The sequence below is a fragment of the Ceratocystis lukuohia genome, assembly GCF_044167205.1.
Source record: "Ceratocystis lukuohia strain C4212 chromosome Unknown Supercontig3_pilon, whole genome shotgun sequence".
NCBI lineage: Eukaryota > Fungi > Ascomycota > Sordariomycetes > Microascales > Ceratocystidaceae > Ceratocystis > Ceratocystis lukuohia.
Window position 1 is genome coordinate 2,342,667 of NW_027263522.1, and position 69,810 is coordinate 2,412,476.

General features: G+C 46.1%; 14 protein-coding genes across 14 annotated transcripts in view; 5 read left to right on the forward strand and 9 right to left on the reverse strand.

The window, feature by feature from the left end:
• Positions 1-2,223: 2,223 nt before the first annotated feature.
• Positions 2,224-4,214, reverse strand: HOO65_030598 (putative amidase; the record flags this gene model as incomplete). Its single annotated transcript, XM_071002016.1, has 4 exons — positions 2,224-3,193; positions 3,275-3,344; positions 3,428-3,855; positions 3,931-4,214. The coding sequence occupies 4 exons, from the start codon at positions 4,212-4,214 to the stop codon at positions 2,224-2,226; spliced, it is 1,752 nt and encodes a 583-aa protein (XP_070860277.1).
• Positions 4,215-7,668: 3,454 nt separating this feature from the next.
• On the reverse strand, positions 7,669-8,490 carry HOO65_030599 (uncharacterized protein; the record flags this gene model as incomplete). Its single annotated transcript, XM_071000452.1, has 1 exon — positions 7,669-8,490. The coding sequence occupies one exon, from the start codon at positions 8,488-8,490 to the stop codon at positions 7,669-7,671; it is 822 nt and encodes a 273-aa protein (XP_070860278.1).
• Positions 8,491-9,123: 633 nt separating this feature from the next.
• Positions 9,124-10,991, reverse strand: HOO65_030600 (putative amidase; the record flags this gene model as incomplete). The annotated part of the gene is made up of 4 exons (XM_071002048.1): positions 9,124-10,147; positions 10,199-10,268; positions 10,349-10,776; positions 10,852-10,991. The coding sequence occupies 4 exons, from the start codon at positions 10,989-10,991 to the stop codon at positions 9,124-9,126; spliced, it is 1,662 nt and encodes a 553-aa protein (XP_070860279.1).
• Positions 10,992-16,233: 5,242 nt separating this feature from the next.
• Positions 16,234-17,872, reverse strand: HOO65_030601 (HMG box protein; the record flags this gene model as incomplete). The annotated part of the gene is made up of 4 exons (XM_071002115.1): positions 16,234-17,137; positions 17,192-17,598; positions 17,668-17,739; positions 17,798-17,872. 4 exons carry the CDS (start codon positions 17,870-17,872, stop codon positions 16,234-16,236), a joined length of 1,458 nt encoding a protein of 485 aa, XP_070860280.1.
• A 5,341-nt stretch (positions 17,873-23,213) lies between these two features.
• On the forward strand, positions 23,214-24,326 carry HOO65_030602 (DUF1917-domain-containing protein; the record flags this gene model as incomplete). The annotated part of the gene is made up of 4 exons (XM_071002279.1): positions 23,214-23,241; positions 23,300-23,853; positions 23,927-24,179; positions 24,235-24,326. The coding sequence occupies 4 exons, from the start codon at positions 23,214-23,216 to the stop codon at positions 24,324-24,326; spliced, it is 927 nt and encodes a 308-aa protein (XP_070860281.1).
• Positions 24,327-24,443: 117 nt separating this feature from the next.
• Positions 24,444-25,203, reverse strand: HOO65_030603 (N-alpha-acetyltransferase 30; the record flags this gene model as incomplete). Its single annotated transcript, XM_071002377.1, has 2 exons — positions 24,444-24,848; positions 24,976-25,203. The coding sequence occupies 2 exons, from the start codon at positions 25,201-25,203 to the stop codon at positions 24,444-24,446; spliced, it is 633 nt and encodes a 210-aa protein (XP_070860282.1).
• Positions 25,204-27,032: 1,829 nt separating this feature from the next.
• On the reverse strand, positions 27,033-27,716 carry HOO65_030604 (Transcription factor ste11; the record flags this gene model as incomplete). The annotated part of the gene is made up of 2 exons (XM_071002394.1): positions 27,033-27,473; positions 27,549-27,716. The coding sequence occupies 2 exons, from the start codon at positions 27,714-27,716 to the stop codon at positions 27,033-27,035; spliced, it is 609 nt and encodes a 202-aa protein (XP_070860283.1).
• A 3,111-nt stretch (positions 27,717-30,827) lies between these two features.
• HOO65_030605 (uncharacterized protein) lies at positions 30,828-31,736 on the forward strand (the record flags this gene model as incomplete). Its single annotated transcript, XM_071000453.1, has 1 exon — positions 30,828-31,736. One exon carries the CDS (start codon positions 30,828-30,830, stop codon positions 31,734-31,736), a length of 909 nt encoding a protein of 302 aa, XP_070860284.1.
• A 334-nt stretch (positions 31,737-32,070) lies between these two features.
• HOO65_030606 (Cyclin CCL1) lies at positions 32,071-33,260 on the forward strand (the record flags this gene model as incomplete). The annotated part of the gene is made up of 3 exons (XM_071002258.1): positions 32,071-32,456; positions 32,524-32,677; positions 32,772-33,260. 3 exons carry the CDS (start codon positions 32,071-32,073, stop codon positions 33,258-33,260), a joined length of 1,029 nt encoding a protein of 342 aa, XP_070860285.1.
• A 2,907-nt stretch (positions 33,261-36,167) lies between these two features.
• HOO65_030607 (Acetyl-CoA hydrolase) lies at positions 36,168-37,813 on the forward strand (the record flags this gene model as incomplete). Its single annotated transcript, XM_071002113.1, has 2 exons — positions 36,168-36,319; positions 36,391-37,813. 2 exons carry the CDS (start codon positions 36,168-36,170, stop codon positions 37,811-37,813), a joined length of 1,575 nt encoding a protein of 524 aa, XP_070860286.1.
• Positions 37,814-43,837: 6,024 nt separating this feature from the next.
• On the reverse strand, positions 43,838-44,103 carry HOO65_030608 (uncharacterized protein; the record flags this gene model as incomplete). Its single annotated transcript, XM_071002441.1, has 2 exons — positions 43,838-43,885; positions 43,939-44,103. The coding sequence occupies 2 exons, from the start codon at positions 44,101-44,103 to the stop codon at positions 43,838-43,840; spliced, it is 213 nt and encodes a 70-aa protein (XP_070860287.1).
• Positions 44,104-51,470: 7,367 nt separating this feature from the next.
• On the reverse strand, positions 51,471-52,721 carry HOO65_030609 (protein kinase-like domain; the record flags this gene model as incomplete). The annotated part of the gene is made up of 1 exon (XM_071000454.1): positions 51,471-52,721. One exon carries the CDS (start codon positions 52,719-52,721, stop codon positions 51,471-51,473), a length of 1,251 nt encoding a protein of 416 aa, XP_070860288.1.
• A 273-nt stretch (positions 52,722-52,994) lies between these two features.
• On the reverse strand, positions 52,995-53,762 carry HOO65_030610 (uncharacterized protein; the record flags this gene model as incomplete). Its single annotated transcript, XM_071000455.1, has 1 exon — positions 52,995-53,762. The coding sequence occupies one exon, from the start codon at positions 53,760-53,762 to the stop codon at positions 52,995-52,997; it is 768 nt and encodes a 255-aa protein (XP_070860289.1).
• A 14,266-nt stretch (positions 53,763-68,028) lies between these two features.
• Positions 68,029-69,810, forward strand: part of HOO65_030611 (Alkaline phosphatase) — a gene marked incomplete at both ends in the record, with an annotated part of 2,106 nt that continues 324 nt past the window's right edge. The window contains 2 exons of the mRNA XM_071001988.1: positions 68,029-68,568; positions 68,638-69,810. The exon at positions 68,638-69,810 is cut by the window's right edge and continues 324 nt beyond it. Of these exons, the coding sequence (XP_070860290.1) occupies positions 68,029-68,568; positions 68,638-69,810 (1,713 nt within the window). The remainder of the gene's footprint in view (positions 68,569-68,637) is intronic.

Sequence of the window (69,810 nt, forward strand, 5' to 3'; positions counted from 1 at the left end):
GAACTTCAGGCGACAGCCGGATCTCAGACATGATTCTTTTTTGGGAAATATGACTGCTAGAAAGCCAAGTGTGAAGATCATTGTCCGTAACCAGTTTATGCTTGCGGAGAACACAATCGCGGAGTACGGCTCACGGCTAGATGATTTCTACAACCTTGATGAGACTGGCTTTATGATGGCCGTTATGTTGCTAGGGCGGCCTTACTTACTTGCGGTCCCTTTTGCCAATAGGCAGGTAGGCACTTGAGGACAGGAGCAGCGAAAGGTTATTGCTCTTTGCAGGCGCATCGTTACATTGGCATGTTAAGCTGGGACAGCTTATACGTAGTATGACAACCTACAGAAGGTCCAGAAGCTTTGCCGCGGCATAACATGGCACAACAAGCATCTGCTTTGCAGCTTCCCGTGCGCTCGAGTATCATTGTTTAGCATATTCAAGCTGTTTGCTTTAATCTTGGATTTGAGTTATGGGTAGGGTGAGTTGCCATAATGGCAGCATTGATGACTAGTTCCTTACTTGTTTGTTGTACCTTTGCTAGACTGCCGAGAAACTACTTGATCGGTGTTATTCTAACTTGCTATTGTATGTGATTATACCCGGATGCAACAGCTAACCCCAAAATAAAGCTGCCTGGTGACTATATCGGGGCCTTAAAGCGCGTCGTGCGTTTCTCATGAGTAACAAGTGGCTTATCCATCATTGTGAAGCTCCATTTCTCCACTTGATACTTCTTTCCTGGCTGTTCTCACACTTGATGACATGAAGGTCATCCATTATGCCCTCAGTCTCGAACGCTAGGAACATGCAAAGAAAGAGGTTATTCATGATGTAGAAATTCTCATAGCACAGGCTGCTCGGGCACCTCTGAAGCCCCAGCAAGTAGGAGCCTGGCAAACACAGCAGGTATAGCATGAGCCAAGTACTTCCTGTAAGCAAGGCGGCTGTTGTCAAAGGTTTCGGAACTACCAGTTCTTGAAAGCGAAGTTTGCTTACAAGAGGACAAAGTATTGCCTAGTTCGCCGAAAAGGGGCTCTATGGCAACACACACACCAAAAGGAGGCTGCTCTTCAAAAATAATAGGTCTTTTTCCTTCCTTGCCTTCTTACTTTTTAATGATAACTCCATTACAAGGAAGACGACCATGCTTGTCTTTCCATAAATCCGATCAGCACCATCTTATAAACGCCCCCCTAGCATGCTTACATCCTATTAGCCAATCGGCTGGCAGAGAACCCCGTAGGATTATGGACATGGTAATTATGGGGGGCGGCCTGATGGCATTAGCCTTTCATTCTAGAACATGACAAGAATATAAAGACCGCTTTGTTCCGTTCTGATGTACAATAGTAAGCAGTTGCGAGTTGCTCTGCTTGCTTAATATCCCTCTCAGACAATCATGTCCTATCTAGCGACATGCGCGCAATGTTTGTGCCTCGGAGCTTTCGGACTTAAACACGCACCTCCTACAACTACAACAGGTAGCTAACTGCTCAATAATAAAATTAGTGGCCAAATCTTCGCTCCTTGCCATCACTCTAGCCAAGGAGAAATGATCTTTCTAAGGGTATATCCGTAGTGTCAAGGGTTGATAGACACAAACAGAATGTATGGCTATGGCTAACCAAGGGATTACCGGGTAGATTTCTCTCCGTTTATCCTAGACAACAGCTACACCCTATACATTTCATGGAGTATTTAACAGTAAATATTAGGTGGACGTACTGGATGTCCTGTGAAGAGGAGGAAGAAGGAAATAAGTGATTGTTGAATTTGTTCCGTATCTATCCAAGTCTAGTCCGAGGAGCGGATCTCAGCCGGCTTATATATCCATCACTACCATGTTCTAGATCAAGCACATGGGCCTTGGAAGAAGACCCTAGATGTCTGATACTAACCCTAACGTTTGGGCGAACTGGATCAGGGTCAGCAATCTTGGTAGCCCTGACTTAGGTTACTGACAGATTCCCCTGCTCAAGAGGTAGACAATGCAATGCGTCAGGTCGCTTTCTCACGCTTCTGAAGATCCCGAATTATGTCACAAGTAGCTAATTTTTGTACAAGCCTTTCCAAACAAGCAACTCCCTTTTCTTTGCCAATGCCAAGTTTATAACTAATAGAAAATCTAAAGCGTAGGAAGCAGATCTATAACAACTTCAACAACTTTCTCACCAAAAGTCCTGCCAATTCAACTAAAAAGAGCTGCTTTACTCTTTAATCGTAGTTCAGATGCCCTCGTAGCATACAGGAATGTTGCGAGCCAAGTGGTTTCTCCACTTGGGCCGAGTACGCTTATGCTCCCATCCGGGGGTGGTAAGCTGTAGGTCTTCGATGGCTGAAGCGTACTTCACTAATTCGTCCTCTCTCCAGGCACTTTGGATAAGTGCAAAACTGAAGGGAATGTGGCTTTTTTCTTCAATTCCAAGCGGCAAAGCTATCATGGGGTAGCCGGCCTGGGCAGCAACCTGGGCAGCCAGACCTAAGTGAGAAGGAACAAGTAGGCCGTTCAGCTCGTTGCCCATCCATTTCAGCGCATGATCAATTCCATAACGGCTGATCGTCTGGGTGTAGAAGAGGGCATCCTGGTACTCCTCATTATGCTCGCCTTTCGATTCTGCAGAAGCGATGAAGGAATCCTGGCCGGAGGAGAAAGCAGGGTGAGTTCCGGGTATGCCGCCTTCGGTTCCCAGATTTTTGTTGTTGTACTCAATGATATCCTCAAGCGATCGCATCTTGGTGTTGGTGAGTTCGGACAGATAAGACTTAATGTTGTTGTAGAAGTCAACCTTGATAACAGTGAACTCAGACCTGTTGGGGTATCCTCGTTTGGTACCACAATCCCAGTCCCAGCGGCCTTTGCTGATAAATTCGTCCCCATTGAGTATTTCGGTTCCATTGATGATAGTAGCCCCGGCATCCTCAATGAGCTTAACAAGTTCCAGGAGGGGACCGAGTTGATCATCAGGGAGACACTTCCAGAAGGTGTTCCAAGGCAGTCCAAATGTGGCGCCTTTAAGAGCAGTCTTATCAGAGATGAAGGGAATGTATCCGTTTTCGGGGATGCGGTTTGCTTGTCCCCAGGTATATTGATCTCGCCCATCAATGCCCCATATAGCATCAAAGGCATAAACGGCGTCCTTGACGGTACGGCCAAACGTGCCGACACTGTCGTAGTTCTCACTCTCGGGAATTACACTAAGACAGGGAAGGAATTAGCGATCATGTCGTCAGTAATGACAGGAGATGGAGAAAGAAAGAATATGTTTTTTTTCTTACCCAGCTCTAGAGGTACGGCCAACTGTAGGCTTGAATCCGACAACAGCATTGCGTGTAGCGGGACCAGTAACTATAAGCGGAGAGAAACAAGTTAGCCGTTCATCATACATCCACTGTATGTTTGTAATAGAAAAGTGAGGGATCGCGACTTACTACTACCATCAGTTTCAGTTCCCAGAGAAAAGGGAATGACATTAGCACTGACAGAAGTGGCACTGCCGGTGCTACTACCACCAGGGTTAGCGGCTAGGTTGTAAGGGCTCCGAGCCTGTCCGCCTCTGGCCGAGTATCCCTCCGAGTACTTGCTCGAACGCATATCAGCCCACTCGCTGAGGGTAGCTTTGCCAAGGAGTACAGCGCCAGCTTCACGGAGCTTTTTGACAGTGAACGCGTCTCGAGGAACGATGCTGCCTAGAAGAGCGTTGCTTCCTGCCGTAGTTTCCATCAGGTCCTTGGTGGCCATGCTTTCCTTGACCAGGAAAGGGATGCCATGGAGGGGCCCACGGACTTTGCCCTCCTTACGTTCAGCGTCCATTTGAGCAGCAATATTGATTGCATCTGGATTGATCTGCATGACAGAGCTTTAAGAAATGGAAAAGTTGTTAGACAGACAAACACTGCAGTTTAACCAAAGCTAGCCCAGCCCTGAGACTTACTTGATGTAGTTCTGGGTCTGATGAATTCTCAGCATGTAACAGTTGCTAAGCTGCACGGAAGTAAGCGTGCCGTTGCTTAAGCCCTCCTGCATCTGGTCGATAGTGGCCTCTTCCAGAAAGAATTTGCCACAGGGAAGCATAGTGAAGAGTTCAGGCACATTGATATTTTTCTCCAGTGGAAATATGATATCAGTGTCTTCTGGAAGCCAGTTTGCCCCTGTATTAGCAGTGACATAAGCGCCAAGAGGCAGTATGGCAGCCGCAAGCTTTCCAAGGGACGGCATTGCAAAGCGAGCTAGTATGAGTATGGTATAAATAGGAAAACAAAGGTTCTAGAAAGGCAACTTGGTAAGTTAGTAATTAGAAGAGTCGTCCTCAGAGGCCGAAACCCAACTGGGGAACTAACACAACGTTTGTTTTTGTTTCTATAGTAAGGATAAACGGGTATCAAAGGCTATAGGCGACTGAGAAAGGAATCAAGTTAAAGACAGTTTGATTCGATAATCATGAACCAGGCATATAGAAATGAGATATAGGGAAGCCCTTGAAGTGAGAGGAACGGCAGCTTGCTGTGATTGAGCAAAGCAAATTCGGAAGGTGAGGTGGCCCTAAAGCGTGATGAACAAGGACAAGTCACGACAAGCAAGACAATGTCGAAGGCGCGTTTATATATTTCACTTACTTGTGTGAATGAGTGAGCTAGAAGCTAAACGCACAACTACTATAGCACAAGCTAGCAAAACCGGTTACTCGGCTAGTAAACTTTAGGCCGCAGGCGTGGATGAGCTACTAGGTCCAAGTTGGAGGTGTATCGCCTAGTCCACGCAAAGCCTCCGCCCTGCCCGGGGGTAACATCATTGGTATAACGAGGCAATTAAGCATTCAAGTTAAATAGATGTCAGAATTCGGAGTTAAAACTTTGACGACTCAATGTGTAGATGGTCATTGTAGTAGGCGAAGCAAGACATGTGGGGAGGGTAGGTAGGGGCGTCAGAGAGACCTAAAACCAAGATATTAACAGAGGTCACGAACAAAAATAAGTGGAAAGAAAGACAAGTAAGACACAAGCGAAGGAATGGGTGACGGGAAAGTGGCAGCTATTGTACTGTACTTAACTGGTTGACACTTGTGGTGAACACCATTGCAAATATAGCATCTGATTAGATGATATCTACAATGTTGACGAGAGTGGCTTTGTGGTGGAAATGGGTTATTGTGGAATCGTCATGACAGGCACAAAAAAGTGTGGAAAGGCAAAATGAGTACAGCCCGGGAACTGGGAATGGATTGTAGTCAATCAGGCGATCAATGTAGATGGCTGGGCGATCCCGCCGTTCATCATCAGTGTAGGCTAATATCACCTCCACTATACTGTTTCACTCGCTAAACATGTAAGTTGATACAAAGCCAAATCTGCCCATGCGAGATCGCTTCACCTACACTGCCGGCAGATATGGGACATGCATTGACCAGTGACATACAATGTATTGCAGGGACTAGCAATAGGAACGGGAATGCGTCACTTGAGTAATATTCATTTGTTTCGCCTCAGTATGGCACAAGAGATGAGACTTTTCAGTAACCTGCTTGCTCGCTTGGGACTACCACTCCCAATATGATCAAGAAAAGAGGAGAGGGGCTCTAAGAAACAAGAAACGAAGCCATATAGCATGGTATTTATTCTTCATGGGCTTTGATCCTACCAAGGTGTAAAAATGGCCCCCAAATCTATATACCCTTAGGCTAACCTGGTGCTTTTCTTTCGGGCACGGTGCAAAGCATGAACAGAGCCAGATGTTTAGCATTTCACATGGAAGTAAGAGATATGCGTATGTCGTTCGGTGTATAGATGTAAAGTAATGTGTTGATCGTCGAGGATTATCGAGATACTCGCTATTAATACTAGACGCTATCCTTACTGTTCTCACGCTTGATTACTCAAAGATCAACCATCACGCCGCTAGCCCCAAGCGATGAGAAAATAAAAAGAAGAAAGCAATTTATTATTGAGAAGTCCTCGTAGCACAGACTTCTCGAACGCCCCTACACTCCCAACAAGACAAGAATCCGGCAGATACATTGCTTTAGAATGAGCCACATCCTTCGTGTAGGTAAACCAGCTGTGACCAAAGGTATCGGAACTACCAGTCCTTGAAAGCGTTAAGCTTGCTTACGACGAGACAAATTACCGTCCAGTTCGCTGGAAAGGTGTTCTATAGCAACGCACACACCGACAAGAGGATGCTCTTCAAAAATAATAGATATTTTCCTTCCTTGCCTCCTTGTTTTTTCCGATAATTCCATTGCAAGAATGACCATCATGCTCGTCTTTCCACGAATCCGATCAGCATCAACCTACAAATGCCCTCTGTCATGGTTTATTCTATTAGCTAATCAATTGGCCAAGAATCTCATTAGGCCCATAGACGCAGCTATCACATTGGACGGGGAGGGGTGGGGGCGGCCTAATGACAATCCTTTTATTCTAGAACATGACAAGAATATAACTATCACTTTGTTCCACTCCGATTTACAGGAGTAAGCAGAGTTGTTTTGCTTGATATTCTCCCGGAAAAGGGGTCCGGTATCTAGCGACATACACACAATGCTTGTCCCTAGCGTTTCTCGGACTTAAACACGCGGCTATTAATATCCATTTCTACATTGACAACAAATAGTAAGCAGTTGCTTTACTTAATATCCCTCTCAGAAAATCATGTATCTAGCGACATGCGCGCAGTGTTTGTCCCTCGCGGTTCTCAGAGTTAAACACACACCTATTAATATAGATTTCTCCAACTACAACAGGTAGCCAACTACTCAATGATAAAATCAGGGCCCAAATCTTTATGCCTTGCCGTATCTGTAATTCATAACTCTAACCAAGGATAATTAACCTAGCTAAAGGTACATCAATGGTGTCAAGGGTTGATACACACAAACATGACATATGGGTATAGCTAACAAGGGGATTACCGTGTATATTTCGCTCCGTTTATTCACCCAATAGCTCCTACATTTTATGAAGCACTCCCCTGTTCTATTCTTGCCGGGTGACACATCTATATGTTAATCCCGTTGTTCAGCTAGTAAGCCGCGTTCCGCATGGATTTAATTTAAATGCATCCTCCTTGGAAGGAGCATCGATATGGAGACAAGGACTCTGTCATTTCGTCATCATCATCCACAGCAAACAATCCTACTATCGTCAATTTCTATACCGATGTCTGGGCCAGAATGTCACCATGCATGTGCAGTCACGTGTTTTTAAGTCCGTAAACCCTATATCCAAAACCCTAAGTCTGTATCGCAAGCTGCGCCCTCCTTATCTAAGAGACCTTAGAAGACCACATTACACGGAAATGTTGGACCATCAGCAACGACTAGTAGCTCAAGTGTACAGAGGTGACGCCCATATAATACAAGATGTACTAGTCCTACAATCATAGTAGACATTACATCTCTTACTATGATTACTGACGCTTTCGCTTACGCTATTGTCCCAACAAAACATGTTGAAGTTAAAGGCATGGCTTCCAGCCCTCAAGTCTAACAATGTCCATTATTTCAGTGAGTCTATTAGTGTTAGCTAGACATCTTAAATTGCGTTTAACATGACACGTGCAAGGCCAGTAAAAGCCATGGTTAAATATCCTCGTACAGAATCAAACAATAGAGCTAGCCCTATGTCTAGTATAGCGAAGTAGACTACTAGCGTGGCCATGTTGTCCCTTTTATTTAATCCTTGCCGCATTTCTGGGCTAATCTCTTCCTCACTCTTGCATTCACCTCCTCCATAAGAGCTTCCAGGGATTCTGATGGATCGTCTTTCGAGGCTGCTGCAGAGTATTTATCCTTTGCCATCTCAGGGTCTACTATGAAACCTCCCGTTGCCGCAACTTTAGCAAGTTCGACTGCCAGTGGATGTCCTGGGACAGTGACGCTCTTCGCAACATAAGCTAGGCGTCTTTTGTCAACCTTGTAGGACTTGTATCGGTTGGCTTGCACCCAGAGTCGACATTTGTTCGGGGAATGCTTTTCTTTACAAAAAGGACATCTGTTCCCTGCTGATTTTCCTTTTCTTCCATTTTTCTTGGGCCCGCCCTCTACGGCTGAAGTGAAGGGTAGATTGGAATCTGTCTCACATCTTGACAGTTCATGCCATGCCTTTATGTTGCTTGCCACATCTTCAATGTCAAGGTGACCTAGGGCCATCTGTTGGGCATGACGACCCATATACATCATTCCCCATCCGGCCAAGTTCTTGGGGAGATTAGCAGTTATAGCGCTCCAGATTTGGCGTGAGTTAGTGGCCTGGGAAAGGTTCTTCTGCTGGCAGAATTTGATGTCTACGCACCACTCGGATATCCATTGGGCGACGTCGTTGTCCGGAGGGAACACACTTAGTTTCCTCATTGCCTCACCAAAGATTTGGGGTGCGGCAAATGCCAGGTTTGTATCCGTCACTTTCAGGGCTTTCATCAGTTTGTCTACCGTACTGTCTGGCAAATACTCTGCTTCGATATGGATCTGGATAGCCACGGCAGGTGAGATATGCATCCTGATCCAGTTCTGCACAGGGGAAGTTGTGGTTGGGCTCCCTATTGACAAGGTCTGTTGAATGGGCAATTTTATGGCGCTTGTGATGGTACCAAATCAGTGTAATTAAAGGTGAGGTTTTAGACTTCATAAAGGTCGAGATTCTCAACAGTCGATGGCTACACGTCGTCAGTTCCTGATCTCCCATCTTCTACCCCCTTGGAGAGTTTCACACCTATAGCTGGGGTCACGTGATAACATCCACATTTTGCGTCAGCTTAGTCATGTTTTAGTGGAGCACTATCACAGCTGGGTTGACATCTCCCATTTGTATCTAGAAGCATCATCTATTACAAAAAAGTAGTATTGGGCTTTGCTGATGCTAACTAGATGATGGTCTGATACTAAGTCTTGTTGGCCTGCGTGGCGGCATTTATATGGCCTTTTTCATATACTATTTGTTCCCTCCCCTATGTTGTTATATCTGTGTAGACCGTCTTCGTCTTCAACACCTGTTCGTTTCTGACCCAGTCCAATGAGAGCATCAAATCCCCGCGCGCTATGGCTTGAAATCATTTTTCAACAAATTTCCAATATATTTGAACGTGACCTATCTTGTTTCAGAGTCATCCGCCCTCCCAAGTCGTTGTTTTACTAGTAGATGACATATTCAGTCTCGGTAGGCAAAGGTATGTTACGAGCCAAGTGGTTTCTCCACTCGGGCCGAGTGCGCTTGTACTGCCATCCGGGAGTGGTAAGCTGTAGGTCTTCGATGGCTGAAGCGTACTTTACTAATTCGTCCTCTCTCCAGGCACTCTGGATAAGTCCAAAACCGTAGGGAATGTCGCTAACTTTTTCAATACCAAGCGGCAAAGCAACCATGGGGTAGCCGGCCTGGGCAGCAACCTGGGCAGCTTGACCTACACGAGTGGGCACAAGCAGGGCGTTGAGCTGTTTGCCCTCCCAGGTAAGCGCATGGTCAATTCCATTGCGACTCATAGTTTGAGTGTAAGCGAGAGCATCCCAGTACTCCTTATTACGCTCACCTTTGGTTTCTGCGGAAGCGATAAAGGAGTCCTGGCCCGAAGAGAAGGCAGGGTGGGTTCCGGGCTGGCCACCTTCGGTTCCTGGGTTTTTGTTATTATACTCAATGATGTCTTCAAGTGATCGCATCTTTGTGTTGCTGAGCTCGGAAAGGTAGGACTTGATGTTGTTGTAGAAGTCAACTTTCACCACAGTAAACTCAGATTGACTGGGGAACCCGCGAGTGGTGCCATAATCCCAGTCCCAGCCGTCTTGACTGATGAATTCGTCTCCACCAAGAATCTCAGTGCCGTTGATGACAGTAGCACCGGCATCCTCAATAAGCTTAATAAGTTTCAGAAGGACATCAAGCTGTTCATCAGAGGCATGCTTCCAAAAGCTATCCCAAGGTAGTCCAAAGGTGGCACCTTCCAGGGCAGTCTTATCAGAGATGAAGGGAATGTATCCATTTTTGGGCACGAGTTCTGCCTGTTCCTTGGTATATTCATCGCGCTCATCAATGCCCCAGATAGCATCAAAAGCGTAAATGGCATCCTTGACGGTACGGCCAAAGGTGCCGACACTATCCTGGTGCTCACTCTCAGGGATGACACTAAGAAAAACAAGGGAAATAGATGGAAGGTTAGTGGGTGTGCTAGTAGTAGGAATAGAAGGAAATGCAATATGGTATACGTTGCTTTCTTACCCAGCTCTAGAAGTACGGCCAACTGTAGGCTTGAATCCGACAACAGCATTGCGTGTGGCGGGACCAATGACTACAAGTGAGAAGAAACAGTTTAGCTGCTTATACATCCACTGCGTGTTTTCAATAGAAGTAGCAGAGATTATGACTTACTACTACCATCAGTTTCAGTTCCCAGAGAAAAGGCAATGACATTGGCACTGACGGCAGTGGCGCTACCAGTGCTACTGCCACCAGGGTTATTGGCTAGGTTGTAAGGGCTCCGAGCCTGTCCGCCTCGGGCCGAGTATCCCTCTGAATAGCTGCTCGAACGCATGTCAGCCCACTCGCTGAGGGTAGCTTTTCCAAGGAGTACAGCGCCGGCGTCACGGAGCTTTTTGACAGTGAATGCGTCTCGAGGGACGATGCTGCCTAGAAGAGCGTTGCTTCCTGCCGTAGTCTCCATCAAGTCCTTGGTAGCCATGGTTTCCTTGACCAGGAAGGGGATGCCATGGAGGGGCCCACGGACTTTGCCCTCCCTACGTTCAGCATCCATTTGAGCAGCAATATTGATTGCATCTGGATTGATTTGCATGACGGAGCTTTAAGAAATGGAAAAGTTGTTAGACAGACAAACACTGCAGTTTAACCAAAGCTAGCCCAGCACTGAGACTTACTTGATGTAGTTCTGGGTCTGGTGAATTCTCAGCATGTAGCAGTTGCTAAGCTGCACGGAAGTAAGCGTGCCGTTGCTTAAGCCCTCCTGCATCTGGTCGATAGTGGCCTCTTCCAGAAAGAATTCGCCACAGGGAAGCATAGTGAAGAGTTCAGGCACATTGATATTTTTCTCCAGTGGAAATATGATATCAGTGTCTTTTGGAAGCCAGTTTGTCCCCGTATTAGTGGCACAAGCACTGAGAGGCAGCATGGCAGCCGTAAGTTTGCTAAGGGATGGCATTTCAAGAGACGTAGATATCTGTATGATGCAAATGGGAGGACGAGGTCTCTAAGAAACGGTGTTAGTAGCTTGGTGAGATTCGCAAAAGCCTTGGAACTGAATGGATTTGTGAGTGGCTGTGACCGGGCGGGACAAGGTGAGAAGACTTGGTAAACCCAGGATGTCATAAACTAGAAAGACAAAGTAGGAAGGAAAATGCAGTACGTGAGGCCACTCTATTTATCTTTCGCCTGTCCAGGCGACCCGAACTAGGTGACCATCGCAAATTTACCCATTTGGCCTATGCAAAAGTATTACTTGATCAAGAGTAGACTTTGAATAACGAAATACGCAGTCAGGTTACCAGGTCCAGGCTGGGTAGGTTGCGTAGATATTGCTTGGTTCACACGGAGACTCCGCCCCGCGGCAGTGTGTGTAATATAACGAGATCAAAAGCCGCATGAACTAACAAGTGCGGGAAACCGGAGTTAAAATTTTGACGACGAGTATGCGTAGCTACTAGCAGCAGCAGCAGCAGGCAAAGCTACTCATACGTAGAGGTAGGACGAAGAAAAGAGCAGAGGCTATAGTAGCAAGAGAGAAAAGAAATAAAACAGTAAGAAGGGAAGCTAAGGGCAATGGTACTAGCATAGAGCTAAAACTCCTTACGTTGGATTACTTTCCTTACATCGTGGGCAGGAATAGGGCATGCACTGATCTGCGATATGGTATAGGACTAGGAATGGAAAGGGGAATTTGGCACTTCTATGCCAAGTAGGGCTCATTTACCTAGTTTTGGTATGATAATATGGGAGAGAGAAAGTATCAATTTTCTGCTGACTTGATGTTGCCAGCCTAAAGAGGGTCAAGAAAGAGAGGATGAGAGCTTCGGAAAACAAGAAACAAGACTGCTCATATATTTGTTATTGTTCCTTGGATTGTGCCTGATCCTACCAGGGTATAAAAGCAGCCGTTAAATAAGTGAACTCATTTATACCTCGAAAAGCCACCCTTCTACTCTGCCGACCACACGGGCCCAGGCTCACACTATAGTAGCACATTCGCAGGCTTAACAGGCCGGCCCAATGACTTTTTCCTATGTTATGCCAGAAATATGGAAAGGGTCGGATATCCACCATTATACAACAAAGAAATGAGCCCTGCATACGTTCTTAAGTGTACAGAAGTAGAGTAATAGGCTGATGATCAGGGAGGGTTAAAGTTTACGCTGCTGAGATAGGATGCTCTCTTTATCGTTTTCACACCCAAACTATGTAAAGATCGTCCGTCAGGTGCTTAGTTTCTAATAGCAAGAACGTATCAAGGAAATGGGGCATCCATTGCTTATAGGTTCTCACGAAGGAGAAAACTCCAGAAGCCCTGTAGTCACCGTGGGGAAATTGGAACGAAGGCGTAGGTATAGCGGGAACCAAATACTTGGTACAAGCGAAACGATTATGATCAGAGAAGACCTTCGAAAGGAGCAGTCCCCAAAGCCGCTAGGATTGCTTATGATAAGACAAGGTGCTGGAAGCCTTGTTCACCACACAATGTTTTTTTTTGGCAACGCACACGCCAACAAAAGGCCGGTTGTCAAGAGCAGGTCCTTCCCTGACTTTTCCTTCCGTGCAGGCCTGATAACTCCATGCAAGAACCAAAATAGTACTGATATTTCCATAAGTTTGCTCGGGATTAACATAGACACATGCCCTATGTCATCCTAATTTCACTACTAGCCAGTCAATCGATTCAAAACTACATCAATAAGCTATTATATCAGATGGCGGAGGGGGGAGACGGAGCCACATGACACCAGTCTCGTATTCTAGAACATGGCTAGAATATCTAGGTCCCTTTGCTTCTTTCCGATGTACAGCAGCAAGCAAAGTTATACTGATCAATATTAGCTTTGGAAAAGCAATCAGCATCTAGCGACAGTAAACATAGTGCTTCTCGGGTTTAAACGCGCATTTCTTGATAGCCAACTAGCAGCTAAATATTTGTTCCTCCGAAATTCTGGAATCCGTAATCCACTACACTAGCCAAAGAGGGAAAATCTAGCTAAAGGTCTGGGGTTAATATACACAAAAATGATATATGGCCATAGCAAACCAGGAACTTCCTGTGTAGATTTCCCTCAACATGTAATAAGCAGGCCCATATTAGTACTCTATTTTTTGTTAAAAAACAAAACTCATCAATCCCAAGTCACAGACGTCATGACAGATCTCTGTTCCAGGCAATATCCCGGCTACTATTTCGAAGTATAGAGATCTTGTGTCTTGAAACACAAACGCATGGCTCTTTATGGTTGGTCCCCTCTGGTGGCTTAAAACCAAGTAATTTAGTAGGAGAAGGGAGAACACGGAACAAAAAACCTAGCAAAGAAACAAGCAACGGGAAAGAGAGCAAGCAGAGTATTAGAAATTAGGTAAAAAAAAAAACAGAAAACAGTCGGGGAAGCACCTATTTTTTGACCATCTGCCTAAATTTTATGTCAAAACCCGTACCTTTGGGGTTTTGTCTTATATCCCTCTCCTTCCTTATACGTGGACGAGGACTTTGGCTGAGGGATTTCATATCGCAGATATAGCTATGGCCTTTTAGACAGATTATTACACGTCTACATTGTGTGTTGAGTTAGTCGTTTTTACACTACACTGCGGCGGCTTGTACGCATGGACTTGCAGAAAATTGCACAGCAGGCTAAATACTTTGTACTTAAGCACTACCTTCTACCCTTAGGAGGCGCCCGAAATCCAAGCAAACCTGCAATTGCTGACCGCCCAGGAGGAGTCACGGGAAGCTGACATCAGCCAACGGCTCCTGTCCGGAATATGCCGTCGTATTACCGCGAAATAATTGGTAGGTAGACGTAAAATAATACAATACAATACAATACAATACCTTCTACCCTAGTATGCTTATCGCGCAACAACTAATACACTAACTCACTCCACTGGTAACAAGCCCCGCTGGCCTCTTCAACAACTTGAGACAAGGTAAGAGGAACTACCAGTGACATATTCAATGAAACCTTTCTGTTCTTCAGCCCTAAGATTGCTTGATCCACATCAGATGATTTAGACTTGGGCTGTTCGCGCATTTCCATCAGTTATCTTCAGGCTACCCCCATGCCCTTTAACAGGGGCTTAATAGACGAACCTTACAATCTTTTACAAGACGAATGAAAATTGCCGAGATAGCTAGATAATTGAAAATGGAATATAGACTAGCTTCTGAGACGAAATACACTTGCATCATTTGCAATCTTTGTCCATGAGCACACAAGATAAACGATTATGATAAAGAGTCAGGAGTAGTGTCCGTACATAAATAAGTTGAGGCGCGGAAAAGAGCACGTGACTATAAGCGCGGGTATAATTCTTTTATGAAATTAGGTTGCATTATTAAGAGAACTAAGTTTACATAAATCGTGTGATTATCCGACATTCTACCGAATAGGGTCAGATTCTCCACAACAAATCTCTCATAGTCAAAGTCCTAGAGCAGAAAAGAACAGCGGAATCAATACAAGCAATTCCACGACAAATAGTCCGTTTCACCATCTTTCTTTCTACCCAACTCCGCCCTCTAGCAGAGGTACATGTCTCATAAAAGCTATGTGCCAGTATAAGACCTTGCTCTACAGCACTGTGCGTCCTTGAATGCACTTTTATAGGAAGTTGATCTTAGGCGGGGGTAGCTTCACAATGTGCTGAGTGTCCTATTTTCGACTTTTTGCATTAGAAAGCCTTTGGAAACTCGGAATTACTCGGACAAATGTAGGATTAGCATTGTCTTTCAAAATTTGCCATGGGTCGTGCCAGAGACTGCGGCCAGGGTTTGGGTCTACTACTCATGCTTTAGTACGCTTTGATGAGTGAGCATTTCTTGTGAGGTGTACCACTCTCTCCTGAAAGGATAACCCTAAGAAAGGAATGAGGTTGAAAACCAAGAATATCGAATGGAAATTCACGGAAGATCACATCCTCTAATCGAACTTAATTTAAGCCTTCTTTTCTCTAAAATAGTCCACACTGATAGCGCCGATCTTAGCTACGAGCTTTCTTTACACTTAGTACCTACCCCAGAATTTCCCTGATGCCCCCCCCATTGAGCTTCTTTTCTCATGTTAGCTAATCCACCTTAAAGCTGCTGTCACACTTTCACAGAGGCAGAGTTTTGATCTATCTCAAAATCGTCTTGGCCCTTTCATCTGCCTCATATACACTTACCTTTATGTGGTATTTGGATATATGGCGATAACGTAGAGCAGAAATGCTCCAGAAGACACACTGCTATCATTAATTCTAGAGACTGTGTGCAGAACACTGGATATCGAGGTGTGATGTGGGTCGGTCGGTACGCTCGTTCCCTAATTGGCCAATCAACTCATGTTATCCATGTTATATCATTGGTTGAATAGAAATGAACAATATCAACATATTGGCATCAAATGGGTGCCTGTTATTCTCGATATACGAGACAGATGATCTGTGGGCCTCGAGTTGTCGGATTTCTTGTGGTGCTCAGAAAGTCTAGTTTCAGGCTTTAACATTTGGCGATACCAAGTTAACCTTGTCTTTTTCTCCCCAAGTGGAAAGTAAGAAACGCCCTTAGCTATCAACAGCAAGCCTAGCTCACGTACCACTTGTACCATACGCTTGGAGATTTTGAGGTTGCAGGCTCTATTATGGCTTTGCTGCTTGCGTGGCCTGAGCGAAAATATCCTCATGGGCTGGTCGTCGACGGCAAGTTAGATTCATCAAGCAGCTCCAAGTACAAGCCTGGTGGCAAATAACAACAGAATATGAACAAAATCAAAAGAAACCCCAGGCTCAGCGAGACTCAGCTACCTGCGTAGTTACACGAATATATGAAACGCCCTATAGCATCTAGCAAACTCTTTTGATCGTGAGCCGCTCAAAGCTCTAAACAGGCTACTCACTTAACGACCAATAAGAGATGAAAAAAAGAATATTTTATAAGCCAATACATATAGATAGCCTTTGGCGCAACAAAAAGGGAGACCATAGAGCAAGTACATTAGAAGAAGATCCACAACTAGAAGCACCCAGTAGCAAGCCATGCCTAGCTTATACCCGTGACATACCATCCTTTAAACAGAGATAGTGTTGTGGCCGCCCGAATCCAAAATGGAACCTGGAAAGCTCCGTTCTTGCCCCAGCCCGTTCGTCATGCCAAGAGTGTCATGTACGGGGGGATGAGATACCCAATCCCTACTCGTATTCAGTAGGTCCCGACCCGCTTGCATGTCATCATTCGCCGTCTCCAAAGTTCTGAGCTCATTATCGAAGTGATCCAACATAGGCTCCTCCTCGTCATGAAGGGTGCCCAAGGGCACACTGATCTCCATCGAGTTGGGATGAGGATAGTCATCCGCATTGAACCGGATTTCGGTAGTAGGCAAGGGCGGAGGTCGGTTGATGTTGATCGTAGGCATGGCCGGCTCAGCCTGCTGAATTCCAACAATCGCTTCCGGGCTAGCATTAACTAGTGGGCCTTGGGCAGAAGCCCCGAGAAAGGAATTCCCGGTGGGAGCTGTGAGCATGGGGCTTTCTGCCAGGGATACAAAAGATGGGGTTGGAGCAGGAGCCCCAAAAAAGGGGCTTTCCAAAGCAGCCTGAAGAAATGGGCCTGTCATGGGAGCCGCATAGGTGGGCTGCGAGACTGCCATAGGGTTGAAGGCAGCCTCTCTTCTAAGAGCACTAATGCTCTGAAAAGAAGTGGCATTGATGGCCACTGGAGCTACCTGGAACCTGGAGGGAGGCAGTCCGTAATAGGGGCCATACTGGCTCCGATAACTGCTGGCAAATGGAGAGCTGGGGCTAGCTCCCCCAAAATTGAGGCCCAGGTTAACCTCGGCAGCCATGTTCTCAATCTCCGCCTCCTCGCCATCGATAGGACGTCTGTCCCAAACCTTGGTGGACGAGAACTTGTACTCGGGGTGAGCAGCATTATGGTTCACGCGCTCAGTTACCGCCCAAGCGTTGAACCGATCCCTGACAGACATAGGCTCGATTGCCCAAGAATCCCCACATATCTGAGAAACATACTGATGGTTATTCTGACTGCAGGCGGTTTTGGCGAGTTTTTGGTACGCCTTGCGGTAGAGCATGAAGGCGTTCATGGGCCGTTTGACCTTGCCGGGGTTCTTGCCAACCCCCAGTTCGATGTGGCGGTCCTCAGTGGAGCGACTGACAAAACTATCGATATCCGCAATATCGACATCTGGGAACTGAGCGGCTAGACGACTCAGCGGAGTCTTGATGGTTGCGTCGCGGCGCACAGAACGGGCCTTGCCCCCATGCTTCTTAGGAGAGGGAGTCTTATCAACCCGACCAGAGATAACAGGAGTAGGCATACTCCAGCTATCCGAGCTGCTTGCACTGCTGGGTCTTCTCGGACGACCAGCATTGGGCTTCTGGCTGTTGATCCGAAGATTGGGTCTGGCCGTGGTAGGCTATAAGTTTGACGGAGTTAGCAGGCATTCATGTTACTAGTGTGCAGCTAATAGTAATTATATGCATACCTCATAGGCACCCACGCTCCTGCCTTGCGCATGGAGTGCGGCACTGTATTGCTGTGCAGCGGGCTTGAAATACTAGGAGGTTAGAATGAGACTCATGTTAGGCTTTTTCTTTTTCAAAGGACAGACTTACCTCCACACTGCTGTTCCCATTGACACGAGAACTTCCTCCTGCATTATACTTGGAGTGAGGAGGAAACTCCCCCATGATGGGGCGAGTTCTGGGAGAGTGAGTACCACTAGCGTCTCTTTCGCTGTAGCTTCTAGCGGAAGCAGAGCTTGAGGAGGTGGACTGTGTAGGATAAATCATACTGAGGGGGCGAAGGATAAGAATAAATAGAAGTGGGAGTGGTAAAGATGTTGGACGGGGGGAGGAAAGAAAACAGAGATTATGAGGAAGTTCAAAGAATGTCCGAGTAAATGTTTGAGGTTTGTGGAAGTTATCAGAAGAAAAGATTGATGTTTATATATGAGATAGAATGTGCTGTGAGCGTGATGTATTGAAGCAAGAAGAGGGACGAAACAGAGGCCGGATTGCCATCCTTAATATACCTGCCGGGGGACTGGGGAACCTGTGTAGGTTTAGTAGACAAGACGTGCATAATTACATCTAGTTTGTCGACATCGAATTTGCCCCCATCCTGTGATGTCCATATTCAGTGAGTAGCTTGCAATGTTTTGGAGCTCCGAAGCCAACTAGGATACTGCGGGATGACTTCACAGGAAGCTTAGCTGGAGATGGGGGTGTGGTGGCTAGGGGGTGTCTCAAATAGGCCAAAAAGATGAATGACATTGAATAAGAGCCCTTAGTTTGCCTAGTATAAGGCAAGCTAGACGCAATAAGGCATAGCTTAAAATTGTTCGTAAACCATTCGTAAACTGACCAACCAGAGCTCAGGACAGTGAGACTAACATTTGAGTACCCTTTTTTGCAAAATGAAAGTGTGAGTGGTCAAGATACGGAGGGGCACTAGTACTCTTTCATCGATCGCTGTTATCGCCGTCGCCAAAGTCTTATGCCCATGGAGAAGCAAGTCTCCCCTCACTCCTGCCCTCAAGCTCAAAGAAAGCAACGACCGAGTAGGCTGATAGTCCAGACCCCAAAAGTTGGTATATGTTCTTCTTACTACAAATGCTTTGCATCTGCTGAGCACCTAACAATCCTTTGCAATATGAAGCTGATTGCATCATATAGCTACAATCTCTCGGCAGAAACTCCGGAGGTACATGGGGAGTACATGGGTACATATGTACAAGAATCTTATCTCTTTCATACTCCAGATGAATTAGAGCAATATTGGACAAAATAGCGCGGGCCAAACCAGGTCAACTTGTACACATAAGGTTGTCAAAATTAACCCAAAATCCTATTGGCATCAGTGCCACCCACTCCATATGGAAGATCAGGGCGTACACATACAACCAGGCTGAGAAAGTAGGACAAGCCCCTGACAGGTATAGAAAAAGGGCAACAATAAATATGACGTGAATGAAAAGACATGGTCGAACTCGAAGCATGTGTTGAGATGTTGAGATACCATCGTGCCCCAGCTACGAAGTTCAACACTGGGAAAAACACCTTTTGCCGAGATTTCCAGCGTCCGAAGCCCTCTCCATCCCTCAGTAGCTTTGCCGAGTTGAATTTTCGCCCCTTGTTAGTAGGAAAAAGGACATGAAAATAATACCAAGGACCAGCCACAAGAACACATCGCTTCTCTCGCATGTATGAAGTGAGAGTAGGTAGGTACTACTAATCCTGTCTCTTTTCGGTATTTTTGGCCACTTTGCAAACACCCTCAAAGAGCTGCCAAGACGTGATAGGATGTGATTAGAATGTGACTCGCATCGCTAATCAAGTCACGAAGGCCTCGATAGGAGTGAATAGGGGACCAAAGAAAAGATATGGTCGGTCATCTGGGCATTCTTGTAGGCTACCAGCTGAGTGTAGTTGCGTACTTTTAGCCTTCGGCACAGCAATCTTTGACAATGACAGACAGCTTTAATGATTTAGACCATCATGTGTACCCATCCAAACGATCATAGCCCCAAATGGACTAGCGAGGATCGATTTCGGCATGTAAACCTCTGTCTGAAAGAAGAAACATTTATGAATGTCTTTTGTGAAGCATTCTGATTGGTGCAGTTACGAGTCTGCGCTAACTAGCGAATCCTACCTACACGGCCTAGTGCTATCTAGCCTGACTAGTAGTAGGATAGCGGTACAATCGCTATTCTTCTCCTGCGGCTTTTCCCATCTTTGAACTCTTGGAGCTTCCGTTGCGCTAAGGCTTCGGCACGCTCATGTGCAATCAACATCGTGAGAAGGAAAGGCATCGGGGCTTCGGCATCAGGAGGGTGAGATGAGCGCTTACCATCTACAGAGCATCTTTAGACACAGTTCACGCACTTGTCCCCAGTAGATTATCATTTTGCACCGTGCTTCAAAGTCAGCTCCGTTATAGCCTTTTTCGATGCAAGTTAACGGCGGCATACAGTTAACTTTATTCCTAAGGTCTGTGAGAGGACCATGCTAAGAGCACGGCAGGAAGGGAAGACTCGACCCTCCTTGCCTTTCTCACGCAACCTTTTCTCTGTCTGTGCTGTCAGGTAGCCTTCTAGAAAAGCTTATGGTCTGCAGGGGCCCCATGTATGTCTTATCAAATATGGCAGGCTTGACCTAACACACTCGTAAATTCTCCTATTTCTTCCTCAATGAGACTTGATTCAAAACAAACATGGGCGCTGGCCATTTCCCCGGCCATGCCTAGACAAAAGCGGAAAGCGGGAAGCGGAAATACACTAATCACTTTACAGAAAAGACTTTCGAGGTCCAGGCTTCCCACACTGTGTGCCAAGGTGACAAGGAGTCGCCATATAAGCTACGCTACCCCGGACTCTTAGTTGTATCATGGGGGAAACTTGAGCTAGTAAGCAGTTGACAAATACTCACTGTGCTAAACGTTTAGAACTCAAGGAATGCGCACTCTCCATGGCCAACCCAATTTACTAGTGGCTTTTCAAAGCATCTCATTGGTTACTTTACGTGCTTACACGCTAAAACCCCGAAAGGGAAACTCAGAGGTTGAAGGGGAAATAGGCGAAGCTAGAGGTTGAGGCGGAGTAGCTGCACCATCTCAACTCTTCCAGCTCCAGCCTGTTTCCTTGTATAGAGGAGGCGTCATTGGCAGATGTGCCCTCCAACCCCTTTGCTAGAAGTGGCATCCAACACTCCCACCACCTATGAAGTTTGCATTTATGCGAAGCGTATTCTCTACCATCTTTTACGTCAAATATTGAAGATCTAGTACATGCATTGTCGCTGCTGGGGCCCCTCTGCCAGTCCACAACTGTTCACTCCTATGCAACGCCTGTGGATATAACTGCAAGGCTTCACGAAAGACAAGAAGTTTCAATTGTGTAACGGCTCTATATTAAAGAAGAATTCGATGGTTTCGAAAGAAACCCAGGAGGGCTACACTATCTACAACAGTTCAGGAAGGGGCTTGTGGCGCATTGTGGCGTTTTAGGTGAGGGCAGAGCCTGAGCCACACATGATCCCCTAGTTGATCTTTACCACCTTCATTGACTCAGATACTTCTCAATTAGCCTGATGACATAAAAATCTCAGTTCACTGCTTTGTCGGCTTCTGCGCCAGACCCAAAGTCGCTGGCTGTTGATCTTCTCAGCCTTTTTTTCGGCAACTTTGTGCAACCCTCGGCTGCAAATTTCCAAATCGAATTGCGGCTCTGTCTTGCGTCGAGCACTTGGGCCTGCTTGGAAGAAGACCCTTGATGTCTGATGCTAACCCTAACGTTTGGGCGAACTGGATCAGGGTCAGCAATCTTGGTAGCTCTGATCGGTGGACTCCTTCTTGATCACATCCCTCTTCCTCTAAAACACCCTTCTTATCCATCGAATTCCTTGCTTGAAATTTCCAAAGAGTCTCTTCATCTTGAGGATGCATTTTTGTCCCCTTGCTTTCAAACAGCTGAGTTTGCCTACTCAAGATATTGCATCTTGGATAAGGACCGCCTCCTTTTTCACCCGAGAGGTCTTGCAGACCGAAAGTTCAAGTTCTTTATCAGATGTCTTAGAAATCGACGACGTCATATCACATCCAGTCCATATAGACCAATTACAAGGTACAAGGCTATTATTCTAAATACTGTATTTCGACCTGGATATGCTTAAACACTTGCCATTGTAAGTAAGGCTGTGTTGGATGGGACAAATCAGCTAGCAAACAATAGTTCATAATCTTGCTCTGCTTGCTGTAGTCCTCGAAAGTGGCACTGACATAGCCCTCATGGCCGTTAAGCATTCGCATCCAATGTGCGCCTATTCAACGAGATTTAGAGTCCTTGTCAAAAGTGCTACAGCTATTCCGGGCCTATATTATTAGCCACACGCATCTGTCAATAACCCAACTATCCATAATCCGGCCATTAGTAAACCAACTGATGAAGTGCCAATGGCCCTAGGCTACTAGAAAAGGCAGCATCACAAAGCCGTTTTAGTAGCACGGCAGAGAGCCCTTGCCTACTCCTAGTTCTAAATGTATCCTGTCTGATTCCACGAACAGGCTCAAACATGTGGTTATCATATTAAAGACAGTCTCATTGAAGCTATAAAGTCATAGTCGTTGATACTTTATTTGCCATGCAGGTTCTTGATAATCCGAAAGCCAAGCCTCCAATCAATCCGTATTTACGTAGAAGGCTCTCTAGTAGTTATGGGTATGAAGGAAACCCTTATTTAGCTCAGGGCACGAGTTGACAAAGTAATTCATCCAGAGTACACTGACAAATTATGTGCCATTCTTTGCTTGGCCAGCAAGATGTGATCTACATCTCTCACGTCATAATGCTAGGGCAAAGATCCGTCAGGATCGCCCTCAAGGATCTACAAAACAATCATAATCTCCTCAACTAGTCGGGGTTAAGATTATACATGTGTTCTTAGGGTTGAAACGGTAGACACATACATCATAATCATAGAATGAAGCGGGGCGTCAGACACTTGACCCTGGGAGAGTTCAACACCCATGAATCGGGGGACGAATCTAGCTTTCGTCTGAAACAAGAGCTTTTGTAGTTAGTTAAAAAGCACGTCTTAAACTTTAGTAGTAGTAGTAGTAGTAGTAGTAGTAGTAGTAAGGAAAGCATTCCATCAGATGATGAACTGCGTTGTGTTTCATCTGTACCAGGACCGCTAAAACTTCGACGGCAATGCAAATAAAACTTGGATCTAGAGAGTTCTAGTGTTACCTTGAATTCATATTACTCTAGCCCTACATAGCAAAACCCAAGACTCGGATGTCGAAGATGACAGCATCTGAGTACCTTGGAACATGACAGTTTCCTAACCCTAAGGTTATGCAATATTTGCAATGTCAGGTAGTCTGACAAACTGTTTGTGCTCAGGATGTTTGCGTGATACCCCTCATTTGTTGTAAAATTTATAAAACTAAAGGGCGATGAAACTACAGAGACCCAGTGAAACAATACACAACAATAAGCCTAGCTAAGCCAATCATCTTCTACCCTCCATGGAAGGCGATGAGTCCGATTTTTATGGTAAGGACAATTCTTCCGACTATGAAATTTATAGCCTCTGACGGGCACCACTCTCTAGGTGATGAGGATGAAACCAGACGTCTTGAAGGACGCGTAAAAGGGTTCGATGCAGCTAAATGGTGGAAAGATCCTATATTACCGCGAGGGGCATTTATCAAAACGCAGCCTACGGGCGACTCGTCAAAAGGAACTGTAGCTAAGAACTCGGACTTCGTAAATCCCTTTGAGGGCGTCTCCTATGCATGGCAGACACACGAGACTATCGACGCGTTTGTGAAGAGACTACCGCCGTCCACTACCCAAGTGTCCCCCCTGGTGCCATGGCTATATGTCTGCAACCCTCGCAGCAATTTCACCACCCACAAAACCTCCTGGCAATACCAGCCAAGCGGAGGAAATGAGGATGAGGGGCCGGAAATGGAAGGGGCAGACTTACAGCGTGCTCAAGAAGGTGCTTTAGTGCGACTGCAAGCTTTTCATGATGCCATGAAAAACGTAGACAGCGAGCGAAAGCCGCAGTCGTTCAAGACGAGGCTGTCCAATTTTGAGAGGAGTGAGGCGGTGAACAATATCTTGCAGTTATCGCATTCTTGTCAAGTCCGCTCCGGAAAGGTTTGTCAGTCTCCATCTAGATGAGGATAGGCACAATGAATGTACCATATCCGCTAACCATTAACCTCAATAGTGGATGTTGTTTGCAGAGTCCGAATCTATCGACAAATTTTGGAAGATCATAGCTCAGGCCACGATCGACGACGCTCTAGGCGTAGCAGCAAAAGTACAACTAAGTCCAGAGTCCGACCCTGTTCAAGGGCGCACCGAGAGGCTGATATGTATTTACACACGCAATTTCTTTGACCAAGAAGATGTCGAGCGAGTGCTTGCGAAGCTACGGGAACTAAAAGTAACACCAGTGAAGCCAATATACTACAAGCCAGGTAAGCGATCTCGGTGGGTTTATCATATTACCGTGGCATCTACTAACAATCCAAGACATATTCACCTACTTGGGCATTGTTCGTGGGAACAAATACGGAATCAAAGCATCAATGTACTCATCTAAAGACTTTCTATCAACGAAATAGAATCTTTCCAATCAGTGGCTAGCGGGATACCTTTCTGTAGTTAGCCATGGTGTTAGAGTTTGCGTAACAGAATATGTCTATTGGTTGATGCTAGAAAGGAGGTAGTAGGAAACAGTTTCATAGCATGCCGAACGGTGAATCCTCTTCCTGTAGGTCCATTGCATCTATCAAAGCCCCATATGGATCCACCGGCTTCAATAGCAGGATCAGCCTATAGGCGCTATTGCCGTTGAGATAGTAGCGATGAAGTTTCTTGGAACGGATAAAGCCGAGGCGTTCATAGAGCTGGATAGCAGATTTATTGGTCTCCTCAGTCTCTAGGACAATCTCATCGGCATCCCGATCAGCCATGGCGGCTATGGCCTGCTTGACTAGTGATGTTGCAATGCCTCGGCCTCTATATGCCGACTCGACAGCTAACATGGCGATGTAACCACGACGAGTGGGTGGTGACCGAGAGGAATGGACTTCAAGTTTGCAAATGATGACACCTATCAGTGTTCCATCCTCTTCGTTTAGGGCCTAAAGAAAAGGACGTCTTATTAGCAGTGGCGTTGCGGACTTTTATTATCGGATTGCTACAATGAGACACGGCAGGATCCAGTGCGATTGAGAGAACCTTCAAGGACGACACAGAGGGGCGACTTACCAGAAAACATAAATGGGCCCATTGACATAGAAAGTAGCGATAAACGTATATGCTATAGGGTTCACTGAGATCCTTGGATATCAAAGCACGGATATCAGGCAGGTACTTCTTTTCGAGCTCATGGCTGTACTGAATGTACTTGGGCGTTATTGGAGAAGAAGCAGGCGTCTGTGACTTTGACTCTGACATAAAACAGGGCTGCAGGTTTTGGCAGTCGACGGCAGCCATCCTGATTGAACAGCTATTCAAGGCGGAGGGGAGAGAGTGTGTCTTGGAGAGTTTATCCTAGAAAGAGGAGAGGAGCGCTCAGAAAGGGAGGGGTCAGGGAATGAAGAGGCACGGAGTCGCTTCTTGTTATAAAAAGAGACACCCCCACGGAAAATCAAGCGGGACAGTGACGAGAGAAATTCGGAGAAGGATTCCGATTGCAGTAGTAGGGTTTGTCCGGGCGGGGAGGGGATTGGATTATGATGCGACAGAGCGGGTATGAGATGTCTGATGTATATGTGCGTGTGTGCAAGGCTGTGTAGACTCACAGCGATGCTTGGGGCTTGGGGACGTATGTGAATGGGTACGTGAAGAGGATAACTAGATAAAATAAGGAGAGCAAAAATAAATGATGAGCGATAAAGAGCAAGCCAAGATAGAATTGAAAGAGCCGCTGATGATGGATGACTGCACGGTAAGCCTTGTAAACTGAAACGGTGGATAGATATTACACGTTACGTGGTACTGCTTCGTGGTGGAGAAGAGTTGGTCATTTTTACTGTGGAGGACAATAACAATGGGAAGATTAGAGGGTGTTTCATGATTAGGCTTCGATCATTAGCTTAAAAAATAGCGCTCGAATATGTAAATTTAGGCAATGTAAACATAGGACATCGGCTATCCAAAGGCTTGACCTTACCTTCAATTCTTTATCTTAAAGTCCTAGCTTTCGATTTGTGCGCCTTAACCCTACGTATGGTTTGAGGGCTAGGGTATGGTATCTCATTCCTGCCTAAAAAATCGCGTCAATTTGTCGGGAGTAAACATCAATGGCCTCAACTTAGCCTGGGTTAATGTGTCATGTGACCTAAAAGACAACTAACCCGAATCAGCTTACCTGTGTGCGTTATTATCGTGGACATAGAAGGCTAGATGTGAGGGTGTCTTGATGTGCGTAATGAAGAACAAATAATTGGCACAAGCGCAAGCTATTCTCTTAAACAACAAGTGTTTGCCGGATAGGTTAGACGAGACGAATATGAATTTGCTATTTTCGCGTTTAGTTAGCTTCTTTGTTCCTTTCTTTTCTCGCAAGACGATTATACTTTGACTCCACGAAGCGTCATTACCACCCAGCCCTTCTAGCCAACCCTTGACAACGGATGATTGCCTCTTCCTCTGGCTTTCTGGCTTTCGCCTTTCTTGCCTTTTTAAACGTAGATAAATGAGAAGACTGCGATATATGACGTGCTGACAGCTATATGATGGTAGCCGGTCTTTCTTGCAGAATGTCAGGAGGCATAGGTGGGCTGGCTCTTGTCTCTGGTAATGAGAACAATGTTGTCGGCTTTTATGGAAACCATAGCTGTGGATGGCTATTTCGGCACTTGCATCGAAGCAATTTCATAGACCGGTCTATCAGGACATTGAATGGGGGGTTTTTTCATATGGTGAAGGTGGGGGTAGTAGAAGACACCCAAGTGCGAATCAAGTCTAGGGATGTTACAGTTTATGAGCTATGGTATTGTCTTATTGTCTTGTTATGGCTTTCACCAGTGCCATGGATGGTTTTTGAGAAACTCGAAACGGGTAACATGTAATACCTTCCTCATTCATTCAAGTACACCACAAATCAACAGAATTAGGCTTTATAACCAACCATTCAAACAGCCATATGAAACAATTGCTACTAGTAGCCTTTGACAAACCAGAAAATAACAAGCTAGACAACAAGAGAAATAAGAACCCGACCCAACAGCTAGAGATACACACTCGGTAGTAAAACCCAAGTGACCTCAGCGACAGAAACAAAGGCTATGTCTACGTCTATGCCTATGCTAGCCTACTCCTTAATATGTAGTACCGCCATCATTACCATCTGGACGCCAGCCAAAATCCAGACTGCCCCTTCCAAGCCCGAGAATCGTGTCAAACGAGTCATGTACAGGGGAATAATACACCCAATCATCCCCCCGGTCCATTAGTTCCTCGCCGAATAGCCCGTGATCGCCGAAGACTCCAAAGGCTTCTGGATCATATTCAAAAGGCTCAAACATGTGGAAGGCATCATCTGATAATGTGAGGAAAGGCATCTCGAGCTCCATTGATATGGAATGTGGAAACGAATCAACATCAAGCTGGGTTTCATGGCTAGTGTGGAGTGGGGCTTGGGTTGTGTAGGTTGCTTCCATCTCGAGTAGTAAGCTTTCGGCAGAGGCTGAAAAGATAGACCACCACACAGCCATTGCTGGGTTAGAAGCATCTTCATCCTCGGCAACATTGCTGGTGTCCTGAGTTGGCATAAGTGAAGTAGTTAGCAGAGAGCATTGTTATTATGATACAGCAAATGATAGTTTCAAACACACCTCGGCCATGTTGACATCTTCATCCCGAGTATGTGAAGTAGCGGATGGGGGAAGGAAATCCGCTAGGGCAGAGTAGGCGCCAGAAGGCCCAGAGCCACTAACGCTGCTTCCAACGCAGCCGCCACTAGAAGCAGAGTTTGACGAGGTGGGCTCAGTTGTGCACATCATTTTGAGGATAATAGAGTGGATAAGACTGGGGGCAATAAAGACGATTCGGAGACGATACGGAGAGGAGAGAAGATCCAGAAGTTTAGGCAATGGTTAATATATGCCGTGGGGCTAAAGCTTTGGAAGAAAAGGTGCTCATGTATGGATGAAAGTGCAAGCGAAGCGGGAATGGTAAACTAAAGGACGAAATGAGATGACGGGGGCGGGGGACAGCCTCCTTCATATACCGGTTGGAGGGAGGCAAAATGGGCATAGTCATATCTGATATGTCTAGACGGACTTTACTTTGATTCCGCAACAGTTGCCGGTGTATCTCTGGCTCATAGCCTGCTGGAGATTTGAAATTACTAAAGGTCGTTGTAGACATTCAATACTACCTACACTACGTGGTGATTTCATAGTGACAAAGAAGGCTATACTGGAAAGACTAAAATGGTAGATGCCATTGAACAGACCTTGGTTTGTCTAATTCTCTTAGAAGTGTGGATAGAAAGCTACAGGTAGCGAGGCACTGTCCAGGCCCTCTCGCGAAATGCGAAACTGACATGTTTCCACGGCTTTTTACAACACAACATAGAAGCATCTTTTTTCATAAATCGCTACTATCACCATTACCAGACACTTCCGCGTAGATGGGAGGGCAATTTCCCCCTCACTCCTGACCTTGAGCCCAGACAGAACAGTAGGTAGAAAGGCTAGTATCCTAAAAGCCAGAAGCTAGTTTTGACTTGTTTCTTACACTACACTCGATACAGCAGCTAGCAAACTAGACACCATCTGTAGCTAGACCTCTACAAATGCATATTACGCGTGTACATGTCTGCTTTCTTCCGCAATTTGGGTAAATTAGGGCAAGATTAGACAAAATAGCAAGTAGCAAACTAAGCCAGCTTGTACACATGAGGTTGTCAAGAGTAGCACAAAGTCCTATAGACACCAATGCTGAAATATCAAGTCCAGAAAGTGGGACAGGCACTTACTGAAACCTTTCCAGGGATAAGCATGGAAAAAACCACAAGAAATAAGGACTTAAATCGAAGTTCAAGTCTGGATATCTTACCAAGTCTACTATTGGAAAAAGGCAAACTGGTGCAGAGGTAGAGACCCAAGGCCGCTCTTGGACTTTTTCAAGTTATGACTTAGGTCCTGGATACTAGCCAAAAGAAGATGAAAGAGCCGAAAGGGCTAGATTCAGCATAATATTCTCGTTCATCTTTATTTTCGCCACTCCGGGCGAACTTGTAAGTCATCAAAGAGCTCCCTAGCTGTAAAAGGAGGCGATAGAGAGGCGATAAGCAAGCGATAAGACAACGATAAGACACCTATTCATATCCTTTCTACCAAGTATCCCTTACTTTTCAATTGGGTTTAATCAAGTCTGTTATGCTAGAAAAGAGGCAAAGCATAACATTCTTGGCAGTCATCAGCCAAAGGCAATTTTATACTTTTAGCCTTTGGTGCAGTAATACTTGCTAATAGTGATATGCCACCACGTATGCTTGGCTAAATCTTGTGTATTCCAAGAAGCTTGGCGTTCATTGATTTCGCCGATGTGAGCTCTTATCTCAGGAAGAATACATTCATGAATGCCTTCTTCTTACGTCCATGGTAGAGCAATTTCAGTATCAAACATGGCTGAAAACGGAAGTAGGGCACAATCGCCATTCTTGTCACCACTTTTCCCACCTTGAGCTCTCAAAGGAGTGTGGATAGTAGCTTCCCTCCGCGGCCTTGTATAGAATCCGCAGGTAACGGAGCTTCGGCCTCAGGGGGGCGAGACAAATGCTTACTATCTAAAGAACAGGCTTCACCCACTCGTCTCAGGAAGATCATCTATTAGCACCACTTTTTTAGTGCAATGTGCATTCAAAAATCGTTTTCAATGCGGGTAGGCACGATACCGTTAACTACATTTCTATTAAAGAGATGGGATAGTGAGAGCTCACTCTATGCTACCTCTCCGTGTCTTACACCTGGCCCTCGCTAAATGCGTTATGTAGTCATTTAGAATCCCAGATACTATATACAAGGATTCCATGTCTAGTCTCATGGTCATGGTACGCTTGATCTTACGGCCCGGCTCTAAATGGTCATGGAACAAGGCAAAGAGCAACCTTGTAATCATGATGTACTAGGTATAGGCTATTCATGTGATGTGATGTGAAGCTCTTCATCCATTACACCTCAGGTTGGTTCGCATTCTATTAGTATAATCTCATCACACGGGCGTTGTTGCACGCGTCTAAATTGCTTCCCTGGTGTGCTCTAGACATCTTTGTCTCGAGACCATAGCTTGTTAAATGGGTCATTTCAATATTCCATTGCACTAAATATCCAGCCCAAGAGTCCCAACTGATATGCAAACGCATTTGACTTCTACTTCCGCTTATATCCTGATAAATTGTGGGAGCTGCGGAGCTATCACTTGTGTAACTTTGGCAATAGGGTTAGGTACCCTTTGGGCTTATTTACTTTGTTTTGCTCGGCTCTTTCATTTGTTTTTAATCTTTCACAGCATCAATAGCTACTAAATCTTATCAATCCAAACCCATTAATCCGCCCCCCTTCAATCATAATTTCCACAACATTATTTCCTTGTTTTGTTGGTTAAAATTGTCCTGTCTCATTATATCATGGGAATGTTACAACGCCCGGATGTCGAGCAGACTGTGCGTTCCACCCCGGCCCAGGCTTGTTCCCCCCGGACGGCAGCTAATCGGCAGTAAGACCTCTTCTGTTTTGACTTGAAGTTTTCTCCAGGTATTGACCAATATTACTCAAAGTCTTTCTAGCCTAATACATAATATGACGCTCCATGCAACGGCGGACGCGCCTACTTCCTACTGTGTTTAGTTGTCAGAATGGGAATCAAGACGCCGTCAAACTCAAATACAGCGGTTGGCGTCACTGGCACACTCCGAGCGGTCCACCTCGACCTCGAAATCCGCAGATGAAGATTACCGAGAATGGTGTCAAAGCTTTCTAGATGAGCAGCCCCTCGCCTCAAAACCATGCATCGGCGATGTCTGTCGATTGACATCATTCATGGATCTCTTGACAAGGAGCCAGGTAGAGAGACTTTTTTACAAAGAGTCGGAGCCTACACTGTCTATGGCTCATGACGCCACTCACGACCATCTTGCCCGATCCGAAAGCCAAACCGCATTTCTGAAGACTCTCGACCTTAATGATTGTTGCGATTTGGACTGCAGAGATATGCCTGATGCCTGTAAGAATGGCCAACAGATATTTGACCTCGACGATGACTACGAAATAGAATCCATTCTCGCCGAATCATGGTACGGTAGCATATTATTATATGCATTGTCGGAGAGCGAGTCTGGGAGCCAACCGGATAATGGATCGGTCCTAGAAGCTTGTTCCGATGAACCGTGCCAAGAATTGATTCAGGACGAAGATTTAGGTCATACTGAGGATACTGAAGATGATGAAAATGCTTCGGATATGGAAAATTGTCTACAAGGTAAATTACCTGACCTAACTCAAGGAACAATTCCTACTTTGTCTCGACACTCTGGTCCTGCCAGCCTCGGCTTATTCCCGGAGAACTCACAGCCGAGCTTCATGGCAAAAAGTGACCAGGCTTTGGAAATTGAGACTGCTGCCGATTGCAGCCACCAAAAAGAAAAGTCACAGGCAAAAAATAGCATAATTGGGCTAGACCAGCCTGACCCTTGGTCGTCTGCCAAACTCCTTGTCCAGGTCGAAATCTCTCCAGCCAAGCGTTCAGTAGCCCAACCCACTCCAGAATCACCCACTGAAGGGGCTGCGCCTTGCTTGACATCGGTTTTCGGCCCCTCTAAGCACCCAAATGTGTCTGGATCTGGACAACCCCGACGACAAACTTCCTATGCCTCTGCGCTCATTTCTGGCACAGTCAAGAGCCCGCAACTATCCCATGAGGACAAACGCCCAATGGTGCCCCTGAAAAAGCCATTAGCACCTCAGTCGCCAAGAAAGAACAGCTCCCAGATCAGAAAGACGTCATCATCGGAATAGTGCACGGTAGTGAGTCGCAAAAGAGACACTCATGTGAAAAGACTAGTGTAGAATGAGGACGGGGAGAGCTGGGACCTAATGAAGAGAACACAGGGTAGCTGGCTAGTAGCATTTAATCCAGACAGAATATTACATAACTAGGAACGTAGTGTCATGGTGATGATGTCATTCCTAGAGACAAAAGTGTGGCATTCAGCCACAGTCACGCCACATGATTCCTTATCTTATCAGCTCATTAGGAGTACCAGAACAGTGATTTAATCCTGAGCTTCGTGGAGCATCACACATATTTATACACACGCTTAGGTACTGATATTCACATTTTCAATCTAGAATGCAGTGTATTGATGATTCTCGATACCGCTCTTCAACGCAGTTCCAGCTTTGGTCATTTTCCAAGGCTAAGCTGCGCGATCTGCGCACGAAATCTAATGAAATCGCTAAAGCCCACATTGCCTCACGACTAGCAGGTGAGGTTGAGGGTCCGATTGAATTTCTCAGCGTCGATGAAGAAGCGGATCTGCTGAAACTTTTCATTGTCGAGCTCCTGCGGGCTGCCGAGTTTTGCGAGCTCCCAGCAGAAATCAGAGCTACAGCTGCTGTCTTCATGCGAAGGTTCTACATCACGAACTCAATCATGATGTATCCCCCACCCAACCTCCTCAAAACCTGCCTATTTTTTGGCTCCAAAACGGAGGGATATTACACACGCTTGTCCAAGTGAGTCGGTACCTATAAAATTCTACGGGTACATGCTAGGTCTCAAACTTACCGACTTCTTGTATAGGTTCTCTGAGAAGTTTCCAAACACCTCTCCAGAGGAGATTGTAGCGGGGGAGTTCCTACTTTGTCAGGGCATTCGATTTGCATTTGATGTGCGGCATCCATTCCGTGCTTTGGAAGGCGCTATCCTTGAGCTGCGTCGCGCCTATCCGGCAGATGTAAGTGCACAGAGCGGTAACAGTAGTGATGAGACCATCCAAGCTCGGCCAACTGCTAACTAATCAACGCTCTGCCGGTTTTTGCCGATCATAGGACATTCGAATTGAAGAAGCTCACCACAGATCCCGCGAAATCCTCAAAGTTAGCCCCCTCGTTACCGATGCATACTTCCACTATACTCCGAGTCAAATTATGTTAGCTGCCCTTGCCATTGCCGACCAAGAGCTTGTTGACCGCATATTCGATTTGATTGCAAATGCTGCGGGGCCAAACGCCAGCGCCGATGACAATGAGATTGCGAAGCAGAAAATCTATGAAACAATAACTGCGTGCCAAGCCTTATTGGCAACAGAGCTTCCAGACCGCATGAATACATATTGGGGGACAAGTGAATGCAACAAAGCGTTGCGTCCGCTACAGAAGAAGCTCCGCAAATGCAGAGATCCAGACCGCATCGATTTAGTCAAGCTCCAAAAGGCTAGACGCGAGCTATCAACTCGGGTCGAGAAGGAGGATGATAAGGCCCGTGAGGCAAAGCGACGAAAGGTTAGCACCGAAGATCCATTTGGCCCGCCATTATAAATCTATGATTCAAGGCGGTAGAGAGAGGCCTTTGTCATTCTTGATGTCGACTGGCTGAACGGTGCAGATTAGGGACGGAATATGTGCTAGTCATATATGGCGTCTTATGTCTTCGAGCAGGTGGAGAGCGAATTGTGAGCTTGAGGTATATATAGCCGAAATTGGAGAGAGGCTTTTGAGCGATAGGATTGATCTTCCATGCTTGACTTTCCTCAACAGGCCTGGTTCCTGCAGGTTATTGCATATGATGGTGTGGCATTCTTTTGCTGGTGGCCTCAACCTACGAGCCGCTTTCGGAGACAATATGCGCTAAGTCACAGAGAATAGCTTAGCGGAATCGGATGAGTTGTACAGTCCATTGAGGCTCAAGCTTGAGTATTCAGAACCATATGACATGATGGTGGAAGCAGAAGATGGTATAATGTAACGATTTTATGCACACGGGCCTTGCTAGACATGTCTGAGCGCATTTTAAATTCAGGCAAAGGAAAGGGAGACCGCTCAGAGAGGCAGAAAAGTCCGTGCCGTGCATACACAGAGCTAGATCAACTGGTTACATCTTGGGTATTGAAGGTAATTGTTATCTGATCTGATAAGATCTTAGAGATCACGAGCTTCTTAATGGATACGGTGGAGTTTGTAATTCGAACCCTGTGCCGCGAAAATGGCGATCAGCTGGTTCAGAACTAGCAATATTTTGGCCAACTACGAGGAATTCCGACGACAACAAGGCAGTGGGTGGAAAGGGGCACGCATACTAGGCATTGAAGGTCTTTACACATCGTACCCTGGTTTATGTACCGTCCCTAGAGCTCAAAAAGAAGTAAAAGGTCACTTTAAAGGCCTGAGGAGCTTGACGGTGCATATACATGATATGATGCCTTCTTTTTAATGCTTGTACTGTCCAAGCTAATACGAATTAACTTGGTCTGTACTCACAGCGCGTGTTATGTTGTAGCCATCAACTAATACTTATTGTATGCTACAAAGCTAGAGAAAGACTCAACATCCTCAGGCGACGAATCGAGAAGGATGGACATAGAAAGCTATAGCCTTCCTTCCCGTCCCTGTAGGTGGAGCCAAACTAGACATGTTACGTTGAGTGTCACGCGGTCAGCTTTTGGGCTTATAGCAGAAAAAAAGTGGATAGCAGTAGTAGCAATGGTACGACAGTATGGAGCTTGGCCAGTTTTCGTAAATTGGCGGGAGAAGAGTCAAGTAGGCCGATGACGGGATTTTACGGGCGGCAGCAATCGTCATTGATTGTTTCGACCAGCGTATTTCGCGGTCTTTGCTTCGCGCACAGTTATAAATGCACCTTTGCACATGAGATTTGCAATTGCAGAGGTACCGGAAAATCCCGGCTTTATATACATGCGGCTAAGAATGTGGCTGCGACTACTCGTTCTTCATTCCTCTATTCCAAGTTACAAGATCGTGGCATTGGGCAAGCGTTATCCTGTAGTCTTAAAGTTCGCCATACTTGCAACCGAGGGCTCTCAGTGTCAAGTAAAAGTCGAGTCAGTTATTGCGGTTGTAATTTAGGGCAACTACTTCTTTTTCTCGGCTATAGTGCGGGAAAGAGGAAGAAGGGGCTCTTTCCCCATTTTGAAGTTGTACGTGCCTTCCTGTTTTCCGGCCGAGGTCTTACGCGAGACCGTGCTTGAGAACAGGTTTAATTTCTAGCTTTGTTTATTCTCCTTTAATTTTTCTTTCGAAAACGGATAATAGTCTTTTGGCTTGCTCTTTCTTACTCCCCCTTTGTGGGACCCTTGAATTTAGGCTTTTTTTTTGGAGTCTGTTGGGGTTGACAATAGGCAAAAAACAATGCACATTGAGGTGGCTAGCTGAGAGGACAGGCACCGGTGGCAGTGTTCTAGGGTGCTACTACATGCAAAAGAACAGGTCGGAAAGATCTCGGTATTGCAAATCATGTGACGTGTGACGTGTGAACAAACTCAGAAGAAGGTGAGGCTCAGGTGAGAGAAGATGGGTATTAGCAAGGGACACAGGACAACAAACCCGAGGAGAAAAGGAACAGTCTAGGGGGATAGGATTGGAGACAACCACGTATTCATTACACAGCCTGTTGAAATGTGCTTTTCACTTTGCATCACTTATTCGAATGAAAAACAGTCGCACCGAAAGGAATTGGCCTAGTTTCAAGTGCAGCTTTTGCATATCGCGGCCTTCTTTCGGAAAGGTAAATAAATACCTTTGGGACTTTGTTATAGTTAGAAGTCATGGACAAGTAAAATGACTGCAAAACAGGCAACACAAGAGGGTCTTGTGATGGCTCAATGAACAGCGAAGCCCGAAACCTCTCATCAGGCCTTTCCAGGTATGTTCTCTACATAGCTGCATAATTAATTGCGTTACCGTTTTAGATCATTGCTCCACATCCCAGCCGGCAACTACTGATCTGGGCTGAGGGAGACAACTTCCGGAGGGTGGGGCCATTGGCTTCCTTAACTGGAAGAGTAGTTTCCTGTTTTGGATTTTGGGGATGTTAGTATAGTTTTCCTGAAGCTTGCTGGCCCGACTGACTCCACAGCATGTCCCCCCTCTCAGCTTGTTGCTGTTGTTGTTGGATGCCTGGGCCTTCTCTTTATGTTGAATAGGTCACGATTTAAAAGCTGGGCATTGCCCGTTTCCGGATGGATGATTCACTCAGCCATTGACCGTTCATTATTTTTTTCTGTAGTGGCCTTTATTTAGTCTTCTCCTTTTCTCTCCCTCTTCTTTATCTTTCCACGTCTTCGTTCTATGTAAGCCCCTAATTGGTGCTAGTTTGGCGCCGATGTCAGAATGCAGCCCCTCTCCAGCAATTTTTGTGACTTATAGCTAACTACCAATGTTTTCAATGTCTGCAGATTTACCCCTCCTCACAATAACACATAACACGCAATGGCCTCTCCTGTTGCTTCAGCCGCTTTACGGGCTCGAGTAGCACGCCCTTCCTATCTCAAGAAGCTTGCACCTGCCGACTCCTTGATGTCGCACTTTCCCAACGGAGCATATATAGGCTGGTCCGGATTTACGGGCGTGGGATATCCCAAGTATGCATACCTTGCCCACATCTCTCAATCTCGTAGCAAATTATCTCTAACATTCATTGTCCCATCTATAGAAAGGTCCCTACTGCCATGGCAGACTATGTCGAAGCGAATAACCTCCAGGGCAAAATGAAGTATTCCCTTTTTGTTGGCGCTTCTGCTGGTGGCGATACAGAACCTCGGTGGGCTGCTCTAGACATGATAAATCGCCGGTCGCCGCACCAGGTTGGCAAGGAAATCTCCAAGGGCATCAACGAAGGCCGCATCAACTTCTTCGATAAGCACTTGTCTATGTTTCCCTCAGACTTGACTCACGGCTGGTATACCAAAGACAAACCAAGCGGCAAACTAGACGTAGCAGTTATCGAGGCATCTGCTATTCTAGAGGATGGCTCCATTGTTCCTGGAGGCTCTATTGGTGCTTCACCTGAACTGGTGCACATGGCGGATAAGGTTATCATTGAAGTCAATACTGCCATTCCCTCCTTTGAGGGGCTCCACGACATCACAATGCCGGAAAAGATCGCCAAACCGTATTTGATCACACGCTGCCAAGACCGCATCGGGACAACCTCTATCCCCGTAGACCCCGAAAAGGTCGTTGCGATTGTTGAATGCTCGCAACTAGACAAGACCGGACCCAATGCGGCAGCTGATGAGAATTCTAAGAGAATTGCTGACCATCTGGTTGAATTCTTCGAGCACGAAGTTTCCCAAGGCCGCCTTGGCCACAGCCTGCTTCCACTCCAATCTGGCATTGGCAACGTAGCTAACGCCATTGTCGGCGGTCTGCAGGAATCCAAGTTTAGAAACCTGACTGTTTGGACTGAGGTTATCCAGGATACGTTCCTAGATCTATTCGACAGCGGCCATCTAGACTTTGCCACCGCTACTTCCGTTCGGTTCTCTCCTGATGGCTTTAAACGCTTCTATGACAATTGGGACACGTACCAAAGCAAGATCCTGCTGCGCAACCAGCAGGTATCTAATTCGCCTGAGATCATTAAGCGCTTGGGTGTCATCGCCATGAACACACCTGTTGAAGTGGATATTTACGCCCATGCCAACTCGACCTGTGTCAATGGAACTCGCATGCTAAACGGCCTTGGTGGATCTGCAGACTTCCTACGCAACGCCCGCTACTCCATTATGCACACGCCCTCATCCCGGCCATCCAAAACGGATCCTCATGGAATCTCATGCATCGTACCCATGTGCACTCATGTGGACCAAACAGAACATGATCTTGACATTGTAGTCACTGAACAGGGTCTAGCGGATGTTCGTGGTCTATCTCCCCGCGAGCGCGCTCGTGTGATCATCAGCAAGTGCGCCCATCCCGTATACCAGCCTATTCTTAAGCACTACTTTGAGAAGGCTGAGTATGAGTGTCTGCGCAAGGGAATGGGCCATGAGCCTCACCTGCTCTTCAACAGCTTCGATTTGCACAAGGCACTGATCGAACAGGGCAGTATGGCTAAGGTAACGGGATTCTAAAGCCTTTTTGCCTTATCGCCGGATTTAGCGGTGCTGCGACAGGAGGGAGCTCCATCGCGTTAATACCGGTAAAGACCGAGTCCCTCCGTCTTGTACCCCAATTCTCCAACTTTGCATTTTCCGAACTCCGAATCCAGGCCACATCTCGGAGGTTTTCATTGTCTTATTTTGGGCTGGTTATTTGCTTGCTTTTTTTTTTATTTCCATCGTCCAATCTCTTTACCTCTTTTTTCAAAGAGGCCTCTTTTTGAATACGCATGTATTGTAGTTAATCCTGTTCACGACCTCTTGTTTTGATGGTGTTGCTTGGGTTTAGTTAGCAATGGAGTCAGCGGGTTTGCATTGGGCATAAATAGCGCCCCATACATAAAATAATACAGCGAAAACATGATATACTACTACCCAACAAGCCTGGATTCAAGAGTCTTAAAAGCTTCTAGTCAACTTTTCTTAGACTACTACCAGGGTACTAACCTCTCAAGGTAGCATATGCCCAAGGCAGTGTTGTGCCAGTTGCCCGCAGTTACATTAGTAAGCGATAGTCAAGTACATCATTCTCATTGCAATAAAGGGCTTGCTATTAGCCTTCATACAGTTTCTATGGATTATTTGCTGTTGTTCAATCAACATCGCTATAGTCCCTATACTAATTCGCAAGATGTTGATTCCCAACCCGTGCTTTATGTTCGCAATGAGCCTATCTTGCGTCCGTTGACTTGGACGGATGGCGCAAGAAATGGATAATGTACATGGATTACCAGCGGACTGACTACCTTCAAGATACTACGGGCTAGTCCTCGCTTGTGAACTGAGAGCGTTGGAGATGATGCTTCTTTAGTATTGGCGATTGTGCACTTTCGAAGCTATTATAGAAGCTTGGGTGGTGGTGTTTCGTGTAGACGTTAGGCAGCATCAACTAATTGGACGTATTTGAGGAAGCATATACCAGCCCCTCTTGTAAGCAATAGTGGCCTTTCCGCGCCCGGGAGGAGGGAAGCTGACTACTAATAATATCCTGGTATTTGGATCACTCACGCCTACTTTCAGGCTCGCCCTGGTGCACTTGGTTGCTGTATAGCATGGCTCAAAACGCCCAAGCTATCTAACGGCTATTCTACACGGCATTAGCCATCTACCGTATATTATGGCGATGGCCGCTTTCCCCAGAGTGCTAGCTGGGCACAGATATTACAAGGGTGGTTTAGTTGAGCTAGGATTCCAAGGTACAAGGGTTTCTCCTATCCAGTAGGACGTATGAGATCCGACCAAGAGAACAATAGGAAAATTGGGGTTAATAATTAGCTTTGATAAGTGTAGAATAGATCTTAAATGTTGAATCAGTTGATTTATTAAAGGGATAACTTCTGCACTACGTCCTTGGACTTCATCTCTCATATATTGCTCATGAGGGTTCATGATAAGGGTGTCAACCCTATCATGGATCTTCAGCCACAAGAGGTATGAATAAGTGGGGCATACATGGGACGCCACTTAACCTGTGTAAAGCGCCACGCAACAATAAGCTCTAAACAAGCATCTAGTTGAAAAGGGCCAGGGACGTGAGCTGTAATTGCCAATTAGTTTTAGTAGAAACGGCGATTATGCAAGATATCCTATCTTTGGTTTGATGTTTGTCCTAAAATTACAACTCGTCGACATAAAATCTATGATACTACCGTTGAAGGTGAAATCTGGCTGACTGAGAAGGTAGGTAGGTGATATCCACCCCCGGCTATCGGGCCATCTACATATCAGCACTCGGACTAAGGCTTATTAAGTTGTCACATGGCTCTAGGTACTGACCAACTACTCGCCCATGCCAAGCTTTCGGGTTCTGAAGCTACGGCGTTGTACTGGTATCACGAGGAGACTTAGATGTGATCGTCGTGGGACGTGGGAATCATGATGTTTGAAGTGGCCATTATATCTGTATGCGCTATTGTGCCCGTCCCATCCCCTCACGTCTAGCCGTAGCTTGTAGCGGGTTATGGCAACTCAGCGCTCTGCTAAACCAACGAAGGCAACTGCTAACGTACATGTCACCCGAGCGCCGCAGTCAACCGACCGCCGCACTTTTCTTAACCTCTCTTATAAAAATCGCGATAAAAACACCACAACCCATTTAATCAATTAAAATTACTCACTATACTCTTCCCCGGATGTCTCAATCACTACTTTACAAGTCCTTGAATTATGGCCAGGCTGGCTGCAGACACCACAACGCTGAATACCCGGTCGTGCTGACCTCCTTTGACCACTACTCCGCGATTATTTGGCCACTACCTGCGCATCAATATCCATCTGATCAATTGCTTCCCTTCCTTTTTGTACTGTCTTGACCCCTCTATTCTGTAGTCTAGCTCTTTTTGCCCGCTGGCGCCGGCCAAGTATCTCATTTGCCTCCTGAAGGTCTTTGTTCTCAGCAGCAACCTGATGCATAACTGCCTTTGTGCCCTTCCCAAGAGACTTTAGGGCTTCAAGAATTCACTCCGGAGCTTTGAACGCCTTTGTGAGCCCATGACAACTATTCTGTTCGCAGTAATGCCCATAGGGAAACGAGTCTCATCAAAGTTATAGATATCATCTGATCAGATGCCACACTTTGCAATCATGTTCACCACAAGCTGAAACCAATCGCGGATAATGGTTGGATCTTCACACTTAGCTCTCTGATAGTCGTATTTCCGAAAAAAAACGTGTCTTTAGGTCTGGGTGTCGCTTGACAAACTTTGAAGCCCAGCGCTTGCCGACGGATGGCGCATCGCGGTCAGCAAGCAATTGATCAGCCATTTCTTGAACACCATGAAGCTGGGGGGGAAATCCTCACGAATCTAGGTCAAGAATAAAGTTCTTAATAATTTGTTCCTCTAGGTCAGATAGTCGACGCGATTTATGGAAGATATCGCTTTGAGATTGGATGCCTTGCTGGCGGCGACGTAGTCGACGCTCATCAATTTTATAGGTCCTTGCGGCTCGTCGGATACTTAGATTTGGGTTATTTTGAAGGGCCTGAAGGGCCTGAAGGGTTCCAGCTTCAATAGTAGTGGCTGACATCTTGGGTTGTTGAGAATCAATTGATCAAATGAAAATTTAGGTATAGGAGGGAAAAGTGCGGCGCTCGGTTGACTGCGGCGCTCGGGTGACATGTACGTTATGCATAACTGTGTTGATTCTTATGCATAGCGCAGGAAGTGGTTTGACCCGATTCACGATATTCTCCAAGAGATAGATATTGGAAGTGGAATTAGGCCTGAGACTATCGATGGGCCGGTCTGAGAACGTAGCTCACGCTTTGTGCGTACTACTGGTCTCTTGCAATTGTATCTTGGTGTAACTAAAGCATGCTTCTCTTGAAAACCCATGTAATCTACAGAGTTGATATAAAGATAGTGGTGGAAGAAAGCCATCACGAACGTTTTTTTTGAAGAGATTTAATCTTTCGTCACTGTTACCAAATACCGAGTCTGTCAGCAAGCCAATGACGATTAATTCCCAAGATGTATGTCTTCATTTAAAAAGCCCTTGGCTAGCCTATTTCTCCGTATTGTTGCCTGTGAGACACCTTGGTATCTAGACCTCAGTTCCCCCATGCCATGGCCAAAACTACATTAACCTATGTCTAGAACAAGTTAAGGGTCTGGTGGGCCTAGAAAAGGTCATTTAGCTTCTTTTTAACCGGAGAAAGTCTTGTTAAATCTAGATATAAAGTTGCAGGCACCAACACCAGCTACTTCTCCTCAACCCAACGACGATCCTTGGGTCTCCCAAACAGGTGACTTGTGATGTTGCCGTAACAAGAGGGCCAAAGTGAGGGGCCCCTGAATATGATGCTTCTCCGTTTTCCTCAGCATGCTATTTGTGTACAAGGCGCAGGACTCGGCAAGGAGTCGCATCAAGCTGTTGGTTCTTTGCGTGATACTGGCGATTGCCTCATATCATCCCAGATGCCTTTCTATAGGCTTCCGAGGCCTTCGATCGGCAGGACTTGAAAACTTTCTATATATCTTCCATTAAATGTATGGAATATGGTAGGCAATATCTAATGGAAGCGATGATCTGATTCGGGCCTTAACTAATTAATGTGTGAGCTAGGTCCCTTTACTGCCATAGGCAGGTAGTGGTAACATCTAAATAGTAATAGCCTCGACAAGAAATCATCATGAGCCAGATGCAGTAGCTCGAGGGACTTGGGCCAAGTGAAAAGAGCATTGCCGACGCAAAACTGTCAAGGGCTGAAGAATACGAGCGTAGGTTATACGGAAGCAAAAAGAGCCATCCTTACAAATGCGTGTTTGACAGCCACCTATATTGGCGTCACGACGATCAAGACGTTAAGCCTAGGGTGTTAGGGTCTGCAACCCATAGAGGCTTTGCCTAGGGCCTTTCCCTTAGACGCAATCCCCCTGAGACAACCTATCCGTTCAAGGCCCGTCTTAGATGCAATCACCGGAAACGGCCTATCCATTAAAGGCCTCTCTCAAACCGTCCCCCCGGAATGGTCCCGGGGGTCTAGACCTTCAGCAGGAAGCAGTCCCTCCTTCCACCAGTATAAAGTAGCGTAGAACCCTCCACCATCTGTAGTATTAGTCAGCTCTTTCTTCTTCAACGATTGTTTCTGTTCTTATGCCAATACATCCATTTGTTTGATTCGCTCCTTTACATAGGGTGACTCGAAGGATTTGTAAGTTGTGAGCGTAATGCGGCGACTGCTACATGCACCGGTCTTTTTGCTTGATGCACCACCCCCTGGTCGGGCCCCAATAGGCGCACACGGCTGGCACGAGGTACATAAACCCCCCATTTGGTTACTCCGACTCCCTTTTTTGCTTACTAAACCCTGGCGACGCCTACATCCGCTCCCCCCATTTCTATTTTCGCTCCCCCCCCCTGTTTTTTGGCTAACATAATCAATTTTTTAGTGTATCTCAGCAGTGTTTTGAGCCCTTACTAGCAATGTAGATGTGTAGCAAATGCACTAGATAGAGGTATGTTAAAAAATACATACATACGTACTAGATAGAGGTAAATAATGTAGTGAAAATTATGTATTGCAAAGCTCTGAATACTTAAGGGGGCATGCCTTCGAAGTCATTGTATGGCCAACCTGATGACACTTGCTACATTTTGAAGCTTTCCTTCTCATAGGCCCAACTTTCTCAAATCCAGACAGCTCACACTTCGTACTTGTGACCGGCTGAGTAGGTGTTTTGAAAGTCAGGCACTTCCATCGCTCTAATTCTGTGTTGTCTGCTACGTAGTCTGCTGTACCATTTGCATTTACAGCATTTAAAGCATCTGCTACAGCGTCTGCCTCCATCTCTATCTGGTGTATCTGTAGTCTGCTTGCTGGTGCTGCCAAGGGCTCACAGCAAAATCTTGATTATATAATCCAAAAAAAAAAAACAGGGGAGGGGAGCGAAAATAGAAATGGGGGGAGCGGATGTAGGCGTCGCCTTTGAAGGGCTCGAAGAGCAAGAAGCGTTTTCGCCTTAGTATTTGGGGTTGACATATTTAATGGTTGAAGGATCAATAGATGAAATGAAGAGCTAAACCCAGGAGAACAAAGTGCGTCGCATACCTGTAAACTACGTACGCTCTTGTAGAGTTGCTTGCATTGATTTTTCGCTCTCTCCTTCATCAAATGGAACATAGATACTTGGGCTTACAGTCACGTGTCATTTCCTGCACACTTGCTTAGTCATGCTCTGACACATGCTTATCATGCACTTTAGCTAGTTTTTTCTGAATAGAATTGATATTAAGTGACGAGCATTTGATGCATGTGATGCTCCTTTTGTATTTATTATCGTTGAAGTAGCCAAAGGGTACTCATTTTAGTAGGATTTCAAGGATATTTTAAGTAAGAAAAAGCTAAAGGTATTGCGAGGTAGATGGGGCTATGTTCAGGTTGGAGGGGAAATTAGCTGAAACGCAGCATTCCCCTGATGCGAGATGTTGGTCTAAAACAACAAATGTCGAGCTGATAGCAGCTGTCTGGCCATCTCAATTGACAGACAGCTTCAATTAGGAAGCACCACGGTTGTTCTTAGATTCTGGTTCTTGGACGATTAACTGCTCTTAGCGGTGCAAAATTCCTTGTCAACAGCGACACGATTGCCTCTCACGTTGGTACACATGCACACATCAGTGCCATGATACCAGTCGCAGTCATAGTAGCCATTCTCGCCCATGTCCATGTCCATGTCGCCCATGTCTACTACGGGCGACGGAGCTGCCATGACGGCATTCGCTGCGAAAGCGAGAAGTACGGTTGCTGTCCAGAACTGCATGGCTGTAGTCTTTTGGTGGCGACTATTGAAAGAGCGAAAATGAGGTGAAAAGAACAGAGTGGGCGGCTCACGACAATGATGGCGAGTGCGAAATGGAAGTAGAGTCACTAGCAGATGGAAAGAATATGACTATAATGTCAAGCTAGACAGAATGAACGAAGTGGATGTGAGTGTGAAGACAAACGCCAATTCTGAGCCGGGAGTAGCAGTCATTATATACTATTGTAAATCGCTTCTCAGCCAACTCAACTATCTGCGTTCCCTCTAGGTTTCTACCGCAGAAAAGACCAAGGAGTCGTCTACAAAGGGAGAATCAGCTTCTCCGTCTCTCACAACAGCACTCTAATTGACATGGAGAATAGCAACGTCTGCCATAGCGTCAAGGCACATGGCCATGTCAAGGTGAAATTGACTTAGTCCTGATATAGAGTTCATGGGTTCCAGAAGTTGAACATACGCATGGACATGTAAGCTGTTCCTATGGCGCATAAAAAAATTTACCATTGCACCCATATGAATGCTATTTGATTGGACAGAAGCAGTGAAAATGGTTGACTATTATGATTCTATATCGCGGTTTATGAGCTGCTCAAGCAGGATTTAGTTAGTCCAGCTCTGTTGACCCGACTTTTTAGCAATCAAGGGGGACCTTGAATAAAAGCCGCAAGGAGCACACGGAACACAGTGGCTAATTATTCCATTCCGTCTTACGTTATAACAAGAAACATTTTTTCGTCAGAATGGGCCAGCCCTGTTCCTTGCCACTTTTTGTTATGCAAATGAAAGAAATCAGCATAGATGTATGATTACAAAGGGAAACATGCAGCTTAATGTTGTCCTTTATGTGTACCGCACGTACACACAGCACCTTGGGGGGGGGGGGGGGGGGATAGCAAGACTGGGAAAAGAATAGAAGAGAACGGCGGGCTGGAAGAGGTGGTCCTGAAAGAGGTCGCCAGGGAAAGAGACTCTAGGCCTCTCCCAGGCCACAGCCGAGGGGCAGCATAGCACATTAAACAAGAGTGTAGAAAGATAACTACCAGTTGCATGCTTAGGAGGCACGTAACCTAGCAAGTACACCGTGCTACATAATACGGAATGTCTGTTCGAGTTACTGTGTGTAATGCTATTGCAAGGGGAATGGCCCTCGGCCATTTCGACCGCCCGTCGGAATGGAAAGAATCAGGCCAACTAATTAACACTATTATCCCCATGAGGAGAGCAAAAGCTAAATTAAATCACATCGGAGGGTATTGTGTGGAGTATGCCAGACTTAGGCCCCGCTAGTTACACCAACACCCTGTAAAACAAAAGGTAATATAGGGCAATTCAATGAGCCAAGACCCATCACAGGATTACCTCCTGGGTTTAATGGAGGAAAGATAAGCCGTGCTGATCTATGATGCTGCCATAACAAGATGGCCAAAGTGAGGAGCCCCTGAATATGATACCTCTCTATTTTCCTACGCATGCTACTTGTGAACACGACACATGACTTAGCAAGAAGTCGTCGCATCAAGCTCTTGGTTGCTTGATTGCCCAATGTCATTATGAAGCCGGGTGATGTGGTCTACTGTAAGAACACTTGGATACTATGACGGGATGTTCTAGGATTCAACCCTTCACGGTAGGGGCAGCAACTTGAATAAAGACAAAGCCTCGAAAATAGAAGCCAAACCGCGAAAATAGAAGCCAAACCGCGAAAAAAGCGAGGGCGGCAATAGGCGGGATTCGGGCTAAATGAAAATAGCGTTGCTGACACAAGGTTGTGAAGGGCTAAAGAACAAGACAAGAGATACTATGGGAGTAAAAAAGTGCCATCCTTAAGAGGGCGTGTTTGAGGCCCTAATGAGCAGCAGTGACAATAGTTGGCCACTGCGATGCTATATGGCTATAAAGCAAATGTTAAAGAGGACTCTAGTGTGTCCAACTTTACGCTTCCTCTATGGCTGGGAGAGTTCTCGCCTACAAGCCTAAAGTCCACATATCGCCTCCTTGATAAACAAGGAAGAGTCAAAGCTATTAGAAATACAGGCAACCAAATATCCTCTCTTCTCCCATCATCAGTGCACCCTGGACAGTCAGTGCCGTTGATCAACTCTTGGCCATCCTCCAGCCCTTTGGGGAAAAGAAAAAGTTATTCCCCGACTCTAGCAACTTTAGTCTATTAACTATTCCTTCCAATGAATGATTCACCCACCCGAGAAAGGACCAGCGTATGTAGCTCTCCCTATCTTTGCGAACGTGAGAAAGTGCAGGCTCAGGCTCTACGCCTTGTATTATTAATCAGCCGTGAAGTTGAAGACTTGATAGCGAGACACTTATCTAAGCAGTAGGAGATCCCATGGCACAACATGGCTTCATATTTTGCAACTGCTCGGATTAAGTGGCGTGGTTTGATAGTAAGGTGAGCATTTTCCCGCCTCAGCATAGTTCAACATGTCAGTTAGTATCTCATGCATTTCCAAACCCACTGATGGAGCACTATAACAGTATACAGAGCAAGTCCCTGGCAAAGCATAGTCTGAAAGTCTATAGAAACACTTGTTTCCACTACATTGAGGTCTACAATTGTGTACAAGCACCGCGATATATTGACATTACGATTAACTACCTGAAATTCGTTCGTATTTGCCAACATAGATGTAACTGAGTAACAACAGCACTGATGAAGCCATTCTTTCTAGAAGTCTCGACCTACAGTGGTTCTAGCAGGATAGCCCAGTTTACTATTTACGTTTATGTAATGCATTCGTATTCCAACCCCCCTTTACTCAAGCAAAATTGCATATCAGGTGTCAGAAAACTATCATCTACCAATCTACCTACACTGACTCTCCTTGACTTTGTACATGGTGCCAATGAAAACCTAGAATAGTGATCGGGTAGGTTGGTCTAAGCACATGTAGGAATACGGAGCTTAACCACGATTCGCGCTGTGTGCCACATAATACAGCTATGCCTGCCATAGTTGGCCTGAGAGAAGAAGAGGATGGAATGGGGAGGGTCGCAATGACTATTTGAGGGAATGCATGATTCCCCTTTTTCTCTTTTTCTTTTTTCAGAACCTGAGATCAAGTATGGTATGGCAATGACCCCTGAGAAGTAACTCTGTGTCATGCTACTGGTGGTCTCAAGCGTCATTGCTTTTCATAAAAAGAATGAATTCCAGCCATCTTGACCGCCCTTGACTGACTAGCCAACTAGCAGCAGCATTTGCCTCACCTAGGCACTTGGCTGTGAAGGAAGAGAGCGCGGCGTTCCCGTATGGGAGGATCTCTGTCATAATATGTGTACCAAGATTATGGAGGATCTTCTTCTAGTCGGGTCAACACTAGGTAGGCATATGTTCGTTCGTGGCCTCCTCGGCTTGTTGATTTTGGCAAGGGTTAGTGGCTTGGTGATTCCGTCTGCCAGCATGTTTTCTGTTGCGACGTATCCAAGTTTCACTTTCCCTTCTTGTATCTAGTCCTTGACAGCACGAGACTGAATGTCGATTGTGTTTAGTCCAGTCGCTGGCTTCTAGGTTGTCCGCAATCTTTACCGCAGCTTGACTGTCACCATGTATCGGGACTAGCTAGTGTGAATACCATGCTGGATATCGACCTCTTGTCTTTGCAGTTCGCGTAGTCGGCGTCAGGATATCCTATCAAGGCTTCATCTACTCCCCCACGACGCAGCAAGCTAAATTCAATGCCCAGTCAGGCAGCATCTCCAAGATACCTTGCCACTTGTTTAGCACCATCTAAATGTCTTTCAGCTGGGGTTGAATTGTGTTGTGAGGGCATTGCTGTCGCAAAGGCTATGTCCGGCCTGGCCATGACGATTGGATACATCAGTGTTCCCATCAGGCGACTGGTATATTTTCTTGTCAACGCCGTTTTCTTCCGCGCGTTTTGGTTTCAGTGTTTACTATACTGCTACCGCGGTGCTGACTGGCATTGCTTTTGGCTGAGCTACATCCTTCCCTTGTCTCTGCTATAGTTGGCTTCCATGCCTATGAAAGCCTTTAATCCCCCCATATCTTTGGTGCCAGTAATTTTTGCGAGTCCTTCTGCGAGTTAGTTGACCTGGGGCTTGCTAGGGCCTGGCACGGCTATCTTTGTTAGGCTGTTTCTAGAGTGTCCTCATTCCCAGTTGCTGATTCTTCTTCCACGTCCTCTTCTGTTTCTTTGTCCTCGTTTTGTCCGTTTATCGCCATGCATTGTCCCATTAGTGCGACTTCTTTGTGGCCCATCCCCCAGGTTTTGTTCCAGTGTCAGGTTGTCGTCCTGTGTCTCTAAACCATTTATACCTGGTGATCGACTTGGTTGTTTTGTCAGAATTAGTCGTTATTTGTCTTAGTGTTAGTTCATCGTCGTCTTGGTTTGCATGTTCTTCTTGTACCAGGTTTTTGGGTGTTGACAAATCTTTGTTGGGTTGGTCCAACTCTAGCAGATTACCACCAGGCATACCTTGGAAGAATTGTAATGACACCATGGCGAAAGCTTTGTTCTTTGTGATATCCCAGCGCGTTTATCTCCCCGTTGCATTCTCATCAATTGCCAGTAGAATTCTCCCCCGTCCACGGGTTTCCAGTTCGTTTCTTTGCCGGACGTTCGAGTTCTTGTTGTAGACGTTGTGGAAAACTACCTTGCAGCCCCATCTGTGGATGTGCATGTTGTCTGAGGCTATGTTGGAAAATAATTCGAATGGCGATTTTGCGCCTTTAATGCTTGCTCTGTACGCAACGTATGCCGAGTGTGTAGCAGCATAAGGCCAGAACGTAGTGGGCATTGATGAACCAACTAGTATCGTACGAACTGAATCGTTGATTGTTGTGATTAGCCTTTCAGCTATGCCCTTTCACTCGACGTTCCTAGGGTTGTGAATTATGCTTCAGAACCATGGCTTGTGTGCCGTTGTAATTTCAGTTTCCCCAGTTCTGGGGCCTATCCTTCTCAGTGAGATTAGTTCTTTTGTCACTTCTTTTGATGAAGGGCCTATGCTTCTACGATAGAACCTCCTGTCCTATATGGCACAGTTGTCGTACTGATAACAGATTCCGATTTAAACCGCCTACATGATATGCATTTATGATGACCTCTGACCCTCTCACATTGTTTTTGGCCAGGCCCAATGTCCGGGTCACCAAGCGAAGACCTCCCCAATACACCAGCACAGGGTCTGTTCTTTAGTAGCTGCAAATTCTCGTTAGATTACCTGTCAAGTGATGTGTGGTGCCACTGTCGACTTATCCTGTAGCCGGTGATTTTCTTACCTAAGGAGTTCATGTAACTTTTATTAGTGGCAATATTTCTCTGCTCCAAGCCCTCCCTGAGCCTGCATTCGCCCTGTTTGTGCCCAAACCTTTCGAAGATGTCGGCGATTCAGGATAGCGGCTACCGAGTCCAGAGCTTCACGATAGTTCTAGCTTGGAAACTTGTCGTTGCCTGGTCCTTTTCTAGGAACTCTTATTCTGGCAGCTCTGCCAGCTTGTGTCTGATGTTATGCCATTTGCTGACTGCTTCGTCTCCCTCTTGCCATTTCATCTATTCTATGGTGTCGTCCATCATGTTCAAATGCCTGCAGTTTGGAGAGAGCTGGTGAACTTGTCTTTCAGTGCAAGCCAGAATTTGGCGACAGTTCCTATCCCCCTGTTCTCTGTCGTGTTTCTGCGTCCCTACACAACCCAACAGAAGTTGACTCAAAGTCTACTTTTATTGAAAGCGGAGTTGACCATCATAATAGAAGTTCTCCAAAACCCATTTACAGCGCCGTGAACCAAATTAACACAGGGGCGAAGGCAATAATAAACGAGGTAGCCCTTCTCAGGTCGAAGAACAAGACGCTTCAGGAGTCCAATCATGTTTTAGGAAAATGGCAAAGGGCCAAAAAGTATTTCTCTGGAAAGGAGAAAGTCTTACTATAAAGGATGGTCATAATATCCTAGTCTAAACGGATGTGGATGATCAGCTAGAGCAAGAGAGGAGTGAGAATGGCAGCCGCGAACACGGGGCCGTAGTAGCTGTTCGGCACTGTAGTATTTGTAGCAAGACTGGATAAAACACACAGACGTGTGAGGATAATTCAATAATAGTGCCAAGGCCTAGCTCTAAATAGTTTGATGGTGTAATAGAGCCTTTCTGATTGCAGGTATGGTGGAAGTGGTCCGCTTGCTTATGGATCCCCCCTTTCGTCAGGCAAAAAAAGAAATCGCCCACCAAAACTCAACACTTTCATTCACACACATCTCGACGAGAATAAAGATTATTTAAAGGTAGTTTCCTCTATCAAGTGTCGAATTGATTGGGGTTCCCAATTCTATTCTCAAAGTGCCAAGTTGGGGACCCAATAAATGTGGTCGGAAGCGTGAACCTGAAGCAGAAGGCTCTTCTCAAGGGACCACAAACTCGAAATTGGACCTCACTCATCGAAGCTATCACTGCTGACTGGCATAATATTCAAAGGTAAAGAACTCCAGAAACAGTGGTTTCTTGATCAATTCAGGAAGATTTGCTGACTGGCATTTCATAACTTCACCAAATGGGTGGACTGATGGCCACATTGGAGTTGAATGGCTTGAAAGAGTCTATTTGCCTCAAACCAAGCCTAAAGACGAGTCTGATTCCAGGTTAATCATTCTAGATGGCCATGGGAGCCATGCAACGGTAATATCTTTGCTTACCTGGCTAGAGGCTGCTGCTAACCGATCTAAGGACGAATGGATGGCTACATGCTTTTTGAATAATATTTACTGTTGCTACCTTCCAGCACATTGCTCCCATGGACTTCGGCCATTAGATAATGAAGTGTTTAATGCCTCCAAAGTTGCATATCGCTGAGAACTGGGAAAGTTTGCTTCCCGGACTGATTCTGCTCAAATGGATAAGGTCAATATCATTAGGGCCTATGCCAAGGCTCGTGAAGTGGGAATGACTAGGAAGGATATACTCTCTGGCCGGAGAGCTACTGGGAATTGGCCAATTTCTCGAGCCAAAGCTCCGCAGCACCCAGAAATACAAGAGGGTAGGCCGAATGAGAGTCCGAAGACAACTCCAGAGCGGGCGACATATTTCGGGTCGGATGATACGCTAAAATTTAGCCGCCACATTTGCGACCTTGGACTTAATAGAACATCAAAGACGTGGAGACGGTATAACGTGATAGCCAAAGGGTTTGAAGCGCAGCAGCAGACGTTGATGGCATATGCCATGAGGATTGCTGATCCGGAGGAGCAACTAGCTAGTCTGAAATGAGGGAAGAAGAGGAAGACATTACTTAATCCCAATAAGCGTTTCATGACCCTAAGTGAAGCTCTAGTGGCTGGAGAAAGTCTTTCCGAAAAAGAAAGTGAAAAGAAGCTCGTTGTGGTGAATGACAGCTCTTCAAATAAGCGTCAGACGGAACAGCACACCAGAAGATCCCGCAAGACCTAAGGGTGTAAAGCCTTGAATAACAGTACGGCTGATCTGTGAGTGTAGGAGAGAAAGCCAGGTAGTATGATCTACAGGGTGCAAGTGTCCAAGTTTCTCCTTGTAGTTATCCCTACCGTGTGGCTCGGCCCTGTCGCTGTCTGTCGACTCAATATCGCTGAGTTGTTGCCAATAGAGATGATGGGAATAATTAGGGCAGTAGGGATCCATCTTAGTCCCATTAACAAGTCCAGAGAGGCATTGGCTAGTGCAATATTCAGATGTAGCTCCTTCGTTGAGCCTGGCCTGCCTGCCTTGGTTTTGGCTCTGGCCTTGCCCCTGACTAGTGCTCTGATTTTGCGCAGTTCCTCTAGTAGTAGAAGTCTCATTACTATGGGCCACTTGCCGAGCACTGGAAGCTGTAGTGTTTTGCTGCGCGCTATAACCATCACCATCAATACCGGATGATGGGCTATCGCCTCGTTGTGTGAAACTTTGGGCATTGCAATCGGGGCTCCTTCTTCTTTTGGAAGGAATGGTAGAGGTAGTGGTGTCGGATCTCGTGTTGGAACGAGTGATGTAAGGAGCGCGGCTGTTAAGTTTCTGTGAGCTAGGCCTGAAATCAGAGTCATGGGGCGCATTGCGCTCATCGCTCCTTTCATCCCCACTGCTTGAAGACTCCGTTGCTTCAGGATTACTCTGCCAAGTATGAAGCTCTTCTATAACCTTATTCCGCGTGTCAAGGTCATGGATTGGCGCTTCAAGTGCGATTAAAGAAAACGCAAGAACTTGTGCAACAGCACTCCAGAAGGTACCATCGCCATTCTCGCGTACCTCAGTTTCGGGGTCAACGACATGGTAGTAGACAACTTTGAGGTTTGTCCAATCGATCTTCAAAAAAATATAAGCTTCGCAAGTCGTCAACAGACCATACTCAAGTCCACTACGGATCATATACTCATATGTTTGCACAACTGCAGCAACCCCAAAATAAGCAGACTTATGGATAAAGAGTTCGCTTGCATCGATGGGTATCTTATTCTTGTTTATAACCTCTCGAGCAAGATTCATAGGGCGGATGGCGGCCCTGACGGCATCCATGGAAAACTTTGCTGGCGACTTATACTTAATAACATAGGCAAGTCTTTCCACTTCAGCTTCTCCTGCGACTCTCGTTTTGACCAGGCAAACTTTGCCAGGCTGTAGTCTCCGGATGTGAAGCATTGTATTGTATTGTATTGTATTGTATTATTTTACGTCTACCTACCAATTATTTCGCAGTAATACGACGGCATATTCCGGACAGGAGCTGCTGGCTGATGTCATCTTCCAGTGACTACTGGGCGGTCAGCAATTGCAGGTTTGCTTGGATTTCGAGCGACTCCTATGACTTTTTAGGGTCCGGCGCTTGGGCCAGGATGGCTCTCTGTCCAGCATAGCCCTAGGGCGTGCATGCGGGGTTCCAGGTATTTTTGGTCTGCGACGACCGCGTGTAATCTAGTCTAAAAGGCCGCCGGCTTTCAGCACGCCCCGGCAGAGTACAGCGGTTTTGTCCTTCCGTATGCATGGCTGCTGCCGCATCGTCCGGATGTGAAGCTTGGACGAGGATTCCTGTATATACCTCCGGTCCTCAAACCAGGAATCGATCTCAGGATTGATCCTTGAGCGGAACAGCAGGCTGCTTGTATCGGCGAGAACTCGCCGAGCCTCAGGAATGCTCTGAAGCTGATCCATTATTTGCGTCAAAGGGTTTTCGAGGTGTATTGTTTGAAATGACCCCAAGCTAGATTCAGAATCTATGGCCATAGAGGAGGTGTTGCCAACTACGCCCGTTATGTCCGATTGGGAAAGAAATGCTCTTGTACCCCGAGGAATAGCATCTCCGACCTTTGTCAACATTTCAAGTTTCATCGCCGGAAATTCTAGCCATTGTTTGAGATATGTAGGGCGAAGCCGGCCTGCTGGCTTGGTGGCACTGTCGGTACTGGGAAAGGTTGAGATCTTTTTATTCATAAAAATCTTATGGCAAAATGCCAAGCATTCGTAAAATTCCATGGGCCGATTTATTGCCTCTGCTTTGTCGGCCCGTTGTTTCACGATGTGGATTTCTTCTTCCCGGGCTTCGAGGGCCTGTTCGTTCTCAATGCGGGCCTGTTCGAGGGCCTGTTCTTTCTCGATGCGGGCATTTCTTTTCTGGGTTTCAAGGGCCTGTCGAAGCTGGAGGATTTCCTCCTCCAGCGACATAGAATCTTCGTTGTTTGCCATAATATGCGACGTCAAGGATAATGCGCCGAACTAGCATATTAAATGCCATTAGAAAGACTCACTGGCTCAAATTACATTGTCATAACTAACCTAAAAACAAATTACTAGTTTCAAAAATGAACTAGAATCTGTAGTATTGAGTCGATGGTGGTAGTATACGGGCTGCTAGAGGACGACGCCTATGACACTGATAAGCGTCTTTCATTCTTTTCTTCTTCTTTGACTCTGTCATGGATCTTGACAATGAGCTGTGGAGCCTTGAGGCCGCACTTACCCAACCTTGAAGATAACCTCGTCGTCGACTCGCCCCCTTTTTCACGACAACTTTCGCGATCGCCAACTCCTCATCGCCATAACACCACTCCAACTCAAGGAGTTCACCTTCACGCTCAGGACTGAGTTTTTGAGAGTTCGCACAGTCCACACCTTTTTTTTCGTATGTTTTGTTTTTTCTCGCGCTCCTCTGTCCTCGGACAGACTGGTGACTGTGGCAGGTCACTAGAAAGGGAGCTAGCTGCCTTAGGTCACATCCACACCGCATGAGGCAGCGGCCACCAGGGCGGTGGAAGGATAGACCATGAGCCCTCGGATGGCTCACACAGTATGGTTGACTTTCTCGTCGCTTGACAAGATTCCCAGACTGCACTGGAATCTGTTGTCTTATCTCCATGATTTTCATGGTTTCAGGACACAGCAGATTTTTCAGAGCAACGAATGTTTGTGGGGAAGTTGGGAGTCGATTCCACTTCTGGGATTAGGGTTTGTCTGGGGTTTTTTGTCGGTGGGGAAAGGGGGATGAGATGGAAAATAGGAAAACCTAAGGTGCTGCAGCAGCCACGCATAGAAGGACAAAACCACTGTACTCTGCCGGGGGCCTTTTAGACTAGTTTTTACCCATGGCCTCCACCTACCAAAAATATCAGGTAACCAATCCTGGAACCCGACAGGTACGTCCTCGGGCCGCGCTAGACAGAGACCCTCCTGGCTATATTGCCGGACCCTAAAAAGTCATAGGAGATGGTTGAAGTCTATGCGCTCCTGTCACTGCTGACCGCCTGGGAGGTGCTCCCGTCCGGAATATGCCGTCGTATTGCTGCGAAATAACAGTAGGTAGACGATACATAGTACAAACAAACAAACAAAAGGTTCGTTATGAAGATTTGACCTTTCCGAAGATTCGGGTAAGTATCGGATAAATACACTATTATGTTTGTTTACCTTCCTTGATCCTAAATATTTCATGCCCCATACAAAGTAGTTGAGCCAATAGTATAAACAATTTAGCAATAGTCCAGCCAATAAAATGGCTGTACTGGCCCCACTTTTTGACGTCCTTTCCCTTCTCGATTCAACAAAGTCTACTCTGGGCCTCTTGCGACAAGTGTTTTGGGTAGCCAGCCTACTGTGGTGCCTTCTTTGATGATATCAACAGTGGTAATTGCCGTGTTTCCGTCTTTCATTTGGCTTCAATTGTGTCCATTTTCTACTGATTCATCGCCGCAAGGCTATCGACATACTCCTATTGACTGAGTTGGCGCCGTTCCGAGGCAGTTGTATAGCGGGAGCTTTGGTCTGGCATCGGCTGTATAACAGGGGATGGTAATGGAAAGACACTTGTTTCATCTTCACTGAAGGTTGCAGTCTTTCGAGAGCGCCTACGCCTACGCTGGATAACTTCTGGCTCCTGAGTTAACAAGATACCATCGTTTTCTGTGATTTCGTTGTTTAGCCACCAATATGAATCAATTTCGAGCTTCGTAATGTAATGGCTTCTTTGGTGTCTTTTTTTGCCAAAATTCAATGGGCACAAGGTATCCCATCCCATATTGCTTCCTACAAAGGTTAAAACAAGAGCGTATAAGAGACATACAAGTACGTAGACCTGAAACCTGTGTACCTGCAATATAGGGGTGTTGGCAAGAATATCAATACAGAGGGTTAATTCCGCCCGGGTACCCAGTCCGGTTCGTTGAATCTTTTTGATTCCCGTAGACACTAAATATATTCAAATTCAAAATTGAAATTCAAAATAGATTCCTAGGCCCAGTTGCAGGCAGCGTCAGTACATCATCTGGGGCATATTGTTTTCAAATAGTTGCTCTGGAAAGCTCTTGCCAAACGAAAGCCAACTGGGGCAAAATATCATTAGCATTAGCTCTGACAAGGCCTAAAGCACAGCTCCATTCCCCAATCCTTATGATGATAACATTTCTATGCCAGCTGATGCACCTTGAGCATAATATATATATGATTTTACTTGTGCAGAGATAAATTAATCTTGTGCTCGATTGAGGCGCATGTCAACTTTGCACTCTGTATTCTAGCAAAGTAACAGTAAATATTAGGTGGACGTACTGGATGTCCTGTGAAGGATAGGGAGAAGGAAATAAGTGATTGTTGAAGTTGTTCAGTATCTATCTAAGTCTCGTCCGAGGAGCGGATTTCAGCCAGCTTATATATCCATCACTACCGGAAGAAGACCGCTGATGTCTGATACTAACCCTAACGTTTGAGCGAGCTGGATCAGGGTCAGCAATCTTGGTAACCCTGACTTAGGTTACTGACACAAAGCAATAGATTAGGCTATGTAGCACAGATGTGGCCCTGCTCATCTGATCATCCCGTGTGGCTTGGCGAAGGAAAAATAAACAGTGACGGGGACTAACTAATCTGATCTTGGTTGGTTCAACTGCAATATGTTGGCACTGCGTTGCCATTACTAGGATCTTTGCTAACGTATATGTATAGTGAGCGAAACAGCATAGCGAGTGAAACAAAAATCCTTCAACCTACATCTTCTCTATTTGATCAATTGATTCTCAACCACCCAGCATGTCATAGGCTAATTATGATGATAGAATGCTTCTCACCCTTCAGGCCGTTCAAAATAACCCACAATTGAAACTCTAATGTATCGTAGTGATCTATACAGCCAACCTAACAACCCTATAGCATCGACGACGGAAGAGCATCCAAGCCTGAGGCGATATTATCCCTAAATTACACAATCTATCCGATCCAGAGGAAGAGGTCTTTATTATTGACCTAGATTTGCGAGGATTGCCTCTCGTCTGTGTGGTGTAAGAGGAATGGCCGATGAATTGCTTGCAGAACCCGACCTTGGGCTTCAAACTTCATCAGCAGATAAGTAGAGCTCAAGACATGTTTTTTTTTCAGAAGTATAACTACCAGAGAGCTCAGTGTAAAGACCCAGCTACTGCCCATAACTAGTTCACACTTGCAGTGCACACAATTGCAAAGTATGGCATCTGATCAGATAATATCTAGCATGTTGACAAGACTAGCTTCGTGATGGGCATGATCCATAGTAGAATAGTCATCACAGGTACAAATATATGTGAAAAGCCAAAATTAGTGCAGCCTAGAAACCGGGAATAGATTGTAGTCATTCAAACGACTGATGTAGATGGCTGAGTGATCCCACCGTTTATCCTAGGTGCAGGCTAATATCATCTCACTCACTACCTAGTCAAAGACCTTGAACAGGCGAATGAGATGCAAAGTACTGTGGTGTCTGCGGCAAGCCTGGTCATAATGCAGGAGGATGTTAGGTAGGAATTCAGGCATCTGGGGAAGAGTACAGTGAATAATTTAGGTTGATTAAATGGTTTGTTGTGTTTTTATTGTGATTTCTAGGAAGAAGGTTGAAATTTTTGTTTCACTCACTACACATGTACGTTAGCTTAACAGAACTTGATGTTTTCTTTCGTTTTGGAACTATTGAAAATACCCGTGTTCACAAGTCCAGTCCGTAGCTTGTCCCTAATATTTTCTTGCTTGTATGGAGATTGTCGACACAATGGCCTAAAAGGCATTACTCATCTCCATCGCCATCGCCTTGTGTATGGATCCTTTGCAGGCACCTTATTCAAGCCTTTAGTATAATATAAACTTTTTGTAGACTCTATTGGCTATAACCACTGCATCAAGAGACATGCATAGCTGAAGAGTACCACCTTTGCGAGCCACTCCATGTTGTATTTCATATCTTTGTGGGCTTCTATAAAGTCATCTAGCTGGTCTGCCTAGTCGTGGAAATGGAGACGATCTCATTACAGGGGCCAAGGCAAATTTGCCCCATCTAATATACGATAAGCCTCTAGAAGATATAGTTACATGTTATCTTTTGCTCTCTTCTATCATGGCGAAGTTGTAGCAGCCAAGTCTTGTGGGTGTTACGCCTGGCGTCTATCTCGGAGTGGGGTTAGGGTCAGATTGTCATGTGACCCTGGACCCAAAACCCACAGTCTACTAATTGTCGGTACCACTCTCCCCTGTGCGGGGTATGCCGTATGCCCTGGCGAGCTTCAAATGCCTTGTAGTTTTTTACCTGGGTTTGGCCAAGAATTTTGGTTGTGTTGCGTGCTTTGTTCTAGCATGGTTTCAATCGTGTGCTTTCATTCTATAACAACTGACGGCCCTGAAGGCAGATTGGGTCGGTGCGTAGGCTCTAGTCATGGTCCCCCCCTGGCTTTAAGCTATTAATTTCTTGCTTAAGAGATGCTTCCTTCACTACGCAGTTGATATTGCTCCGAGCAAATTGCTGCAATTGAGGCAATGTAAATGTAAACTTGTGGTTCATTGTTCCGTAGCCGTGTTAGAAAAGGGGAATGTGGCTGCTGAATTCTCGAGTCAAAACTCATGGGGCTTTGGGGATTTGACTGCAAGCAAGAGCAGATGCATTTTTGCTACGGCCTAATAGTATTCATTACGACGATATGTGGTAGTGGGCGGCGGCTACGGGCTATGCTAAGCGATGGTTAAATCTTGATAATGGCTTGGTCACAGCAGAAAGTACATCATTTTAACTCTAGAGCGGCTCCATTGATGCCTGATGTGGGGGGAACATGGGGATTTGACCTGTTACTTGGGGCTGAGTGCTTGTTGGGCCAATAACATTTTGTTGCTACTCTACTTGTGACGCTGAATATGCATGCATGGCAGCCCAGTCTATGCTAGCGATTTCGCCTGACGAGCTAAGATATCTATTATAGGAACAGCATGTTGTGGTCGAAACAAAGGAAACCTAAGAAGAGCGCTGATATTACGAAAGAAGCTGAGAGTTTTACTCTTACTACAGCTTGCTCACTCTGTTCCCTCTATAACTGCTGAAGAAAACAAGCCCCTTGAGATTGACATCAAGTGACTTGTTTGCTTTATAGAGGAAACACTGGGCTTACTTGCTCACGTTTACGGCCATACATGCACATCAATCTAAGGCATTTTGTTTAATGGTTGGTTCCAGCGAGGCGGCTCACATAAGTTGCACACTGGTTAGCCGTATTGCTTATCATTACGTTAGTGAGATATTATTTCAATAATTATGCACTGTATCTATACTTAATAGCTGTATGTAGCGTGCTAGAACGTATGGGAATCTACCTTGATACTTACTACACCATTACCACCCTCCCTATTAGGAACTAATATTCGTACATACCATCACATGACACAAAGGCTATCCCATGTATATATAATGTCGCCCGCCCGCTCCGCACTTCGAACATTTATCCCACCAACAACCTACTCTCTTCATACGAGTCGCCACACCATCATAACCATACTTTTCTTTTAAAAAATCACCTAATACCACAACGTGCTAGCATACTTTCCCCCTTTTAGGGGATCCCGCAGAGGGTCTGGGCCATAAGGACTTTTGGCGTATGCGTCTAGGACGCCCTGATCGAAAGCATCCCTGCCTCAGCAACAACATCCTACGGCCTACTCGTCCTTATGGCCAATCCCGTTGTGTTGGGAAACAAGAATCAAGAAAAGGCTCTCCCGAAGCAAACATCCTAGCGTCCTCCGGCTTCAAGCAGTACCATCAATTTGCACCAAGATTCTAGCCATCCTCGATTGGAGTAGCTGGAAGACACAAGCCACTCAGATCACTTAGGCCTCTGGCAATAAAAAGAAAGATATCCCTTGCAAAGAAGAAATTCCGGCTCTTTCTGCACCTACTTGCAGCCTCACCACAAACATATACTGATAGAGCGGAGGGTAAGAAACTTGCCTTCAGCTACCTTGGCATCCGCGCTGAAGGGCTGGCAGTGGCAAGGCAAGTCAGCAATACATTAGCCATGTCCCTCAAATCCCAAGATGCCATAAAGTCGGTCTTGGGAAAGATAAAGAGGGCGAAACCGTCTGCTATAGTTAGCGGATGCATCACACTACCGACACGGCGACCGAATGGCATACCTAAGCAGCCAACTGGTCCCCTAAGCACACCCGAAAACCCATCGGACAAGTTAACCTAGTGAACATCAAGAAAGTGGAGGACGAGATACAGAGCCAACTTGGCGCCAGCACCGCCCGTATGTCTTGGCCCAGGCGAAACTCTGTCTCCTCCCCAACGAACTCAGTGGTGTTCTCGAGATCGGAACTCCTGAAAGTCTTGTTCCCGCTCTTCGGCTCTATGCCCCCCGGCCTTGAATGGCCAAACAATCCAAGTGAGTCCAGCATTTCAATACTTGTTTCAGCTTTCACCACCCGCATGGTTGCCCTTGCAATGAACTATATTCCAGGCATGCACAAAAAGCTAACAATGAACCCTCCTCAAGAACACCAATTCCATCAGGCGACAATACATCCTTCCTACTGTACTTAACTAGCTGCTCGGGAAAACTAGCTTTCAGCAAGTTGCGCTTGTAAGCCTCGGCGGTACGGGTAAAACCCAAATAGCCTTGAAGCTTGCATAGACGATGAAGAGAAGCGGACTCACCACTAAAATCCTTTATGAAATATTTGTAGAGGTGTTCAATATACAACCGACAGGCGATACAAGGCCCGAAGTGCTTACGAAGCATTACCCGGAATCAAAGCATACTGGAAACTGGCTTCTCATTCTTGACAATGCTGATGACATTAGTTTTCGATATCATAGAACTTGAAGAAATTACCCCTACAGGCCATCGAGGGCTTCGGGACAGGATGAGTTCGATGACGTTTCCATCACGTATATCCAAATACTTCGCCAGGCGCTATGGCAGCTACTTGGTTCATCGCATTTTAGCAAATCCAGAAATTCTCCAAGCGTATAGCTACTCGACTTCATTTCATCGCACAGCTGTATGCGGAACTATCTTAGAAGAAGAGAAAACAGGACTTGTCTGTGCTTGAGCATATGGCTCGCGCGTTGTCTAAGCCTAGGCGGAAAACATCACCTGCCCTTTCCATCTTGAACGGAGGGGAACTGACCGAAAGATCATGGCGTACGGCTACATAACTTGCTCTCCATTCCTCATCCGTGCAACAAAAGAATTGCTATCTGGAGACTTGGTTGTTCTCAAACCTGTAAAGCGCAGATTCCAATTGCGAGATGGGGAATATGAGCTGGCTACATTACCACATTTAAAACAAGTGGAAGAGCATGAGAGGGGCCTATCAAGATTTGAGCCTTTGATTTTGAGGTTTAGCATGGCCTTAGCTACGCATATTATAAAGACAGCCAACTCGAAAAGGAGATTCACCTGCTTGACTACACCATGTTGATTGTAAAGGCCCTAGGAGCTCAATATTCTAGCCTTCTGGCATCTCAACATAGCCTTGCATTTGACTTCCTTGGAAAGAAGCAAGCCGACTGGATAATTTCTTTATTTGGGTGCAGTCAGCCGGGGAGATAAGTTCCAGCGGCTGGCAAACTATCACTCCTGACATCTCGGTATCCATCATCCTATAAGAGCATATCATGCTACTAGCCGGGCCCAAGTGAGGATTAATCTTTGGAATCTCAGCGCATTACATAGCAGTAGTTTAAAGCAGGATCACGAACATCAAGTGTAACATACATTCATCGGAAGTCGGAAAACATGGGGGGGCGGAAAGAAATCGGCGCCCTTCTGACAGGATTCTACATGAAATTAAAACAAGAAAAACGTAGTTAAATCAATTGCAATTAATTACTATTCTGGTCTCTAGATATTTCAACAGCAATTCAACATGTTGTTGAGTTATGGCCGCCTGTACTACATCTTCCACATCGCCTTTCCCTCGCTGCTGCCGAACTTCCCCGACCCACAGCTCTCGATAACTCCGACCTCACCTGCGCATCACTGTCTTCCGGGTTAATGTTATCCTTCCCCTCACCTGCATTCATCGTCCCCTCATTTCGTAGTCTTTTTTTTTCTTTTTTTTAGCTCTGCACCGCTTGCTGAGGATCTCATTTGCCTGTCGAAGGTCCTGAATCTCGGACTCTCATAAGGTGTTTTGATGCACTACTGCTTTTGTCCCCTTGGCTAACGATGTGAGGGCCTCAAGAATAGATGCAGACGAGCTGCTATTATGCCTTTTGATTCGTCTTTCGAGGTATTCAACCCGAGAGCTAGCTTCAAGTACTGTCTTTAGGATGCTAGGAACCCAAAGATCAGGGAGGCCGGTCTCCTCCTCGATCGGTGTTGGAGTCTGCAGCTGCACATCAAGCTTTGATATAACACTTTCTCCATCCAATGGAACCAGCCCAGCCCCCTTGGAACCTCCCTTGATACTGCTCTCTGTCATAGCTGCTTGGCAGACAGCATGAAAAGCTAGAAAGAAATCAGTCTTGGAAACGTAGGTTATCGAGCACCTGATTAGATGCTCGATTTCTCGACCATAGGCCTTCTTGAGTGGCCCAAAGCACCCGACATCAAGGGGCTGAAGTAGGTGAGAGGAATGAGCTGGCATACAAAGTGTGATGGTGTAGTTGTCTGCACAATATTTCTCAAAATCGACCGAGTGGTGGCTTTCATGCCCGTCAAGGATAAGAAGCCGATAGCAACTGTTTGATCGGGCCCTTGTAAGATAATCGAAGTGCTTGAGCCACTTAAGACCTGTATCATTGTCGGTCCACCCATTACGAGTCGTGGCGATAGCTCAATCCCCTGACAGGTTATTTTCTCGGCATCAGCTTGACAGGTGATATTGGCCCGCAACCACGATGAATGGTGAGACTGCCCGGCCTTCAGCATTAATCGCCTGAATAACTGTGGCCGATTCCCGGTTTCCAGGCTGTACGGATTTAGTCTTTCCACGCCGTTCTGTATCTACAACGACAATTCCACTTGCAATGAGGCCCATCATAACGCCAGTCTCGTCAAAGTTGTAGATGTCAGCTAGGCTGATACCATATTTTTGAGATTATGTTCTCCACAAGCCTGAACCAACCGCGAACAATGGCTGGATCTTCGCATTGAGTCCTCTCGTAGTCGCATCTACGATCAAAACATGTCTTGAGGTCTAGTAGTCGCTTGATGAAGTTAGGAGCCTAGTACTTGCTGACGGGTGATGTGTCGCGGTCAGCGAGCAGTCGGTTGGCCATTTCTTCAACACCACGTAGTTGCGGGGGGGACCCTCGCGAATCCAAGTCAAGAGTGAACTTGATCATGACCTGCTCTTCTAGATCGGATAGTCTCCGTGAGTTGGAGGTGGTATTGCGTCGACATTGAATGCCATTCCGTCGGCGACGAAGGGCATGATAATCCACCTGGTATCATCTTGTGGCAGGTCGGAGACCTAATTCCGGGGTATTTTCAAGGGCTCGAAGAGCGAGAACAATATTAGACTCATTTTTGGTTATGGCATGTTTTTTGCTGCACAAATAGTCTATTAGATGCGCGGAGGAGAGATTGGAAGATTTATTAATCACAGCCCGGATCCTAAGACCAAGATTGGTAGATGTCAGGAAGCCAATATGTTTGAATCTTCCACGCCTAAAGCGGTTCACTGGTACTTCGATATCAAGGAGGCCCAGTATGGCTGGATTCGGCCTGAGAACACCATTAACGTTGACGAATGAGGCATCATGATTGGTTTTGGCGGGTATCTGTCAGTAACCTAAGTCAGGGTTACCAAGATTGCTGACCCTGATCCAGTTCGCCCAAGCTTTAGGGTTAGCATCAGACGTCAAGGGTCTTGATGAATTCAGAAAGATAGCTGACTGGCAGTTCCTAACTTCACCACATGGGTGGACTGATGACCACATTGGAGTTGAATGGCTTGAAACAGTCTATTTGCCTCAGACCAAGCCCAGCGATGAGTCTGATTGCAGATTAATCATTACAGATGACCATGGGAGTTATGGAATGGTAATGTCTTTGTTTACCTCGCTATAGGCTTCTGCTAACCAATCTAAAGACGAATGGATGGCTACATGCTTTTTGACTAATATTTATTGTTGCTGCCTTCCAGCGCATTGATCCCATGAACTTCAGCCATTATATTATAGAGTGTTTAATGCCCCCAAAGCTGCATATCGCCGAGAGCGAGAAAAGTTTGCTTCCCGGACTGATTCTGTTCCAATGGACAAAGTCAATTTCATTAAAGCCTATGCCAAGGCTCGCGAAGTGGAAATAACTAAGAAGAATATACTCCCTAGATGGAGAGTTACTGGGAATTGGCTAATTTCTCAAGTCAAAGCTCGGCGGCATCCAGAAATACAAGAGGACAGGCCGAATGACAGTCCGAAGACAACTCCAGAGTGGGCGACATATTTAGGGTCGGACGATACGCCAAAATCCAGCTACCACATTCGCGACCTTGGGCTTAATAGAACACCAAAGATGTGGAGACGGTATAACGTGATAGTCAAAGGGTTTGAAGCGCAGTATCAGACGTTGATGGCATATGCCATGAGGATTGCTGGTCTAGAGGAGCAACTGGCTCGTCTGAAGAGAGGGAAGAAGAGGAAGGCATCACCTAATCCCAATAAGCGTTTCATGACCCTAAGTGAAGCTCTAGTGGCTGGAGAAAGTCTTTCCAAAAAGAAAGTGAAAAGAAGCTTGTTGTGGTGAGTGCTAGCTATTCAAAGGAGTCAGGGCCAGAATCAGAGGCTGCTTCAGTTATTGAAGTTAGAGAGGAAAGCATACCACCTCAGCGAACCACTAGGTCTGCGACACGAGCCAAATGACCTAAAGTTCAATAGATATACCAATGGCAGCCCCAAATAAGGTTACAATTCACAAATAACTTTTTATTTTGCTCAGATTCTGTGTAAATGAGCTGGCTGAGTTTTGGTGGTGGAATTTTCTTTTTGCTGAATCAAAGGATAGGGTTATCGAAAGGGTTGTGGTGTACGGCAATTAATCTGGCTTGCCCACCATGTAACTACGTCATCTATTTTTGGTTAAACTGATCAATCACAGAGACGGCAAGGAGTAAATATTTGGCCGCTGATTTTGTTACTGAATAACTCTCTATTGTATTTGTAGAAATCCATATTCATAGGCTTAAGTCCGAGAAACGAGAGGGACAAGTATTGTGTGTATGTCACTAGATTATGGATGATTTTCTAAGAGGAATATCAAGTAAAGCAACTTTTCTTGCTATTGTGCATGAACTGGGCCATGCGATCTTGACATTCTTACCATGTTCTAGAATAAAGCGCTAGTGTCACTAGGCCGTGCCCCTTCCCCAATATGATAGACGTGTTTATGGGCTCTCGGGCTCTTAGCCGACCGATTGGCTAATAGAATATGAGATGAGCATGGCAGAGGGCGTTTGTAGGCTGATGCTGTTCGGATTTACGAAAAAATAAGCAAGGTTGCCATCCTTGCAATGGAGTTATCCGTCAATACTAAGGAGGCAAGGAGAGAAGATCTATTATTTTTGGAGAGCAGCCTCTTGTTGGTGTGTGTGCATTGCCTTACAGCCTCTTTGTGACGAAATGGACAGTACTTGGTCTTGTTGTAAACAAACTTGCCGCTTTCAAGGACTGGCACTTTCGAAACCTTTGATCACAGCCGCTCTTGCGCCAAGTATTTGGCTCATGCTGCAGCTACGTGTTTTTCACATTGCCTTCTTACTGGGACTGTGCGGCTGTCCGAGCGGCCTGTGTGATGAGAGCTTCTCAATGATCGATTGCCTTTTTCTTGGCGGCAGTCTGAGGACATAACGGACGAACTTCAAGTAATCAAGTGTGTGAGAACAGCAGGGAAACAAATATCGAGTAGACAAAAGAAGCTTCCGAACAATAAGCTACGCTACTTGCTTGTTACTCAAAAGAAACGCACGCACGATGCCCTTTTTTAAGACGCTGGTATTATCACCGAGCAGTCGGATTTTAGAGTTTGGCGTTGTGTCGTATCAAGGTATAATTGTATACGATTGCAAGTAAGAACAACACCAAGTAATTCCTCCGCCGGTCTAGTAAGGAGTGAGCGAATATAAAAAAGGTATAAGCAAGTAAGGAACCAGGCATCATTGCTGCCGTCTTGGCAAGCCATCCCACCCATAAATCAAATCGAAGCAAACAACTTGGATGTACTTGACAATGATACTCGAATGCATGAGAAACGGCAATGCGGATCCTTATTTTGTTATACTATGCCGTGCCGTAGATTTCCGACCTTCTGTAGTTTGTCATACGTAGTGTAGTATAAGCTCTGGCCTAGCTTAATATACCAATGTGTTCATGCACCTGTAAAAAGAAGCAACCCTCCCTCCCCCTCTCCGCCGAAGTGCCTACCTGTCTATTGGGGAAACGATTAGCGAGTAAGTAAGGCCATGCTTGGAACAGAACGCCCATTATAAAGCCAGTCTCATATGCGTCGTAAAACTCATCTAATCGTATGGAATACGCCGCGATTGCGTTCTCTGCAAGCATAAACCAATTACAGATCATGACTAGATCTATCCACTTAGCTTTCTAATCGTCATATTTCCCAAAAAAGAAAAAAAAAAACCTGTATTGAGGTCTAGTTGTCGCTTGACAGAGTTTGAAGCCCAGCGTGTGCCAGATGCGGGAGAGAAAAGTACGACGCATGATTGCCTGTGACGCATGCTTCACAGGTAAGCGAGTCTAAGGCTCAATTATTAAATTTTAAATCACAATAAAACCACAACTATCTGATCAGTTAAACTACCCACTACACCCTTGCCTAGATGATTCGGGAACTACCCGACAGGCCCTTGCATTATGCCTGGCCTTGCCACATACGCCGCAACTCCATCTACTTGGTCGCTCTGGCCTTCCTCGACCACCACTTCTCGATGATTCCGTAACCACACATGTATTAACATCCATCCGACCAACTGCTTGTGATGCTTCCCGGACAGTAATTTTCCCTCCTTTCTGTAATCTAGTCTTCTTTGCCCTTCGGCGGATGATGCATTGCGGCCAGCTAGCAGAGAATTGGCAATTTCTTCCACAGACCGCAGTCGTGAGGGAAATCCTCGTGAATCTAGGTTTAGAATGAATTAGTGTATTATCTGTTCCCATAGATCAGATAGTATTCTTGATTTTGGGACAGTATTGCACCGTGATTGAATGCCATGGTGGCAGCGACGTAACATCTCGAAGCGGACCTGGTGTGCAGTTGGTGTGCGTCGGGGACTTAATTTTGGGTTATTTTGAAGGGACTGGAGTGCAAGAAGGATTTTAGCCACATTTGAAGTCTGTGACATATCAGGTAGTTACGAAGCATCTAATCAAATAAAATAGGCAGGTTGACGTATTGTTGACTCACTCACTTAACTGACCCACCCAGCTGTCAAGCACGTTAACTGTCATAGGATTAACATATTTATATTCTAGCTCTCGAGACTTTCTGCAAAGAGCAACCCTGTGCTGGCGGCAACCTCCCTCGAGGGCTATAAGCGCAGCGACAAGCCGCTGCGAATTGGTTTTTTATGCTTCGCTCTCTAGTCTCTGACTTGATGGCATCATTAGGCTTGAACGTTTTCTTGGCAGGCAAAAAGTCTGCTAGCACTGGCTGGAAGATGCAGTGCAGTGAGTGCACTGAGAAGAGAAAAGATAAGGACAAAAGCCAGAGGGCAAGAGAGAAAAAAAGACGAGGGACTTTTGGCGGAGCAGGCAATGGCGAGGGAGTAAACACTCAGAGTGGGTGGGCGTGGGCGTGGGCGTGGGCGTGGGCGTGGGCGCGGGTGTGGGTGTGGATGTAGGCATGGGTGTGATGGGGGCCTGTAAACTATGCAACTGTGGGAAGGGAAGATGCGGCAAGGTATTGGGTCCAGGTCCATTCATCCTCACTACCCTGAATTAGTGCATGTTTGTTATGAAGCTTGGCTCCATCTCTATATTCTATGCATATGGCCATTTGCTGTTTGTTATTTTTATCGCACCGGGTATATAAGTCAAGCCGTTCCCGCGTAGCTAGTAGACTTTTCTTTTGCCCTCCTCCTTATTCGCACTTCGCAACTCACCGGTCCTACATTTCGCTTGCTCTCTTCTTATTCCCTTGAATTAGAGGCGATTTGCTTGACCAGTGTCTTGTTCTTTGCCCATCCTTCCTCTCCATCCCTTTATTCTGCCATGGCTAAGCTCACATCTCTGGCTCTTCTAGCCTCCGCTTCTCTCGGTGCTGCCCAGACTTACCAACGCCTGGGTACCTGCCCTAAGCTTGGCTGCATTCTACCTCCCGATCAGGCTGATTTCCTGCCCGGCCAATACTTCGATCTCCGTGTCGAGGTTCACGCCCCTAAGAACGGTACTGAGGCTTTCAACGATGGCGTTCCCGATCATGCCTTCACTACCACCATCAGAAAGATTGGCGAGGAGGTGGCTAGACCTATCTCGGAGTTCTTCCCCGTTAATGAGCCTGAGCTGGAAACGTGGCAGTTTGGTTGGTACGAGGACCGCTTTGCCAAGGACGCCAAGTCCAAGAGTATAGTCAACGTTGCTTCTAGAATCTACCGTCGCATTCGCATCAATGAGCCCGGCCGGTACGAAGTTACACTGACCTACTACAACGGCGAGACGACTGTCGCCAACTGGGAGGTTCGCCCCATCTCTAACGAACGCAAGGCCAAGAACGTCATTCTATTCATTGGTGATGGTATGACTACAAACATGGTAAGTCTTTTATTTGCTCTCCTCAGAAGCACTCCGGTCTACTGTTATTAACTGCCTGGCGTCAATTAGATTACTGCTGCCCGTATGCTGGCACACAAGTCAATCAATGGAAAGTACCAGACCCGTATGGCTATGGATTCGTTCCCTGTCCTGGGCCATCAGATGACACACTCTGTCGACTCCTACCTGACTGACTCCGCCAACTCGGCTTCTGCAATGTACACCGGTCACAAGGGTACTGTTGATTCTATGGGTATCTACTCTGACTCTTCACCTGACGAATTCGATGATCCCAAGGTTGAGTCAATGCCCGAGCTTGTTACTCGTAAACTGGGTATGCACTGGGGTGCTGCTACGACCGCCGAGCTTTATGATGCGACTCCCGGTGCTCTTGTTGGCCACACCCGTCGCCGCCAAAACTACGGCCCACTCATAGACCAGACCCTAAACGGCATCACCAATTACCCCTGGAATGACTACGTCGGCCCTGAAGTTTTCTTCGGTGCTGGTGCTGAAGCTTTCTTCAACCCTAAAATCTCCTACGAAGGCCGGGACTACTACCGTGAATTTGCCAACAAGGGCTACAGTATCAGCTTGGATAAGTCGTCTCTGATGGATATGGACAGCAACAGCCGTGCTCTGGGCGTCTTCTCCACTGGTGCTCTGCCTCTCTGGCTGGATCGCAACGTTTACCCTCAAAACCTTGCTAAGGCGAAAAACCATCCTAGTGGTGAAGCTGCCCCTGCTCTGGACGTCCCTGGTCTCAAGGAAATGACCAGCAAGGCCATCGAGATCACTCATGCGCGTAGTCAAGAAAACGGCGAGGACAAGGGATTTTTCCTGATGATTGAAGCTTCTTCCATCGACAAGATGATGCACGCACTGGATTATGATCGTGCCCTAGGCGAACTCCTGGAGCTCGACGACACAATCACCAAAACTATGGAGCAGCTCAAGAACATGGGCATCTTGGACGAGACCCAGATTGTTGTCACTGCCGACCATGGCCATGGTTTCGATGTCTTTGGCTCCGCCGACACCGAGTACATGGCTGCTGCCGGAACCGACCGTCAGAAGCGTAGCGCCATCGGTATCTACGGCCAATCTGGCGAGTCCCAGTACACCAAGGCCGTCCCTGGCATCAACTATGGTACTGGCCCCAACTTCCCTTTGAACTGGGAGCCCCGGTACGCCATGGCTGCTGGTGCGGCTGCTGGTCCTGATCGCCGTGAGGACTACCGT